This window comes from Pteronotus mesoamericanus, unplaced genomic scaffold (assembly GCF_021234165.1).
Source record: "Pteronotus mesoamericanus isolate MK-2021 breed Mesoamerican mustached bat unplaced genomic scaffold, CSHL_Meso_final contig_26, whole genome shotgun sequence".
NCBI classification, from domain to species: Eukaryota; Metazoa; Chordata; class Mammalia; order Chiroptera; family Mormoopidae; genus Pteronotus; species Pteronotus mesoamericanus.
Window position 1 is genome coordinate 8,391,109 of NW_026555109.1, and position 72,089 is coordinate 8,463,197.

Here is a 72,089-nt window from a genome sequence, read left to right on the forward strand (position 1 = left end):
AATAATATCAAAATTGATAAACCCTAACATACACTGTTTTCATCTCAATATTTTTACTGAATTTTAATTAATCTGGAAAAATGCTGTTTACACTATGCTATTGGAAAGTGTTGACCCACAGGATAACACATTTTTATGAGCAAATAAAAATAGGTATTTTATTTTACTCAAATAAAATAGTATTAACAAATCACTTTTAGAAATATTTTGGATATAATCTGAGTGCAATAATTTAAATTAAGGTTATTTTTCTGTTCATAATTAGATGTCCTGTTAGTAGATGCACTTTGCAATGGGGTGAAAAATCCATTGATTTAACTTTTAGTCTTTTGGAGATGAAATCTTAGAATCACTACATACTGGCTTTATAACTTGGAAAAGTGGCATACATTCTTTGACTCTCAAATCCCCAGATTTCAAATGGAACAATTATAATATGCAATATTAATATTTACTACAAATGACATTGTGAAAATTAATTGAAAGATAAAATAAAAAAATACTTTGTAAATTCCAAAGCTACTAATATAAGTTGAGATTTTATTTTTATTTTTTTATTTTTTTTAAAAAAAAAGAATAAATTTTTATTTTTTTTAATTAATTTATTTACTTTTTGTATTTAAAAAAAAAAAAAGTTGAGATTTTTAAAAACATGTTTTCCTTGATATCAAAGACACAGAGTAATGAAAAATGGCCAGTTTTTTTTTACAGGATCATTGATTTTTGAAATCCTCAAGGATTTTAATAATTGTCTTTTTATTTTTCTTCAGTGGGTGTCAGTTTACCCTACTTTGAAGACCAAGCATATGCAATTGTATAGAGTAACCTGTCAAAAACTAGAATAGTAAAGGACCCATAGACAAAGCCAAAGTGGGGAAGGATAATGGGTGGGGCAAGAGGAAATGGTGGTAGGAAAATGGAGACAAGTGTATTTGAACAATAAAAAAATATAAATCAATTTTTTTTAAAACTGAAATAGTGTTTGACATAGCTTTACAGCAACAGGTTCCATGAAATGTTTGGGAGCTGACTCGACAAGTCTCTTTTTTAAAAATTAAAAAAAAATTTTTATTGTTCAAACACATTTGTCTCCATTTCCCCACCACCATTTTCCCCTGTTCCCCCACCCTCATCTCCCTCCCCCAATCCCTCCTCAACTTGGCTCCGTCCATGTGTCCTTCATACATGTTCCTTGATTTGACCCTTTCCCTTCCTTTCCCCACTACCCCTCTCCCTCTCATTTCTGTTGTTTTCTTTATTCTGTCAATGTTTATGATTATATTGCCCTTGTTTGTTTGTTTTATTGATTAGGTTCCACTTGTAGGTGAGATCACATGATATTTGTCTTTCACCTTCTGGCTTATCTCACTTAGCATAATGTTCTCTACTTCCATCCATGCTGTCCCGAAGGGTAGTAACTCTTTCTTTCTTTTTGCTCCATGGTATTCCACTGTGTAAATGTACCATAGTTTTTTGATCCACTCATTTATTGATGGGCACAGAGGTTGCTTCCAGCACTTGGCTATTGTAAACTGTGTTGCTATGAACATTGGGGTGCATAGGTTCTTTTGAATTGGTGTTTTGGGATTCTGAGGGTATCTTCCCAGCAGTGGAATCACTAGGTCAAAAGTCAGTTCCATTTTTAGATTTCTAAGGAAATTCCACACTGTTTTCCACAGTGGCTGCAACAATCTGCATTCCCACCAACAGTGTACTAGGGTTCCCTTTTCTCCACCACCTTGCCAGCACCCATTGTTTATTGATTTGTTTATGATGGTCATTCTGACTGGTGTGAAGTGGTATCTCATTGTGGTTTTAATTTGTTTTTCTCTGATGGCTAGTGATGCTGAGCATCCTTTCATATGTCTCTGGGCCCTGTGTATGTCCTCCTTGGAGAAGTGTCTGTTGAGGTCCTTTGTCCAATTTTTAATTGAATTGTATGTCTTCCTGGAGTGGAGTTGTATGAGTTCTTTATATATCTTGGAGATTGAACCCCTGTCTATGGTATCATTGGCAAATATATTTTCCCATATGACTGGTTCCCTTTTCATTTTGCTGATGTTTTCTTTAGCTGTGCAGAAGCTTCTTATTTTGATGAAGTCCCATTTTTTTATTCTTTCCTTTATGTCCCTTGTTCTAGGGGACATACTGTGAGAACATTGCTGCGTGGGATATCTGAGAGTTTCCCTGCCAATGTTCTCCTCTAGGACTTTTATGGTGTTGCAACTTAAATTTAAATATTTGATCCATCTTGAGTTTATTTTTGTGTATGGTGTAAGTTGGTGGTCCAATTTCAATTTTTTGCATGTAGCTGTCCAGCTCTCTCAATACCATTTGTTGAAGAGGCTATTTTTACTCCATTTCATGCTTCTGCACCCTTTGTAAAATATTGATTGATCATATAGATATGGGTTTATTTCTGGGCTCTCTATTTGGTTCCACCTATCCATGTTTCTGTTCTTGTGCCAGTACCAGACTCTTTTGATTCCAGTGGCCTTGAAATACAGTTTGATATCAGGTATTGTGACCCCTTCTACTTTGTTCTTCTCTCTCAAAATTGCCGCAGCTACTGGGGGTCATTTATGGTTACATATATGTTTTTTAAGGTTTGTTCTATGCCTGCAATATACATCATTGGTATTTTAATAGGGATTGTGCTGAATCTATAAATTTCTTTGGGTAGTCAAGGAAAAAACTCAAACACATTCAAACTTATGGAGATTGAATACATGTTATTAAATAAGGAATGTGTCAATAATTATATCAAAGAAGAAATCTAAAATTTTCTGGAAACAAATGAAAATGAACACACAGCAAAGGCAGTCCTGCCTGAGAGGGAAGTTCATAGCAATACAGGCTTACATAAAAATGGTATAAACATTTCAAATAAATGACTTCACTCAACAGCTTCAAGAACTAGAGAAACAACAACAAACAAAGTCCAGAGCAAGTAAAAGAAAGGAAATAATCACGATCACAGCAGAATGAAATGACATAGAGACGAAAAGAACAATTCAAAGGATCGACCAATCCAGGAGCTGGTTCTTTGAAAAGATAAACAAAATCAAGACGCCTTTAAGTAGACTAATCAAGAAAAAAGGGAGAGGACTAAAATAAATAATATCAAAAATGAAAGAGGAGAAATAACAACTGATACCAGAGAAATACAAAGTATTGTAAGAAATTACTATGAACAATTATTTGCCAAGAAATTGGAAAACCTTGATGAAATGGACAAATTTCTAGAAAAATATAACCTTCCAACACTGACTGAAGAAGAAGCAGAAAGTCTGAACAGACTGATAACAGCTGTTGAAATTGAAGAAGTAATCAAAAAACTCCCAGCACACAAAAACCCTGTACTGGACGGTTTCACAAGAGAATTTTACAAAACATTTAAGGAAAAGCTAGAGCTAACCCCTGCCCTTCTCCGACTATTCCAAAAAATCAGTGAAGACGGAGGACTCCCAAACTCTTTCTGTGAGGCCAACATCATCCTAATCCCAAAACCAGATAAAGACAGAACAAGGAAAGAAAACTACAGGCCAATATCTCTGATGAACATAGATGCTAAAATCCTCAACAAAATATCCAGTAAGCCTCATCCAGTAACACATTAAAAAAAAATCATTGACCATGATCAGCAGGATTCTTAAAATGGGAAAATACATGATTAAGCCTGTACCAGAGCCCACTCAGAGAAATAGAGTTACATATGTCATTTTCATCTGCTTGTGATATCACTCTTCTTTTTTCATTCTAAGAGAAGTGATGTCTTGACTACCTCATGGATTTGATTAACTAAATGTATCTTGCTCAAATCCAGTTTTTACAAGAAAGAGGTGATGATAAAAGGAACAAAGGAGGCTTTTAAGACCATGACTGAAACAACCTAAGTGGACTAAGGCACTGAAATGCTCTAAAACCTACATGAGACTCTTCCTAAGTAAAATATCAGTTGTACAGATACAATTTTGTTGGTGTAGTACAAGAATAGCATATATGGCTTGCAAAGAAAGATTATACTGACTTTCTACAATTTTTCTGTTATTTTACTGGCTGAGCACAAATATTTAGGAACTGTCCAAGATCATTGGTCTCTACCCTATCTGTTCCAAGGTTGGTTTCAGCTGCTGATTAAATTGAGATCTAGAGTCAATCTAAATAACAATGAAACAGGAGTGATTATTTCTACTTGTAAAAGTAGCATGCTGATTAATTTAATTGACATTGTGTGAGAGAAGTTTCTTAATATCATTCTACCACCAATTGTAGAGACCACCTCAATTTACAATGATCTACTATTATCCTTTTTTTTATTTTTAAAAAATCTTCTTATACTTCAGGAATGATTTATGATCATTAAAAGGATGAGATAAAATAACAAAATATAGGTAAGAATTAAAATCACATCACAACTTAAATTCATGAAAAAGAAGATACAAGTTTTGTTTAAGTGTTTAACTTGAGAAATTGTTTTAAAAAGCACATAACAAAACTGATACACAAACTAATAATATACATATATAATTGAATTCACTTAATCCATTTATTCTTGAAGATGAGAACTCCTGATATTTTCACAGGTTACAGAATTCACTGGGACAATTGAATCCATGAATTTACCATTTCCTTTAGAAGAGAACTTCTCCTATTTCTTAAATTTTTTTTCCAAAATGGCTAATTATGAATTATAGGACCTGAACTAAATTAAATTGAATTACATGTGAATTACCCAATGTACTTTTCAGGTTTGTGGAACCAAAGCATGATCTAAAAAATGATTCATAATAATCAATAATATTGATTCATAATACTATCTGTTCTTATAAAATGGTGTCAGATTAACAAGCTATCCTTTCAAAAATTCTGAATGGGTCTTTTTTAAAAAATAAGAATATAAGTTATCATCTTTCTCCTCCAATGATACAGAAGCAATTTTGTCAAAAATGATTTCCAACTACAGCAAAAAAGTAGGAGATCTTTATAATGAGTTTTTAAGTATTGTTTTGAGATGGACACTGTACAAATGAGATACATATTTAGAAGTCCCAATACATGCTAGGTGTCCTTTTTAAACACTAAACATCTTTGTGGGTAACACCACTTTATTGATGAACCGTTTGACAGCATATTGTAGGAGAATACAGACAACTTAAAAATACCACTGTTTTCTCCAAAAATAAGACACAAGACACATAGTTACCTGACAGGACCTGGCATGGAGTGGGTCTGCCTCAGTCCAGCCAGTATTGTGTGGATTCTTGACTTCGGGTAGGAAAGATTTCACAACACGGGTCGAGATGACTTTGAAAGTATGCTTTTTTCCCCCATTACAAAACTTTTTTAAAGATTTTATTTATTTATTTTTAGAGAGAGGAAAGGAAGGAGAAAGACAGGGAGAGAAACATCAGTGTGTGGTTGCCTCTCACGCATCCCCTCCTGGGGACCTGTCCTGAACCCAGGCATGTGCCCTGACTGAACATCCAACCAGCAACATTTATGGTTAGCAGGCTGGCACTCAGTCCACTGAGCCACACCAGCAAGGGCAGAGAGTATGTTTATTAAGGCTGGGATAATGAAACAAAGGAAGGACTGAGGATAGAAGATGTAACAGGAGAGAGCCTAGGTGGTGCTATGCTTTGCTTACTTAGGAAAGTGATAGGGAAGAAATGAGCCAAGGTGGGGCTGCTGTTAGCTTGTTGAGGAGTCGGAGAAAATGGGAGCCCTGGAGTCAGGATCAAGCGTAAGCCCAGGCTGAGGTGGCACTACCCACTACTCCCCTGGTTACAAGTCTCCTACTGACCCCTTCAAATTTAAAAAGAAATGAAAGTTCATGCCCAGGAAGAGGATGGGTGTGCTCTAGGATGAGCCACATTGAGTGTTTGTCTTGAGGGCTTTTTATCTTTTTTCTGTGGGTAAAAATTTTAGGGGAGGGTTTCAGCTGAATATTAACAAACTTTCCAGGTACATTTTTAATATGCTGATGAGTCAAATGAGTGCATAGTGGGGTTTGGAAATGTTCTTTGTTCTGTTGTACTGTTTTACCTCTATCTTGAGTCTGTCTGGATTTTAGTGGGGTTTTTGTTATTTGTTCCCCTGACTTCATCTGCCAGTGCTGGCACTAATGGCATCAATTAGGTCTCTGTTCTCTATTTTCCACAGCCAGGAGATTTAAACTACATATTCCTTGGTTACGGAGGAAAGGTATACACCATTTACTCCCAAGTGTCCTTCGTTAGGGGAGAAAAGGTTTTGAAATTCACAAACTGGTTCTAAATTGCTCAAACTCTTTGGCCCTGTTTAATTGATTTGGCCCTCAGTTTCCCTGTTCCACTTGCCCAGAAATTTCCCTAGCTTCTTACTATCATGCCTCACCAGCACACAAACTATGCAATGGCAAATCTGAACACATCATTCCACCTTAAGAGCAACAGATCTACATAGGGAGCACATGTACCCACCTTGCTCTTCTCTAACTTGTTAAATAAATATTTTAGGATTTCTTAGCAAACTTAAGGACAAACTTATAGAGGTCCCATAGTCCATCAGTTTCTGCTGGGTTGTAAGTACTTTAGTGGGACACATGAACAAGTAAACCTCACATGCTCATGGTGGCTGGTTTCAAACAAGTCTATTCCATGTTGAGACGGTGCGGGGACCTCACCACTTTTCTCTTGGGGCCTCACCTGCCCCTTCCAGAAACCTCCTATACTCCAGATGAGATATTAAAGAACCTTGGACCTCCTGAAGGCTGTCACCACTGAGTCCAGCATGTCTCTCCAATGACCACAAGTCCTGGTGCACACTGCCACTCTGGGCACAGAATGTGCATGCTGGAGAATGTGTGTTACCTGGGCTATAGCTCCCTTTGCCCTCCTGGCTTTTGCCTGCCCCCATACCTCACAGGGCAGGTCAGAACATGGTGAACATGATGTTGTTTGGGGTGCCCCTTGTAGCTGCAGGCTCTGCCTAGGGGTTGGTCAAGGTGAGGCTGAGCAGGTCAGATTGAACAGCTGAACATCACGCACTTATGACAAGAAAAAGACCCTAAAAAATAATGGGTAATAAAAACAAGAAAGAAAGTTCTTTATCAAAGAGGAAATAAAATAATTATATTTCTTAGAATATAATTTTCTTTTTTTTTCTTTTTTTCTTTTTTTTTCTTTTTTATTAATTTATTTACTTTTTAAATACATTTGTCTCTGCCTTCCCCCCACCTCTTTCCCTTGCCCCCTCCCACCTTCCTTCCCTCAGCTCTTCCCCTTTGGTTTTGTCCATGAGTCCTTGCTATATGTTCCTTGACTTTCCCTTTCCCTTCCCTTTCCCTGCCCCCCCTTCCCTCTTGTCTCTGAAGAATATAATTTTCTGATTGATATACCTTAATCCTACATGTACTTTATTTTCCAAAAATAGATTTTCAAAAGTCAATCTATAAGCAGACAATTTAGGTCATTTTAAAATAATATGAGGACATACTTTTCAAAAATTAGGTTATGATTCTCAGTATTCACATATACATCCTATGGTGGGGTGGCTATGAAAACAAAATAAACTAAAAAACAAAGGGGAAAATAAAGTTTCACTTCCATGGGGATGTGACACTGTATGGGGCCCCACACGGAGTTAAGAAAGTGGGCCCATTACCAGGTTCCCCAGGACCAGGAGCTGAAGAGCAACATCCATGTCACTGGTGAGGTTTCTTTTCCTGCAAATGACCAGAAACCTTCCAAGACTGTTACTGAGTACTCATCTAGGATTTTAAGATTTCATCACTTAGTGAAGAAGCTGGCTGTGATCTGCAAATGGCTCTGTTCTTTTATGCCTTGCAAAGACAAACACAAAGCTTAAATTCCATTGCTGAAGGAAACAGAGCTCAGTCAGGTACATAACTTTATGAGGAAACGCCTGGGCATTTACACACATTTGGGGATGCTAGGCCATCCCTGTATCCAGCCGTTCTCTAGATGTGCTGCTGGGACCGGGTGGCTCTGTCTCTTTCAGGTTTGGCCCATAGTCCCCCTGAGTCCATGAATACAGTGACTTGTGCAGGGTGATCGTGTGCGCCTCCCTCTGGCCCTGCAGGCTGTCCATCTCCTTCTTCAGTTGCTGGAGACATTGTTGAGGTTCCTCAGGGTCCATTTGCTCATGCAGACAGGGGACTCAGCAGCTACTCTAGCAGCAAAGCCAGAACAGGGCAATCGGAACCTTCACCAGCAAGGCAAGGCTGCAAGTGCTGGCTTCATCTTTCTTTTCCTTTCTCATCTTGACCATGCCTCATCCACAGGTCCAGCCTGACTTGCTGGTTCAAATAGTCCTTAAGTCCTATATCATTGCAATATAATGACTTTTGTTTCTGATAGAGGTTGATGATATATAGTTAATTCCAGTATACTAAGTTATGGAAAATAGACTATACAAAGAAGAAAATTATTTTCACAAATGTCCTGCTATACAACCCTTTTTCATATATATCCAGAGATACATACACACTTAAAATTTTATATCCTAAATTGATTAAAAAGAGATTATAATTTGATTTTATTATACTATAGAACAAAAAATAAAGGAAGGAAAAAAGAAAGAAAAGAGAAAGGAAGGAGAAAAGAAAGAGAGAGAGAGAAAAGAGAAAGGAAGGAGAAAGAAAGAAAAGAGAAAGGAAGGAAGGGAGGGAGGGAGGGAGGGGGAGGAAGGAAGGAAGAAGAAGAAAGAAGAAAGAGAGAGAGAGAAAGAAAGAAAGAAAAAGAAAGAGAAGGAAAGAAGGAAAGAAAGAAAGGAAAGAAAGAAAGAAGGAAAGAAAGAAAGAAAGAAAGAAAGAAAGAAAGAAAGAAAGAAAGAAAGAAAGAAAGAAAGAAAGAAGGAAAGAAAAAGAAAGAGAAAGGAAGGGAGGGAGGGAGGGAGGGAGGGAGGAAGACCAGATTGAAACACTTTTATTCTCTAGTCACAGCCTCCAGTAGGGTTCAGTCACAGAGCAAGGGTGGTTCACATGCATCCTGTACCTGCGGCCTCTACTGATATTGGTAAGTGCCAGCCCTGAGGCTCAGGCTCAGCTGTACAAATGAAGATTCCCAACTCTATGTGAAGCACTGGGAGCAGTATTCCTGATGTCTGAATGCTGCTGGGGAATTTCAATCAATGGGATTGAAGCTCAGTTTTTGGCACAGAGGTACATAATACTGACATATATAGTGACACAGGTCTTTGCATGCTACAAATATGATGGCCACTTATAAGTACAGGTGTTAAAGAGTGAAGAGAGTGACCAAGACTGATAAAGAGACAAGGTGAACAGTGGAAAACATTTAACGGCCATAGTGATTAATTTAAGGACATCTAGTAACAGATGGACTTTTGTGAAAATACTAGATCAAATACAGAGAATGTACTGACTTTATCTTGAAATAAAATATGTTTTCTGTATATTGCGATTGAAAAATAAACAAGAGTAATCTTGGGGGCTGGGTGTTAGATATGAATTCTAGAAGCTCAGCATTCATTTAATTTAGTTTTTCTTAGACCAAGTTAGTTATAAAATTGTGCATATACACAATTCAGGACCAGAGATGCCTATATTTGAATTCAGTTTTTCATAAAGGAATCTTCTCTTAATCTAAGTTTCTTTATTAGAAAAAAAATGAAAATAAATATTTTCACCCTGAAATGCAATGAGAAAGTTTAAATGTGATAATATAGGAGCATACCCATTGTCCCATTGTTATTTTCTTTTCTTTCAAATATGAGACATTCAATAATAGGAACATTTATATTTCTCTTATTTATATATTTTATTTATTGGTAATAAAATTTTAAGTCATGAATAAATTTAAAGAATAGAATGGGGATAGGTATCATAAAATTAAATAAAAAGAACTATATGCCAATACTGTTGTATATGCTATTAATATATTTTATATTTATGGTAAAGTTTTGCTATATAGTACTTACTACTCATGGTACAGAGATTATGTCATGATATACTGAATCATCTGTTGCACTTTAGGGGCACAAATCAAAACTGAATAGCAACTGTAATCAAAACAACCCCTTGTGCCTGTGCAGAAAGCATTGTGAAGCTTGTTGTGGTACAATACACATCCTATTAGGGCCCCTTCGAGTACCTATGGGCTCTTTGCCAGCTCCTGAACACTAAGCACTGTGATTACTTTCGCAGTTACACAGAGCTTCTTGAAAAGGTGAGCAATGGGGTGTAGCTGAGAAAGCCACAAAGGTGAGGGAGGAGAATATGAATGATGTGTGATTTCAGTCAGTGTGCTTCAGTCTCTGGCAGAATGTTTAAAGGTGTGGTAGAGACAAACCTGGAGGACCACCCTGTTTAAAACCATCCCACCTCAACAGCAGGCACATTCAACTGGCAAATATGAGTCAACAATTTTTCCTTTAATCAAATATTTTTTATATGCAGATAAGATTTACTATCAGGTAAATTGCTCTACACCATTACACACAACTGGAAATCAGAGAATGGGAATTCCTTGACTGGAAGTGAAGCTGGAAGATGTAGAGACATTTCCTCCTTGGGTGGAGAGCCTTGAGCCTCTGAGGCCAGCCATTGAGCTCTGGCTCTGCAAGAGCATTAAAGAGCATCCAGAAATGGAAAAAGGGACTGAAAGTTCTCAGAGACAGTTTTGTTTCTCCCACTTTGCAATTGGGGCAATTGATTTAATATTTTTTGTGTTACAAAATCTATGACTTTAAATTAATAAAGATTTGTTTTGGATTGAGTACATTGCATTTTTAAAAAGATTTTATTTATTTATTAGAGAGGGGAAGGGAGGGAGAAAGAGAGGGAGAGAAACACCAATGTGTGGTTGCATTTTGCATGCCCCTGCTGGGACTCTGGCCTGTAACCCAGCCATGTGCTCTACACTGGGAATCAAACCAGCAACCCTTTGGTTTGCAGGCTGGCACTCAATCCACTGAGCCACACCAGCCAGCTAGGGCTGAATACATTTCATTTTATGTACCTCATTCTTAGGTTATTAGACATGATTTTCACAGTAATTAGTAAGTCCTAACATTTATACAGAAAAACTCAATGGATATATCCTTTAATTATATGGCAATTTCCCTGAATAAAATAAAAATCCCATCGAGTTTCTGGAATGCCTCTTAAAAATAATTTGTTCTTAATGAGTTTGCTATAGATCTGTTTATGGATATAAGGAAATTCCCTCAGTGCCTTGACTAGAGCCTTGTGTGCATTATGTGCCTTTGCAGTTTTCTTCACGATTTCTTCTGGATCTCTTGGGCCCTCCTTAGGGTCTGCATATACAAACATTTTTTGCACATGTGGGTGTTTAGAAAATGTTATTTGATGATAATGATGATGATTTCCTGAGAATGAGGGTTTTTCATCAGAGGGACGTGTGACCGTTAGAAGCTTTTGATTAGATTCTCTTGATCTCTTTTAAAAATAGGATGAATTTGCTCATCTGTTCGGGACAGTTAAAGGGTAGTCTTGTCTAAAGGCAGAGGAAAGATGGGATGACTTCAAGGTCCCTTCTAATTTCATGAGTCTATGAAGTGGAACCATTTATTCTGAAGAAAAGGCTTGAAGATTTAGTGTGTGGAGGATGGTGACCAGCTGCTTTCTCTCTTCACTGATTACAGAGGAGGAAATGTGTTTATTTTGAACATGAGTGATTGAAACTTTGAGGGAAGAATATCCTGGCACCAAAGGTATGTCAAAACCTAAGACAAAAGAAATCAGAAAATGCAGTCAGTTCACTTTCTTAAGTAGCACTTTATTCAAGGTTGAAGTGAATTCTTCAATAGGCAGAAAAAAGTGCACCTGTATTTTTTTTCTTCCTGTCTTTCTCAACATCAGTCTAGTCTTTCTGTAGGACAAGTTACAGCTCTAGGAATTCTTCAAAAGAATTCTCAGGGAACATGGTGATTTAGCTGGACCAAGAAATTCCTGGGTTGACATCCATTATTTTTCATTTGTTACATTACCTAAGAGTTTAGGGCCTGCAGCTAGGACCCACTAGAAATGACTTTAACGTGCTCTTATATTTCTATGATTCTGTGTATCATAAGACTGACCACTGATTTTTAATAATGAATTGCACTAATTTTTATTAATTTAAGATATATAAACATACATATTAACATATATTAAAGTCCCTCATCTTCTGATCTTCCACATTAGCTAAAATTACTATAAGAATTAATATTTTAAAACTCCTTTTGCTTGAGGTTTCTTAGAGATTTTGTTTTAAAAATATTCTAAAGTAATAGTCAATTATTTACTAAATGTATCATTGATAGAGAATGCTTTATCCTCTTCTTAGGAGGGGAGAGTAATTGGTAAAAAATGAAAACCAAACAAACAAAAACTTGATTAATAATTGATTATTATGAGGTATAAAACAACATGACAATAACCAAATAATCAAGAATATCTATAAACCCTCTAGAGAGTTAAAATGTATAACATTATCTCCTTAATGTTTAACAACTCAAAAAAATCTAATATAAAATATTAATATCAAAAGAACTATATAATTTAACAATTACATCTCATGGACAATCTAAGGTTCATATAAACAAAGTATTCATAGATAAATGAATTTATTGTGACATTATTAAATCCTTAAAAATACCAAATAGGATAAAAAGTTACCACTAAAATCTAAATCAAATTTTTTTCCAAATATTACTTACTGTAACATACACACAATATTGCTTGAGACACTGTTATTTTATTCACCAGACAACCAAAATCTATATTTTATTTGAATGGACCTAAATTTCAAAATATTTAAATATGGTGCAATTGTATTGGTTAGTATGCACTGAACTACAAATAATAGAACATTATTTAGCAATAAGGAAAATGTTGTATTATCACTAAGGCTCCTCAGGGTTGCCTGTTCTCACTCTGCTGCCCCCAGAGTTTGGCTCTCCTTATGCTCTAGAGGAGCTCCAGAATTTCCAGCTGTTTTATGCACACATGATTCTTTCCAGTAGAAAAACAAAAAAGGGGCTGTTTCCTCTTTCTGGTCTTCTATTTTCCAAAAAGAACACTTTCTGAGAAGTCCTGCACTTCTTATTGGTCAAAACTAAGCATGGGCCCTATCTAGTCCACAGAGATTTCCTGACTGGCTGTGTGTAGCCTAGATTTACCCCTGGGCAGGGAATAACGTTATCGTCCACAAACACATGGTTATGTAGAGGAGGGTGCCAGGAGAGAAAAGGGAGACTGTTGAGTAGGCAATGAGAAAATGTCCAAAATATACATATTTTTTCTATTTTATTGGGTAAGCCAAGTTATGATAGAAATGTCACTTTTTGTACATATCTACACAGATATAACAAAAAAAGTGAGAACAGTAATAAAAGCAAACCAAAGATATCATACTAACCATAATCACTTACATCAAGAAACAGAGATGAAATCTCTCCTAATTTCATGTGATTCAACTGTACCAGTCTGCTGGAAACTTGCTTTTAAATTATGCCAGACTTTTCAAGACATATTACCCATATGTAGTTACCATTTTTTCTATGTTTTGCATAGAGAAGTAAAAAACTTAAAATTCAATCTTAATAAAATCAAATTCTTAATGTTAAATATCCATTGAACTGGAAAATAACTTCATAATAAAGAAAACATTGATGCCTTTGTGTATTTTGTCTAAAGAATATGCTTATAACTTTAATATTTCATCCATATAATTATGTGTTACTATAAGATTGTAATTTGATCCTGATTAAAGAACATTTTATTCTTAATGCAATATGCTATTTAGTAATTTTTCTGTAAGCCAAATAAAACAGATTGTTTAAAATTCAAATTAATTTAAAACACATTTATATTTCAGATATGATTGGCATGGTATTTGCTTTAAGTTTCATTCTTGAATATCCAGTGGAGCTGAAGAGTTGGATCAAAAAAGGAATTTTGATAATTTTACTACAACCTGATACTTATATTTGTGGTTGGGAAATACATAGGCTCTTGCTTTTAATTAAATTGTGAAAATACAACAAAATTAATAGAAGACTTAAAAGGATAGAGTGATCAATATCACTATAACATTTAGAAGAAAGATTGCTATATATACTAAATTAATCTCTCTCTCTCTCTCTCTCTCTCTCTCTCTCTCTATCTCTATCTATATGATTGAGTTACCAGTGTAACCCAAATATCAAATAACTTTTCATAGTAAAATTCCAGAATGAGGTGATGTAATTCAGAGGAGCACTGAGGTAGAGTAGCAATGACTATTTATTGCCTACAAATAATCAATCCCTCAACTCATCCGAGGAAATGCAACTGGCCAGTTGAAACATGATGCTCATGTTCCCACTTTCCAAGCCTTTTTCACTTAGGCGTGGCCAAATGACCTATGTTCTGCCAATAAGATATAAATGGAATGTAAATGGATGACTGTTAAGAGATTTCTTAGGAGGCCTTTTGCTTTTCCTGTGAAGCAGAAACTATGACACTTTCTCTTGTACTCTTTTGCTTTTGAATTTGGGCATGAAGTCTAAAGCAACAGCAACCATTGTATTTTGGTCATATGGAAAAAAAAATAAGATGCAGTGATTTTGACATTACTGTCACTAATCTAATGACAAATCTACTTACATACAGGAAAAAAAATTGACCCTAATTTGTTTAAAAACAACTGTGAATTATGTTTCCTTTTCTTTGCAGATGAAAGTGTAAGTGGAAGCAGGTCCTGCTACCTGACACTAGGAAAGACAATACTTGAGAAGCAGGTAAAGGAAAGTGGTTTACTTTCAGATGCCAGCCACTTGGAAGACAGGGGACTTGCCTCAAAGGGCATATCCTGGGAAGATAGGAACTCATGTCACAAAACCCATCTCCTGAAAGATTGGGTACCCTTTTTACAAAGACTGGGTACCATTTCCACCTCTCAGTGGAGGCAGATGTTTTTATAAGAAGGAAGAGGGGAGCAGAACAAAAAGATCAAGGAAGAGGGCTGAAAAGTTCTTTACATGCAGACGAACACAGTCCATTCCAGTAAGGCAAGTGATGATTCAACGTGCATCACCCTGTCTTCATGTTATCTCAGCTTCACATCATCCTCGCTCCATGGATGAAGGTCAGCAAATATCCCAGGGTGGGACTGCCTAAATGTTGGGGTCTTTATCTTTTGAATTTAGTTCCTAGGATTTTTATATAAACATGCTGCTCATCTACAAGCTACATATTAGTCAGTATCAGCACTTACAGAAACAATGTCAAAAGAATGGTGGGTGGGTTACAATTTCCCGCCATTATAGTTTTCCACTGTTATAAAAGATTTTTTAACAGAGGTGAGGTAGTTATCTAAGGAGCAGGAACATGAGCCATTGACAGACATCTTGATGGGAGCCGTTGCAGTACAGATTTGGAAAAAGACCCTGGATTCCTTCAGTCCATAGTGTTAAAATAGAAGCAGTCATTTTATTTCTATTTTTATATGAAGAAGAAGGGTCACCATATCCAGCTGGAAATACTAAGAGGTTTCTAGATTGAAGGTATACGTATTTGTTTATATTTTCTTATTAGTGGCATATTTATATCACTAATTTCCCTCAGTGCTTTCCAGCTTAAGTTATAACATCATTGCACAGATTTTGCCCAAATAGTTACTCTTGACACCCTTATTATGTATGAACACTAATCATTATTTTAACTGCTGCTTGTCTGGGATGTTTCCTTATATTACTCCTTTATTGGATCCTGTCCTTGTTTATGTTTTCAGTCATGCATTTATGTGCATTCCCCATGTACATTCAGACTACCTAAATCAGTCATAAGAGGAAAATTTGTACCTTTAAATGCCTATATTAGATAATGAAAATCTAAAATTAATTATGATTCTATCATGGGGGAAAACATAAATAAAACTAGAGTAAAAAAAGGCAATAATAATGGTGAAATTAGTAAAAGAGAAAACTATAAGGGAATATTATGAACAAATTTAAGTCGTTAAGTTCGGAAACTACTATAGGAGTCTACTGTGATGTATTAGAGTGTGGGGAGCGCTGCTAGTTCAACACTTCTCATATTTCCACAGGTGGACAGAACTTCCACCCCCATAGGGTAAGCACAGCTTCTTGCTCCTACCTCACAACTTCCCATCCTAAGAATTTATTTATTTTGTCACTAATTATCAGAGAAATACAAATTAAAACCACAATGAAATATCACCTCACACCCTCAGAATGGCTACCATCAATAAACCAACAAACAACAAAAATTGGCAAGGATTTGAGAAAACGGAATCCTAGTTCATGGTCATGGGGATGCAGACTGGTGTAGCCACTGGGGAAAACAATATGAAGTAGCCTCAAAAATTAAAAATGAAACTCCCTTTTGACCCAGAAAATCTACTTCTGGGTATATATTCTAAGGATCCTAAAACACAAATATAAAATATGCACTCCTATGTTCACTGCAGTGCTATTCACTATAGGCAAGATCTGGAAACAGCCCAAGTGCCCATCAGTAGATGAGTGGATAAATAAGCTGTGGTACATGTACACAACAGAATACTACTCAGCAGTAAAAAAGGTGAAATTCTTACATTTTGCAATATCATGAATGGACCTGGAGACTATTATACTAAGTGAAATAAGCCAGTCAGTGAAACACAAATACCATGTGATCTCACTTATACGTGGAATCTAATCAACACAAAGTAATGAACAAAATATAAACAAAAACATAGATACATGGAACATACTGACAGCTGCTGTAGGTGTGGGGGGACAGCATGAAAGATTATAAAGGGATTAACCAAAGAATATTTATGTATAACCCATGGACATGCACAAAAATATGGGGATTAACTCAGGGAGGGGAGAGGGTAAGGCTGGGTGGAGGTGGGGAAGGGTAGAAAAAGCAGAAACAACTGTAATAGCATAAACAATAAAAACTTTTAAAAAATAAAGATTTCTATTAAACATAAAAACAAAACAAAATAAAAACCTAAATAGAACCTAGTTGATTCAGTTCCATCTGGGTTTTACTTTTTTTTTTTAACATCTTCTCCATCGAATATTCACATTCTTTATGACTCGATACTATAAACTTTTAAAAACCAGCATTTCATAATCTTAGGGACAAAAAGCCTGCCAACTTCAAAATATGTTTAATTCAAGAAGGAAAAAAGGGAAGCCTGATACTATGAATACAATGGTATGCTGCATTCTCCAATTCAGTTTTGTCAATAATAATACTGGTGGTGTGATATTTATTAATCTTTCTCCATAAGTTCCAAATTCAAAAGGAGGGGAATATGACCTAGAAGGTGTTATACTAAATGAAATAACCCAGTCAGAGAAGACACAGACTATATGATTTTACCTATATGTGGAAACTAATGAACAAAATAGAAACAAAAATAGATACAGAGAGCAAACTGACAGCTGTCAGAGGGGAGGGGGTTGCAGTGCTGGGTGGAAAATGGTGAAGGGGTCAAACAAAACAAAACAAAACAAAATTCTCCTAGCCACAGACAAACAGCACAACAGTGTGTTGTTTAGGGGCTGGAAGTGGAGGGTTGAAGGGGGCAAATGGGACATAAATGGTGACAGAAGATTTGACTTTTGGTTGTGAACACAGTATAATATTTGGATGATGTATTATAGAATTCTACATTGGAAACCTATATAATTTTATTAACCAATATAACCCCAATAAATTTAATTATAAAATCCCAGCACTATAGAGGTCATGTAGTCTATTGTCCTGATTTTGTTTGCCTTTCTTTGGTATTTGTCCTTCATCCTAACTTTATTGATATTGCCTTGCATAAATCTACTTCTTTCCTCTATAGTCTCTGTTTTAACCAGATAGCAATCTTATTTATTGCATAAAGTGCAAAGGAGGGGACATTCAGGGAAAAGGAAACAGAAATTTATCCTCAGGTGAGGCTGAGGGCTTTATTGGAACCCTCGCCAGCTTCAGGCTGCTGCCAGCTATCAAAACAGGAGGAACCAGTCTACCAATAACGAGAGCAAGCACTTGCTATGACTGCCTATAGATCTATAACTTATATTATTTTTTTACATTACTTTTAAAATCATCCCATTCTACATACGAATGGTGGAACTGAGATTGAACTGGGTTTAGAAAACCCGGTGGGGATCTATCTGGTAACTCAGAGTGTGCAAAATGAAATTTTTAAAGTAAATCATTCCCACAAGACTGATATTTACACTTTGAGAGCAATGGAACACTCTTTGGTGACGTCTGAATTGCCAGTCAATTATTTGGAGCCTAAAAGTGTTAATGCAGATCAAACAGTGTAGCATTTGAATCCCATTATTGAGGGTAAATTCAAAGATCACAATTTCAGATTATGCATTAATGATTCCAGTACAAATTGAGCTGTGTCAAGGAAAGATGACTATCAACATATTCTACAAATAGCTGCTCAACAAACCCAGATTTGAATGATACCAAAGCAATAACAAAACTGAAAATATTTTCTGTTAAGAAAAGATTGGTCAGAGAACTGAGATTTTTATTATTATTCATCTTTAATATATTTCCTATTAATATACTATTTAATGCAACTGGTATAGAAATGATATGGTGGTTCAGGACAACTACAAACATATTTGGGCATTACCAAAATATTACATTCAAAGCTACATGCAGGTTGTCAGAGTGTGCCTTTAACTCCCTGTTTCTTGTTTAAAAGTTAGAAGTATGGCATATCAAAAATCTAGATAAAACTGACAAAAAAAGGAAAATTAAGAGTTAAACTTGTCACAATATATTTAGAATCTTTCTGATACAAAAATAAAGTGAAACCACAAATATTTGATATATTTGTAAAAAATATTAAAATGTGAGGTCACCCTGAATTGTGAGAATGTGAGTGCTATTATTCTTGCCCCAAATTTATTTTCCACTTAATTACAGTTTAGAATACTCTGACAACATAAAGTAATTTTTAAGAGGTATTGTCAGCCATTCAGTTGTGGAGTTTGAAATGTTTGATGTCACTGTATTATCTAAGGCAGAATGGAGTTGAATCACAAAACACATACATGAAAAACATTTCCATGAGATGATAGGGCAAAAAGGTGTTTTTGGATAGCTCAGTTTGATGAAAATTGATCTCTAATGCAGGTGTTTTTCATTTAACTTTTTTGCCAAAGTAACGTCATTTATGATGCATTATATAATACTTGGGGAATTAGGCTGTTATGAAATGTTTCTTCTTCACAAAATTCCTATTAGAATCTACTATGTGTATGTCTAAATAGAACAAAGGTCATATTATGATTACAGTACAGGTATGATAGAATGAAATGAAGCTAATCATTCCCTTAAAAACTTATAAATAAGGTTAAAACTTGAAGACATAATTGTCGACAGTAAAAAAAATCTTTCCATTCTACTTTTATTTCCAAGGAAAATTAAGAGAAAAATCTCTATGAGTTAAAGACAAAACTATAAAAATATTCACTGGCATAGTAATAACAGATATTTTAGTATATACATGGTCTGGCACAAATAACACCTCTTTTTATTATAAAAAGTTTTATTACAAATCATAAGTATGTAGTTCTGCAACATAATAATATCACACTCAAGCACACCATATGACATTTTAGGTGAAATGTTCAAATGAAAACTATAAATTATTATACCCATATTATTACTCTATCAACCACACTCAAGCAAACTACTTCTGCCTGAACCTATATAATTGTTACACTAGTATTATTTAGTACAATTTTATGTGTGTGTGTGTGTATGTGTGTGTGTATAATACACACACACATACACATATATTCAAGTATAGTATTGGTATATACATATATGTGTGTAATATAATGTTTCCTTTCCTATTCTACAAAACAAACTTTAAGTACTGAATGAAATGTTTTGCTTCAGAAACAAAGAAATGTTTGGATCTGAAAAGGTAGAAAATTACTTTATTTCAATCCCTGGTTATATTTTGCTTCCTTGTTTGTTTTGTTGATTAGGTTCCATTTATAGGTGAGATCATATAGTATTTGTCTTTAACCACCTGGCTGATTTTACTTGGGGGAAAGAAATGGAAGGATCATCAAGGAACATGAATAAAAGACTCATGGACAAAGCCAAAGGGGGCATAGAATTGAGTGTGGGATGTGTGGGTGGGGTGGCAGAGAGTACTGGGAGGGAAATGGGGACAACTGTAGTTGAACAACAACAAAAAATAAAAAAGAAATAAAATAATAAAATAAATTTTTAAAAAAGAAAAGGTAAAAAATTAGTGCTACTGAGAAATTCACAGATTCATATTAATTCTCCTGGTAAATATCTTTTGCATGTTAAACATTTTTTTTTATCATGGAAAATATCTCTTTGGATCTTACACATTAACAATTATTCCACATTTTGGGGCCATGGTTGACATTAGTCATGCTCACCAGTATATGTAGATCTCTAGTTCCTGGACAGATGGGTGAATTTCACTTCATTGTCTTCCAGAGAGTAGTCTTAGTTGTTATCAACAAATGTGCTTTGGCCAATAAAATGTCAGCAGAGATGATGTATGTCATTTCTAAGAGGAGGTATTTCAGAATGAATTCTTTTTTTTCCAACAGTCAATCCCTACACCATTGTTCATGTCCATGTGTCCTTCACATATGTTCTTTGACTAATTCTTTCACCTTCTTTCAATCAGTATCCACTGCTTCCCCCTCCCTTTTCCAAGATTCTATGCTTCTGGTTCTATTTTGCACATTAGTTAATTCTGTTCATCAGATTCCACTTATAATTGAGATCATATGCTATTTGTCTTTCACTGACTGGCCTATTTTACTTAGTATAATAGTCTGCAGTTCCATCCATGCTGTCACAAAAGGTAGGAACTCCTCCTTTTTATGCTGCATAATAGTATTTCATTGTGTAAATATACAACAGTTTTTTTTTATCCACTCATCTACTGATGGACATTTAGACTGTTTCCAGCTCTTGGCTATTGTAAATAGTGCTGCTATGAATATAGGGGTGTATAAATTCTTTTGAATTGCTGTTCTGGGATTCTTAGGGTATATTTTCAGCAGTGGAATCATTGGGACAAAAGGGAGTTCTATTTTAAATTTTTTGAGGAAATTCCACACTATTTTCCACAGTGCCTGCACCAGTCTGCACTCCCACCAACACTAGGGATCTCTTTTCTCCACATCCTCAACAGCACTTGTTGTTTGTTGATTTATAAATGATAGACATTTTGGCAGGTGTAAGGTAATATTTCATTGTAGTTTTCATTTGCATCTCTTTGATAGTGATGTTGACCATTTTTTCATATGTCTATGGACCATCTGTATGTCCTCCTTCAAGAAGTGTCTGTTCGGGTCTTTTGCTTATTTTTTAATTGGATTATTTGTTTTTCTCGTGGTGAGTTGTATACATTCTTTATATATTTTGGAAATTAAACCTTTGTTCAATGTATCATTGGCAAATATGTTCTCCCATACAATCAGTTCCCTTTTCATTTTGATGATGTTTTCTTTAGCTGTGCAGAAGTTTTTAATTTTACATAGTCCCATTTGTTTATTTTTTCCTTTATTTCTCTTGCCCTAGAAAATATATAAGCAAAAATATTGCTACACAGGATATATGATATTTTATTACCAATCTTTTCCTCTATAACTTTTATGGTATCAGGACTTATATTTAAGTCTTTTGTCCATTTTGAGTTTATTCCAGTGTATGGTGTAAGATGGTGATCTAGTTTCTTTCTTTATTTTTTTCTTTTGCATGTTCCAGTCCAGTTCTCCCAATACCATTTACTGAAGAAACTGACTTTACTACATTGTATGCTCTTGCCACCATTGTCAAATATTAATTTACCACAAAGACATAAGTTTATTTATCCCTTCTGTTCCATTTATATATGTGTCTGTTCTTATGCCAGTATCAGGCTGTTTTGATTATAGTGGTCTTGAAGTATAATACGATATCAGGTATTGTGATCACTCCAACTTTGTTCTTCTTTCTGAGGATTGCTGAAGCTATTCAGAGTCTTTTTTGGTTCCATAGAAATGTTTGGAGTGTTTGTTCTAGATCAGTGAAATATGCCACTGGTATTTTAATAGAGATTACATTCAATCTTTAGATTGCTCTGGATAATATGGACATTTTAATGATGATAATTCTGTCCATCCATGAACACAGTATATGCTTGCACTTACTTGTATCTTCCTCAATTTCTTTCTTCAGTGCCCTATATTTTTCTGAGAACAGGTCTCTTACCTTCTTGGTTAAATTCATTTATAGGTGCATTTTTTTTCTTATAATTCATTATTGGTGCATATAAACGACATCAATTTCTGAATATTGACTTTCTGTCTTGCTACTTTGCCAAATTCACTTATTAGGCCAGTTAGATTTTTGGTGGAGCCTTTCAGGTTTTCTGTGTACAATATCTCCTCATCTGTGAATAATGACAATTTTACTTCCTCTTTTCCAATTCAGATGCCTTTCATTTCTTCTTTTCTGATCACTGTGGCTAGGACTTCCAGTACTATGTTGAATAGAAGTGGTGAAAGTGGACACCCTGTTCTCATTCTTGATCTTAAGGGAAACAGTTTTGGTTTTTGCCCATTGAATATGATGTTGGCTATAGGTTTTTCATATATGGTTTTCATTATGTTGAGGTGAGATTCCTCTATTCTCACTTTGCTGAGTACTTCTATTATAAATCTGTGCTGGGTTTTATGAAATTATTTTCTGCATCTATTGATATAATCATGTGATTTTTGTCTTTCATTTTGTATATAGGGATATCATATTTATTATTTTGTGCATATTGTACCATCCTTGCATCTCTGGAATAAATCCAACTTGATCATGGTATAATATCTTTTTAATGGGTTGCTGGATCTGGTTTGCTAATATTTTGTTGAGGATTTTAGCATCTATGTTCATCAGAAATATTGGCCTGAAATTTTCTTTTGTTGTTTTTGTTTCTTTACCTTGTTTTGATATAAGAATAATAGTGGCTTTATAAAAAGAGTTTGGAAGTCTTCCTCTTCTTGAATTTTTTGGAATAGCTTGAGAATGGTAGGTATTAGTTCTTTGAAGGATTGGTAAAAATCTCCTGTGAAGCCTTCTGGTCCAGGGCTTTTGTGTGCCTGGAGTTTTTTATTACTGCTTCAATTTCACTCGCTGTTATCAGTCTTTTCAGGTTTTCTGTTTCTTCTTGATTCAGTTTTGGAAAGCTGCATGACTCTAGAAATGTATCTATTTTGTCCAGTTGTCCAATTTCATGGTATATAGTTGTTCATAGTGATTTCTTATAATCCTTTGTATTTCTGTGATACCATTTGTTACTTCTTTCATTTCTAATTTTACTTATTTGGTCCTTTCTCATGGTTTCTTGATGAATCTGGTTAAAGTTTTGTCAATTTTATTTATGTTTTCAAAGAATCAGCTCCTAGATTCATTTGATCTTTTGAACTGTATTTTGTTTAGTCTCTGTACCATTTATTCCTGCTCGGATTTTGTTTATTTCTTTTCTTCTACTTACTCTTGGATCTGTTTGTTTTTTTTTCTAGTTCTTTTTGATGTAAGGTTAGGTTATTTATTTGAGATTTTTCGATCTCCTTTAGGTAGGTTTGTAATGCTATGAACTTCCTTCTCAGGACCGCTTACACTGTGTCCCATAGGTTTTGGGCTTGTGTGTGTTATTATTTCTTTCCAAGTACTTTTTCATTTCTTCCTTGATCTCATTTTTACCATTCATTATTTAATAACGTAGTTGTATAACCTCCATGTATTTGAATGTTTTTTTTTATTTTTTTGAGGTTGATTTCTAGTTTTAAGCCATTGTGATCCAAGAAAATGGTTGCTATAATTTCAATTTTCTTGAATTTGTTAAGGCTCATTTTGTGTCCTATCATGTGGTCTATCTTGGAGAATGATCCATGTACATTTGAGAATATATATTCTGTTTTGGGGGGATGAAATATTCTGTGAATATCACTTACATCTATTTGGTCTAGTGTATCATTTAATGCCACTATATCATTTCTGTTTTTTAGTCAGGAAGATCTGTCCAATATTGATAATGGTGTATTACAATTACCTAAAATGACTGTGTTGCTGTCGATCTCTTTTATAAAGTCCTCCAAGATTTTCTTTACATATTTATGTACTGCTATGTTCTGTGCATATATCTTTCTAATAATATTCAAGTTTTTTAATTTCATAAAGAACCAGAGAGTCTTCAATAGGACTTTCAGGTTAAAGAAATCAAGTTGTTTGCATTTTTTTAACCTGTCAATAACTTTCCTTTAACAATTCTACCATAAACTCATTCCAATAAAATGAAAGTTCCTGGGATATTGGTTATATAACATTATACACTTCCTTTCATTTGTGTAAACTTTGAGTCATTAGTCAAGAGATCTCTTAGGATCTCACATCCTGTATTCAGTTCATGAACTCCACAACAAAGGAAAGAGGGGTGTTCCTTTCTTCTAAAGGTCTTATCTTTGTCCTTATAGCTATCTCTAATGTCTATTTATTTTGTGCCCCAGATTAGTTACCACAGAAATGTATATATTCATAAATACAAAGAATAGAATTTTACTTTTAAAAAAAGTATACTGTTTTGCAATAAAAAAGTGAACCCGATAGGAAAATAGAGTGAGAAATATTATACTTTATTTTGTACCTCATCTATTGATGTATTATCTGAGAGCAGAATTCTAGGGTCACAGGTTATTTTCACTTTGTTTTTTTATACTTTTTAAAACTTTTTATGTCACCAAAGCAATTTGCATCTTTTTAAAAATTATAATGCTGAATAGAGCAATATTTTTTTCTGTTATAGTTTTTTCAGGATATATATCTTGTTGTTCTTTAATTTTAATATTTTGTGCTTTTATATGGATTATTTTAATTTATTTTTCTCAGTATTAAGAATGCACAATCTGAAGTATCATCTATTTCTTCAACTGTGTAAAAGCTTTCACATTGTAAAAATATTGCTTCACTTATATTTTCAAATTTTAATTTTAACTTTATTGTTGGAGATTCTTTTTTTTTTTTTTTTTTTTTTGAAATTTCCAGTTTTCTTTTTTTTTTTTTTTTTGTTTTTTTTTTTGTTTTTTTTTTTGTTTTTTTTTTTTGTTTTTTTTTTTTTATTAATTTATTTACTTTTTAAATACATTTGTCTCTGCCTTCCCCCCCCCCCCTTTCCCTTGCCCCCTCCCACCTTCCCTCCCTCAGCTCTTCCCCTTTGGTTTTGTCCATGAGTCCTTGCTATATGTTCCTTGACTTTCCCCTTCCCTTCCCTTTCCCTGCCCCCCCCCTTCCCTCTTGTCTCTGTTGATTTCTTTTCCTTTCAGTGTTGCTGGCCATATTTGCCTTGCTTCTTTGCATTGTTGGTTAGGTTCCGCTTATAGGTGAGATCATATGGTATTTGTCTTTCGCCCCCTGGCTTATTTCGCTTAGCATGATGCTCTCCAGTTCCATCCATACTGTTGCGAAGTTTAGTACTTCTTTTTTCTTTCTGCTACGTAGTATTCCATTGTGTATATGTACCATAATTTTTTGATCCAATCATCTACTGATGGGCATTTAGGTTGCTTCCAACACTTGGCTATTGTCAATTGTGATGCTATGAACATTGGGGTGCATAGGTTCTTTTGTATTGGCGTTTTGGTGTTCTCAGGGTATAGTCCCAGCAGGGGAATCGCTGGATCAAAAGGCAGTTCCATTTTCAGCTTTCTGAGGAAATTCCACACTGCTTTCCATAGTGGCTGCACCAGTCTGCATTCCCACCAACAGTGGACTAGAGTTCCCTTTTCTCCACAGCCTCGCCAGCACCTGTTGTTTGTGGATCTGTTTATGATGGCCATTCTGACCGGTGTGAGGTGGTATCTCATGGTGGTTTTGATCTGCATTTCTCTAATGGCTAGTGATGCAGAGCATCCTTTCAAATGCCTCTGGGCCCTCTGTATCTCCTCCTTAGAAAAGCATCTGCCCAGGTCCTTTGCCCATTTTTTGATTGGATCGTTTGTCTTCTTGGAGTAAAGTCGAGTGAGTTCTTTGTATATCTTGGAGATCAAACCTCTATCTGATGTATCATTAGCAAATATATTTTCCCAAATGGTTGGCTCCCTTTTCATTTTGCTGATGTTTTCTTTAGCCGTGCAGAAGCTTCTTATTTTGATGAGGTCCCACTTGTTTATTCTTTCCTTTATGTCCCTTGCTTTAGGAGACATATCAGTGAAAAAATTGCTGCGTGGGATATCTGAGAGTTTCCTGCCAATGTTCTCCTCTAGGACTTTGATGGTGTTGCGACTTATATTTAAGTCTTTTATCCATCTTGAGTTTATTTTTGTGTATGGTGTCAGCTGATGATCCAATTTCAATTTTTTGCATGTAGCCATCCAGCTCTCCCAACACCATTTGTTGAAGAGGCTGTTATTGCTCCATTTTATGCTTCTGCCCCCTTTGTCAAATATTAGATGTCCATAGAGACCTGGGCTTATTTCTGGGCTTTCTATTCTGTTCCACTGGTCTATGGGTCTGTTCTTGTGCCAGTACCAGATTGTTTTAAGTATAGTGGCTTTGTAGTAGAGTTTGATGTCCGGTATTGTGATCCCTCCTACTTTGTGTTTCTTTCTCAAAATTGCTGCAGCTATTCGAGGTCGTTTATGGTTCCATATAAATTTTTGAAATGTCTGTTCTATTTCTGTGAAATACGTCATTGGTATCTTAATAGGGATTGCATTGAATCTATAAATTGCTTTTGGTAGTATGGACATTTTAAGGATATTAATTCTTCCAATCCATGAGCACGGTATATGCTTCCATTTATTTGTGTCTTCCTTAATTTCTTTTTTCAATGTTGTATAGTTTTCTGCATACAGGTCTTTTGTGTCTTTGGTTAAATTTATCCCTAGGTACTTTATCTTTTTTCGTGCTATATCGAATGGTATATTTTTTCTGATTTCTTCTTCTTCTATTGCATTGCTGGTGTACAAAAACGCCTTTGATTTCTGAATGTTGACTTTGTATCCTGCTGTTTTGCCAAATTCACTTATTAGGTTGAGGAGTTTTTTGGTAGAGTCTACAGGGTTCTCTATGTACACTATCATGTCATCTGCAAACAATGATAGTTTTACTTCCTCCTTTCCTATTTGGATGCCTTTTATCTCTTTCTCTTGTCTGACCGCTGTGGCTAGGACTTCCAATACGATGTTGAAAAGAAGCGGTGAGAGCGGACATCCTTGGCGTGTTCCCGATCTTAGCGGGAAAGCTTTCAGTTTTTGCCCGTTGAGTATGATATTGGCTGTAGGTTTTTCATATATGGCCTTTATTACGTTGAGGAATGCCCCATTGATTCCCATTTTGCTGAGTGTTTTGATCATAAATGGGTGCTGTACCTTGTCAAATGCTTTTTCTGCATCTATCGAGATGATCATGTGGTTTTTGTCTTTTCTTTGATTTATGTGGTGTATCACGTTTACTGATTTGCGTATATTGAACCATCCCTGCATCCCTGGGATGAATCCCACTTGATCGTGATGGATAATCTTTTGAATGTATTGCTGGATGCGGTTTGCCAATATTTTGTTGAGGATTTTAGCATCTATGTTCATCAGCGAAATTGGCCTGTAGTTTTCTTTCTTTGTAGGGTCTTTATCTGGTTTGGGGATCAGGGTGATGCTGGCCTCATAGAAGGAGTCTGGCAGTCTTCCCTCCTCTTGGATTTTTTGGAATAGTCTGAGAAGGACAGGGGTTAGCTCTTCCTTAAATGTTTTGTAAAATTCTCCTGGGAAACCGTCTGGCCCTGGACTTTTGTGTGCTGGGAGTTTCTTGATTACTGCTTCAATTTCCCCAACTGTTATCGGTCTGTTCAAGCTTTCTGTTTCTTCCTCCTTCAGTGTTGGAAGATTATACTTTTCTAAAAATTTGTCCATTTCATCCAGATTTTCAAATTTCTTGGCATATAATTGTTCATAATAGTTTCTGATGATCATTTGTATTTCTGTGGTATCAGTTGTTATTTCTCCTCTTTCATTTCTGATATTATTAATTTGGGTCCTCTCCCTTTTATTCTTGATGAGTCTGCTTAAAGGTTTGTCCACCTTATGAATCTTTTCAAAGAACCAGCTTCTGGATTGGTTGATCCTCTGAATTGTTCTTTTTGTCTCTATGTCATTCAGTTCTGCTCTAATCTTGACTATTTCCTTCCTTCTACTTGCTCTGGGATTTATTTGTTGTTGTTTCTCCAGTTCTTCAAGTTGTAGTGTTAGGTCTTTTATTTGAAATGTTTCTATCTTTTTAAGGTAAGCCTGTATTGCTATGAACTTCCCTCTCAGGACCGCCTTTGCTGTGTCCCATAGGTTTTGGACAGTTGTCTGTTCATTTTCATTTGTTTCCAGAAATTTTTTGATTTCTTCTCTTATCTCATTATTGACCCATTCATTGTTTAAAAGTGTACTGTTCAGTCTCCATGAGTTTCCAAGTTTTTGAAGTTTCTCTTTGAGTTTGATTTCGAGTTTCAAGGCCTTGTGGTCTGAGAAAAAGTTTGGTATTATTTCAATTTTCCTGAATTTACTGAGGCTTGCTTTGTGTCCTATCATGTGGTCTATCTTTGAAAAACTGCCATGAGCATTTGAAAAGAATGTGTATTTTTCTTCTTTGGGATGTAAGATTCTATATATGTCAGTTAAGTCTCTTTGATTCAGTGTTTCATTCAGCTCCACGATATGTTTATTAATGTTTTGTTTGGAAGATCTGTCCATTTTTGACAGTGGGGTGTTGAAATCCCCTACTATCAGTGTGTTGCTATCTATATCTTTTTTTGAAGTCATCCAACAATTTCCTTATAAACTTGGGGGCTCCTATATTGGGAGCATATAAGTTTACAATATTGATGTCTTCTTGATAGATTCTTCCTTTAAGTATGATAAAGTGCCCCTCTGGGTCTCTCTTTATGGCCTTTGCTTTGAAATCGACTTTGTCTGATACAAGTATGGCAACGCCAGCCTTTTTCTCATGTCCATTTGCTTGGAATATTATTTTCCATCCCTTTACTTTCAATCTGTGTAGGTCTTTTGCTCTGAGGTGGGTCTCTTGTAGGCAGCATATGTGTGGGTCATGTTTTCTTATCCACTCAGCTACCCTGTGTCTTTTGATTGGGGCATTTAGTCCATTCACATTGAGAGATATTACTGATAGAAACTTACTCATCTTTTCTCTTTGTACTTGTGTTCCTCTCCGTCTCATTCTTTTCCTTCATCTGCTTAAACCAGTCCCCTTAGCATATCTTGGAGTGCTGGTTTGGTAGAGATGTATTCTTTTAGCTTTCTTTTGTCTGGGAAACTCCGTATTTCTCCTTCTATTTTAATGGAGAGCCTAGCTGGGTAGAGCAGCCTTGGCTGTAGGCCCTTGCTTTTCATGGCTTGGAATATTTGTTGCCATTCCCTTCTGGCTTGGAGTGTTTCTGTTGAGAAGTCAGCTCCTAGGCGTATCGGGGCCCCCTTGTATGTTACTTTCTCCTTCTCCCTTGCTGCCTTGAGGATTCTCTCTTTGTCTTTGACATTTGCCATTTTAATGATGATGTGTCTTGGAGTGGACCTCCTTGGGTCCTTCTTGAGTGGGGTCCTCTGTGCCTCCTGGATCCATGAGAGCCTTTCTCTCCTCAAATTAGGGAAATTTTCCATCATTACTTTTTCAAGGAGGTTCTCTATCCCTTGCTCCTCTTCTTCTCCTTCTGGTATCCCTATTATACGGATATTATTGCGTTTCAGGTTGTCCTGCATTTCCCTAAATGCTTCTTCATTCTTTTTGAGCCGTTTTTCCATTTCTTGCTCTTTCTGGGAGCTTTTTTCTACCTTATCCTCCATCTCACTGATTCGATCCTCAGCTTCATCCAGCCTGCTTTGGATTCCTTCTACTGTGTTCTTCAATTCAGAAATGGTATTCTTCATATCCTCTTGTGTCTTCTTGATAGTTTCTATGTCCTTTTCCAGGCTGATATAGTTTGCTGTAAGATCCTGATAGTTTCTCTGCAGTTTCTCATAGTTCTCTTTGAGCTGGCTGAGCTCATTGAGCTTCCTTAGAACCATTGTTTTAAATTCCATATCTGATAGTTCCCTTGCCTCTATTTCATTGAGCTCTCTCTGTGGGGAGTCCCCTTTTCCACTCATTTTGGGAGAACTTCTTTTTCTTCCCATTTTTGTGAGAGTCTGTTAAGTATTTTTGTCCTTTACTTTTCTTTCTGGGCTTGCCTCTGATGATGTCAGTTGTTGACCCTATAGGGCCTTGGGTTGTTTGTTTGAGCCTTTCAGGAGTCTAATGCCTGTGTCTGACTCCTGCTTGGAACAGCTCTGTGACCCCTTCGGTCAGGGCTGGGCTATTTTTTGGGATCTCTCTGCGCTCTCACGAGAGCTCCTTGAGCGCGTTCCCAGCGCGGCAGGGTCCCCCACCTGCCTGGGCTCGCATGTGTTTGCCCCAGACCAGAGGGCTTATTCGCGACCTCCCGTGCTCATCTGACCTCCCTGGCACGCGAGCTTCGCGGCACTGGTCAGTTTAGAGTCTTCTATTGTGTGTTTTCCCCGCTTTTGGCTCTTTGGGTGCGTTGCTTGCCCTCGCCAAATGGGGACTATGGAAATGGGAGGAAATCAGCTCTCCGGTTAATCCTGTTTCTGGTCTCTCCTCCAGGGACTCTGGGCAGCTCTACTTATTTTGTGGGCCGCTCTGCAATCGCGGCGGGCGGGTCAATTTACGCCTGCCCTTGCCCCTCTGTGCAATCCCTCGCAGGCCGTGTGGGTGCCAGTCTGTGTGAGGCCTTGCCGGCAGGTGCAAGCGTTTGCCAGCCCGGGTGGGTCACACACACGCTCGCCAACCCTCGCCAGTCACGCGGCGCAAGTGTGCGCGCCTGCTCTGGGTGTTTTGGGGGTGTCTATGTTTGCTTTTCGGCTTTTGGCTCTTTGGGGGTGTGGCCTCTTCCCGCGCAATGGAGACTTCGGCAAGGAGAAGGAGTCAGGACTCCCCGGTTCCTCCTCCCGTTCTTTCCCCAATGCCTCCGTTTCTAGTCTCCCCTCAGGGGCCTCTGGGCAGTTCTGTGACCCCTTCGGCTGAGGATCCAACCCCTGTGCGGACTGCGTTTCAATCGCAGGCAGTCTGGTTCATGCGCGCCCCGCTTCTGCCTCTTTGGGGTCGCGCCTTTCCAGCCCACAATGGAGACTACCGAACGGGGAGGGAGTCGGGACTCCCTGGTTCCTCCTCCCGTTCTTTCCCCAACGCCACTGTCTCCAGTCTCTCCTCAAGGCTCTTGTTGGAGATTCTTATCTACACTGTCTCTGAATTCCTTTTTCTGTACAATATGTATCTGTGTGTGTGTGCATGCACACACATATGTGTACATTATTCCTTCACATAAGTCTACAGGGGTGTCCAAGCTTTTGGTATGTCTGGGCCACACTGGAAAAAGAAGAGTTGCCTTGGACCATACATTAAATACACAAACACTAATAAAAACAAAATAAATCTCATAATGTTTTAAGAAAATTTTAGATTTTGTGTTGGGCTGCATTCATATTCATCCTGGGCCACATGTGGTCCATGGGCCATGGGTTGGACACCCCTGCTAGCATATTCTCTATATTACATTCAGGGTGAATTCTTTTCTGTGTCCAGTCTAGAAACTGTTTATCTACTACATATTTTTATGACTATATCTTTCATGTCTAATATATTTACATTATTTTTCTATGGGCACAAGTTTACTTTGCATATGTTTATTTATTAATATTTTTATTCTTTCTATGGGTACTGTGGTAGACAAGTCAAAACACTTCCCCGACTCCAGTACCCAAGATGTACATACCACCATACCTAGAACCTGTAAATGTGTTATCCTACATAGCAAAGAGACTTTGCACATGTGATTAAGTGAACATTCTTGAAATGAAAAGATTAACCTGGATTGTCTAAGTTGGTCCAATGTATTTAGAATCCTTATGAGAAGTAAGTGGGAAAATGAGAGACAAAAAGTAGATGTAATAAAGAGGAGAAACAGAGGTTGGAGTGATACATTTTGAAGATGAAAGGAGGAGACATGAGCCAAGGAATTTCAGCAAGAGAAGGGTAAGAAAATAAATTACCCCTAGAGCTTCCAGAAAGAAAGCAACACTGCTTACATCTTGATTTTAACCCAAAAAGACCCATATTGGACAGCGAAGAAATCTCTGTGTGTTTTTTTAATATTTTATTTATTTATTTTTAGAAAGCGGGGAAGAGAGGGAGAGAAACATCAATGTGTGGTTGCTTCTTGTGCACCTCCTACTGAGTACCTGGCCTGCAACACAGGCATGTGCCCTGACTGGGAATCACACTAGCAACGCTCTGGTTGGCAGGTTGGCACTCAATCTACTGACCCACCCCAGCCAGGGCAAAATGTATGTTGTTTTAAACTGCTAAGTTTGTAGTAATTTTTTACAGCAGCAACATAAACTTAATATTGATGTTATGCCCTTATTTATTGAATTTTATGAAGCTACTTAACATATTTAGAATCTCTGCATATTGTTCTATTATGTTTATCTGGGATGTATACAATTCCTCTCTCCTTTTCCCTCACACCTACTTTCTCATTAGAGATACAAATCTTATAGTTTTGTTTCTGCCTCCATCTTGCCTGCTGTGAGGTGTCTACTCAAAAACTATTAGAGTAGTGCCAACCTGTTCAGTGTGATATTGGGATAGCCTAGATCCTCTAGGACATCCAATGGTGGCACAATTCCAGCTGCACAGCTATGTCAGTTTACTCATTTCTTGGGTAAACCTCATTACCTATGCCTTAGTACTGAGCAATGATCATTGGCAGCATCTTTTTCAGCATCATTTTTCATGCTGTGTAGTCCAAACCTAGTTTATTATTTTTATCAGTGAAACTGTTCCTGGTTACTCAACTTATACATGGAGCTTATTCTGTTCAGTACCTCAGAGCAGACAAGCATACGACAGCTAATTTCTGCTCTCAGACCCTGGGTCTGGTGCCCTTCTGGCTTTACCTCTGGTTATCATTTTCCTGTCTTCCTGATTTCTGGCTCATTGACATGTTCATTTTGTTTTTAATCATTTATATTTTCTTCTTATATTCTACATCTTAGTGTTGTTTGTTTATTTAGCTGGGGATAGGATAATGAAAGTCTCAAAACATGAACTTAAAAAACTACATCACAAATGAGTTCCTTCACACTCACCAGTTGATAAGAATTTTATTTTTTAAATAAACTTTGTTAAGTGACAATAGAAAGTAAGATCTATATGACAGCCAAGCCAAATAGTTTTCTCTTCCCATGGCAATGCAGATTAATAGTAATTCTTCCTGGAGCAGCATGCTGAGAAAGATCCTAAGCTTACATCTATTTTTATTGGGAAAGTGTTCCATCTTTTGTTAATGATTCCTGCAGTGGGTGCTGAGGAATAGTGTGATCTTCATTCACATAAAATATTTTCCATAATACAGACAGTAGCTTGTTGCAACAGCTAAGGTTACATTTTTGGATAGAATACTAGACTTATGCAACTCTAGGTAGACCACCTTCCTAATACTGTCTGTGTCACTCTAATGAACAGTCACCTTGACAATAGTTGGCAAAATCTTACAGAAGTGGTGTTGCTACAAGAGTTATTGTATTGTCTCCTATAAGGCAACACAATTGATGTACAGTCATAGATTCAATGAAGATTATAACATTTAAAATTTAAAGTATTACAAACCTATACACAAGTCCAAGATCAATATCTTCACACCCTTTACAGCATTCCAAATGGATCTTAAAGAGCGTGCTCTAAATACTTTAAATTTCTTTTCAGTCTTGTTAAACAAATAACAACAAGACATGGAGATTTGGTAGACCCAGAAACATAGGAAGAACTACAAATATATAATATCTTTTGTGGTCTTGATGGGTGACCTCAAGAGTTGGAAAATTTTTAGTTTTAAGTTATAGTTTAAGTAATTACTAAGTAATAAGCTTAGTAATCAATGCATTAAAATGCTATTGTTTCAGGAACTGAAGATATGATCCACCTGAATTCCAGGAGACCACATGCAATTTACCTTTGTGCCCTAAGGGGACTCCAAGCAATCAAGATGGTATCTGAGCTATTGTGCTCCATGGAGAGACATCCGTGCCCAGGACACAAATAAAGAATCACCAGTCAACAAATGAAAGGATACTAGGCCTTATAGTATGTTTTGATATTAGGTAGCATGATTCCTCCAATTTTGTTCTTCTCAAGATCACTGTTATTATGTGAGGCCTTTTGTGGTTCTATATAAATTTTTGAAATATTTGGTCTAGGTCTGTGAAATATGTCTTTGGAATCCTGATAAGAATTGCATTGAATGAATAAATTGCATTGGGTAGCATGGACACTTTAATGATGTTAATTCTTCCTATTCATGAACATGATATTGTTTCTATTTATTTATATCTTCTTCAGTTTCTTTCTTCAGTGCCTTCTTATTCTCAGGGTACAGGTCTTTTGCATCCTTGTTTAGATTTATTCCTAGATATTTTATGCTTCAAACTATACTAGAAGGCCATAGTAATCAAATCAGAATGCTATTGGCATAAAAACAGACACATGGATAAATGGAACAAAATACAGAGCCCAGAAATAAACCCACACCTTTATAGTCAATTAATATTCAATGAAGGAAACAAACACATATAATGGGTTAAAGACAGTTTATTCAATAAATGGTGTTGGAACAATTGGGCAGATATGTGCAGAAAAATGAAATTAGACCACCTACTTACACCATGCATGAATAAAGTCAAAACAGAATAAAGATGTAAATATTAGACCCCAAACCAAAAATCCTAGAGGAAAACATAGGCAATAAAATCTTGGACAATGCTTGTAGCAATATTTTTTTCTGACCTATCTCCTAAGTCAAAAGAAACAAATAAACAAATGACCAAAAAAAAAAAAAAAAACAACAACAAATGGGACTATATCAATATAAAATGTTTTTGCACAGCAAAGAAAATCATCAACAAAATAAAAAAAAAAACAATCCACCGAATGAGAGAACATATTCACTGATAGATCTGATAAGGCTTTAATATCCAAAATTTATAAATGACTTATAAAACTGAACACTAAAGAAGCAAACAATTCAATTAAAAAATGAACAAAGGAGATGAAGTGACATTACTCCAAGGAGAACATACAGATGGCCAATAGACAGACATATGAAGAGCTGCTCAATGTTACTAATCATCAGAGAAATGCAAACTATAACCACAATGAGATATCATCTCACACCTGTCAGAAGGGCTATCATCAATAAATCAACAAACAACAAGTGCTGGTGAGGATGTAGAAAAAGAGGAACACTTTTGCACTATTGGTGGGAATGCACATGGGTGCAACCATTGTGGAAAGCTGTATGGAGATATCTCAAAAAATTAAAAATGGATCTGCCTTTTGACCTAGTGATCCCTCTTCTGGGAGTATATCCAAAGGAACCCAAAACACTAATTCAGAAGAACATACACATCCTTATATTCATTGCAACATTATTTACAATTGCCAAGATATGGAAGCAGCTCAAGTGTCCATCAGTAGGTAAGTGGATAAAACAACTATGTGACATTCACCCAGGGGAATACTATTAAGTCATAAAAAAGAAAATTTTACCTTTTGCAACAGCATGGATGAACCTGGAGAACATTATGCTGAGTGAATAATAAGCCAGACAGAGAAAGACAAATACCATATGATTTTCTAATATGTGGAGTCTAATGAACAAACTGAACAAACAAGCAAAAAAGAGACAGACTCATAGATAAAGAGAAGAATGACAGTTACTGGGGAGGGGAAGTTAAAGGGTGGAGGGATCAAGCAAAAAGGAAGAAGGACTTATAGACATGGAAAACAGTATGATGATTCCAGAGGAGAAGGGATGTAAGAGAGCTAAATGGTAATGGAAAAAAATACAACCTTTTTTTCAGAATAAATTATACTAGATAGATTGCCACACTGCAGCTTTTATCTGATAATTCTTTTCCCTGAATTCCAAACCCCTTACTTACACTTTTCCTTATAAAAATGGTCAGTTTAAATGAAATGTCAGGTGGTCTTTAGGGTAAATAATTCACTGTCTTTTCAGATTGTTGACCATCTGAATAAAACACCCATAAAGATTCAATCCTTGTCTCTACTCATTGGTTCTGGTAGTGACAATCATCACAAATGTTGACTTATCTGGTTTCAGTCTGGCGGTTTTAATATACTTCACAGATTTTATACACACACTCACATTGTGATACCTTGTTACTCATTGTTAATTCATTCCCATGAGTGGTGAGCAAGTGATGATTGATGAAGCATTTTTTCTTTTGGGGTGGCATCATGACTTATACAAGTTCTAGCAAGTATGATGAGTGGAAAGCAAGTGCCAAAACACTTCTTTTTATCAAAATGCAACCAGTACCAGATTTGATGAGTTCTGAAGCTGGGAAGTACTGAGGTACCACTGCATGTTTCTATAAATCTTTAGGGATAAATTTATTTTTAATGTGCCTGTATCTATATTTAGGTATACCTATATCTACATTTATGTATGTAGTTCAAGTATAACATATATATCCATAAAGAAATTAGAATAATTTATGTGATATTAAAACTATATACTGTTCATTCGTATGTCAGGAATATAACATTTTTGTCTAGAAGGACTCACATGAAGTTTGATTTCAAAGAATTTTAAAAAATTAAATTATCTCCTAGCTGAAATGATCACTGATTTAAAAACAACCTAGGTTAAAAATTTGCTTAACAAAAGTTTAATTAGTATAATATTTCTAGTATGAGAAATGATTTAAAGATAAATATATAGCAAAATGCCAATATTCTTTTAATAACTTATAGAAAATTATAATTATAGTAATAAGTAAAGACTTCCAGAAGGCCAGTCAATTAATCCTTGTCTTAGCAAGCTCTCTCTCTTTGCCAAGAACCTTAAAAATGAAAATTACTTGCTTACATCTTAGACTTGACTAATATGTAAGTGATAGCATATGACAAGCCTGCGTGCAAATGTTTCAATTAGTTAAGAAATGTTTCTGTTGCTTTTCCCCCCTTATATATATATATAATTTTAGTATGCACTGGATCATATTAAGGAGACATTGATTTAATGTCTCTAATTTGAAGTATTATGATTTTTTTATCAGTTCATTTGATTCCATATTACAAATCTAATCTCAAGTTTGTCACTTATCTTAGACAAATTCTATTCACAAAGAAAGCACCTTGGCCCTCCCTTCTTTCACACAAACCCCAGAATTTATTTTTCACTTTTGTTCCTTAAGGCCAGAAGCATAGGAAAATCCTAGATAATACAAGGTTTAAATTTGTTCTCTTCAAGAATTATTGAAGCAAAGAAAAGGAACAGAATGAGGGTTTAAAATAATTATCTGGGGTCCTGACCAAGACTCCCTCAGAATTTCACATTGTTAACTTTTCTTTTCTCCAGCATCAGGCACCTTGGCGGGGGGGAAAGTGTTACAGTGAAACACTGATGAATGTGGACATCATGCAAGGTAGTTTAATGCACACATGTGAATGTAAACAGAATTTCAAACAAAACATCTAAGCAATGGTACATGCCATAAATAGCATTTTTACCTACTGCCTTTATGGAAATAAGCATATTATGCTCACTTGTGTATCTTCATGTCCTTACAGTAGAAGCTGGGTTTCTACCCTTAAGAATATTAGCCTAGAAAACAAACATTTTCAAAAACTAAATGTCAAGAACTACATATCAGAATGAAGCTCAATATAATGATTTCTTCATGGTGTTCAAGCATTAAACAATCTTTGATAAAAGATTTTCTCCTTCCTTCCTTCCTTCCTTCCCTTTCTATAAGAGGCGACCAAAAAAATCAAAACTTATTTATAAAATATTATGTATTTATTCTTACGTTTAAGCCTCAGTCACATTGAAAGTACTCTCCATTTGATGTAATACACCTATTGAGATGTTTGCTCCATTGTTCAAAACAGTTTTTGAACTCATCAATGTTGATGTACTTTAGAGTTTCTGCTGTTTTTTGTTTCACCTCTTTTACATCAACAAAACGTTTCCCCCTGTGGACTTTTTTCATTCAGGGGAAACAAAAAAATGTCACTAGGGGAGAGATCAGGTGAATAGAAAGGGTGGAGCATGAGGGTCATGCTGTTTTTGGTCAAAAACTGCTGAACACTCAGAACAGTGTAAGCAGGTATGCTTGTATATCACCCATCATGAAATGGGCAAGCACATTGAAAGAGTCTTCAAAAAATTTTTCACTGAAGCCAAACACCACCAGCTGGTGCACTGATAGACATGGGTTCCTAGAACACTCACCTAATGGGGGAATCCTGTACTACAAGGGGCCCACCCTCCAAAAGATAATTCCATTTTTGGGAGGTCCCCTCTTATATTTTCTTTTTATCCATCCTCTTCTCCCCTCCCTCTTTCTCCTCCCTCTTCCTCCCTTCCTCCTTTACTTTCTCTTCATTTTTTCCTTCTATTTTTTCTTTTCTTTTTAGTCAGTGAGATTGTATGTGTATCAAAATAAAAATAAATGCAATCCCATATAGTAACCCCTTCAAGGTGATTCCACTATATATATTAATTCCATATTATATTTATTGTTCATATATATATACATACATGCACTGATGCACTGCTATGTCCTGATCTTAGTGTCTGTGCGTATCCAATTTAGTCCTTTTTAATAATGAACACTCGGCCTCATTTAATCAAAAAAGTCATAATACTAATACAGTATAGAATTACCTTGATATCTTTAGTTTGTATTATCTACATTTTTCTAATTTTTAGTTAACACTTTAAAATAAAACCAGTTATTTCCATTGTTTTAAAACTCTATTTCTATAATGGAAAAATAATTTAATGGAGAAAAAATAAAGAACAAGAGTCAACCTTTCTAAAATTATAGTGGCATATGCCCAATCACTAAAATAAAATAGAAAAATGCATTTAAGTATGTACAGAATATAGGAGAATGATATCAGGAGAATTACATCAAGAAATAAGCCTGAGTACCTTTATGAATTTTCATCACAATGTTTAGCTTCATAGGGATTTAGCGTTAGACTTAACATCACCACCACTCAGCCATTCAGCAGGGCCATCATAAGGTATTAGAGATATATTATATATTTGAAACTTTGATACTTTTAAATAACTTAAAATACGTTATAAGTTAAAATTCATATTTATAACCCAAATTTAATTTCACTATACATAGCCCTAAAACCAAAGGTTAAATTTCTATAAGTGTTAGAAGCTGTATTCATTTATTTTCATAGCTATAATTGCATGAAAATAATTTCTTTCATCAGGATAGAGAATGCCAACCTACATATTCTGCTTGGTGATAACTTTGGGGAACAGCAGATATTAGAGTGAAAAGAGAAATTTAGAACTCAGAGGTTAAATGACCGCCCCCAAAGCACATAGACAATAACGATCATTCCACAGTAGATACTAGATCTCCTTGCTGTCTCCCTCAAGATATAGCTACAAAAACATGCTGTCATCAGGGATACCATGGGCTTTAGGATACATCATGGCAAAATAATTTTAGAATTTCTTTTGCAGTTACAGTTATTAATTTTTTTAAAATTTTGTTAAAATTATAAAGCAATATTCAAAAGCTATATTTAATGGAGACAAACAAAAGGAAAAATAAATTTAAAAAATCCACATCATTGACATCATATTGAAAAAGCAAATGTCCTGATTGGCAACCAGAATTTTGTAATGCTTTTGCAGGTGCTGTCTGCTGTCAAACACATACTTGTTTTTCTTTTTCCTTTCATGTTGTTGAAAGTATGGCTTCTTGTATTTGTCCAAGGAAATCTCTTTTCTGCTACCTGTGAAACACAACAGTAAGTAGTTCATCAAATCAGGAACAAGTGAATAAAGTTTTGCATTTAATTAGCCAAAATAGAAAAGCTTTACATCTATTAATAATTTCTTATAAAACAAGAAAGGCAATTTGAAAATTCCGTGTGCCGTATTGAAGAGTTTCCATTGAGGCATATGACAGTGAAGAAAGTGGGAATACCAGAACTCACTTCTTGTTCCACAGAAGACAAGGGTTACCAGTTTTTGGTGAGGAAACCTAGTGCATTTACTAAGGACCATGCCTAGTGGATAAGAGCAACCAGTCTGGATTGGATTAAAAGCTAAAGTGGCTTTCTATTTGGACTAAAAGTTTATTTTAAAGCAAGTCTTGTATGAGAGCTAAACATCTCACCCTAAATAAAGTATCTCATGGGATGCCATGAGACCTATATTATGGCAGAAACATTCACTCTTGAAAAACATGAGTAAGAACTTGGAAAAAGAATGACAACAAATGTCTACCCGTGTCTCAGCAAAAATCGTCACCATAGTACTGGGCACGTATGTAGGACATGGAAGAGCAGCTAGTCAGAATCAGCTTTAGGACCACAGGGAGATCTCAGCCCACCTAATGAAAGGAGGCAGAGAATGTGCACCAGGCATAGCTTAAAAATAAGGAAGGTATAGCAGATACAGTATGCAAAGATGTACTTGGGGCAACAATGCACTAATGGCTAGTTCCTACAAGCAGAAGGGAAAAATAGAATACCAAAGTTGAAGTAATTTCAAAACTAATAACTATAATATTGATTTGGTATCAAATCTGTTTGGAGTTATTTTTTTATAAGCTGAATTCAAACAGAACAGTTCTATTTTACAAAGCTTTGATTGTATTTATTTATGATTATTTATATTCTTGAGATAATTCAATCCATAACAAGCATCCAGTGACCCAGGAACATAACTGTATTTCTTCTGATGAAGCACAATTGGGTATTTGCTATCATTCCTTTCCAAGTTCTTGTGGTACCCAGGTTTACCAAGAGTAAATATTTCCTCTATAAACATTAAAGCTACTGTGATATCCCCTGAGGTGCTTTTTAAGGTGATATGTTTAATGCTCTAATACAAGAATTGCTACAACATCTGAATTTTTCCCAGGTGGAAAGCCACTTCAGTCTTCAATTCATCCTGGTTACTCTTTATCAAAAAAAATTTAAAATGCTATTTTTTTCACACACACACATGCACATGCTTACACACATATTCGTCACTCTGCACAAACTTCACTTTTTAGAAAAAGCAAAATTGACAACAGAGATATAAAGACTTTATTTCAAAGTTTTATTTGACCATTTTAATATAGAATAGCCAATATTTTCTGGAAAGAATAATATTGATTCCAGCACAAGGAAGTGATCAGCCCATGCACAATTGTATGGAACATGAACAGTAAGTGACCCATAAAAGAGTAATGATCGACATCGACTGCTGTTGGAAGACTCTGTGTCCTGGCTAAGAGGTTTCACCAATCACAAAGGAAGAGAACTTGGAAGTTAGTATACAAAACTAATTCTATATTATATACACTAAATATATGAAAATAGTAAACTGTGTATAACTCATGTGATGTGACGTGGATTCAATATGTCTAAAGTTATTCTTTTGTGATCTACATATAATCTTTAGCAAAAAATAAAAATGCCTTCAAATGGTTACATATGCATACCTGCACTTTGTCGATGTCACCTCACTGTGAAAGTCAAGATTTTGACGCAGTTTAGACAAAGCATCAAAGCATGTTAATGACACCCCTTAAAGAAATTTCCCAGAACTCACTTTTATTTGTGTTCTCAAATAACTCTCAGTCCCACTATTATTATTAAAGAAGAATTAGTAATAGCATCTCCTTTTATTCTCCTTTTTTTTCTTCCTCGTTTGGAAAACAAATCATGTGGTAATTACACTTAGAGTCAAATAATTTTGTGGTGTCTTCGTTTTACATCGAAGGTAGAGAAATGTTTAAATAGCTACATCTAGCTTGTAAACTTAAAAGTAGGGAGTCACCTATAAAAATTGTTTAGAGCATTGGACTATGATCCCAGATATTATATTATAAACAGTTTGAAGAAAGAGGATTTGAGGAAGATGTAGAGTAGGAAATGTCATAAATCTGTCTCCCAGCATAGACAAAAATTACACCAGCAGAATCTGCCTAATATAACAATTTTGGAACTCTGGAATCTATGAAGGCTGCAATATTCAAGAGAAGGCCTGGGCAGTATATTATGGTTAATTTCAATCAATATAAACTCAAAGCACAGTAGCACAGAAATTATTGTTCTGCTTATAGTTGACAGTTGTTCAGATTTAAAATATTCAAGGAGAAATATGAGGTTACAAAGATTCAAATTTCTTATTGAAAGTATGTTAATAGTATGCAATCTTGAATATGAGCCTTGGAAGGTGGGGTATATTGGGGAGGAAAGAGTTAAGCATTCTGCATTTATTACTAGGCTGCCATACAAAAACTGGGAAGGAAGAGTTAGGGGAGAAAAAGGAACAAGTTGAAGAGAAGAATCAAGTACAATAAATAGTTGCAATTACAAGTTAAGTAATTGGGCATGGAAACATTTGCTTTAATTTGAACACTCTACTATGAATTTTAAATTTATTACTCTCAATTTGTGTCAATGCATCTTTATTTCTTATTCTTTAGTGGCTTTAAAATGTAACTATCTTCAGCTGGAATAATATATTGTATGTAATATGAGTACATAGAGGAAACCACATCTTACATAACTATATCATGATAACTCTTTGTGTTTTGGTTATCAGACATAGAAAGTTTTTAAAAAGTAAAAAGAAATTATTTTCCTTTGATAAAGAAATTGATGACCCTGGAAATGATGAAATAAACCTTTTATGTTCCAGTTGTAAAACTCAACCATTAACTATACTTCAAGTTAAATAATATTTTGATTACAACTCTATTTTAAAATATAATTCCATGAAGAAAATGGGAGAAATGTTAGGCATACTAAAATGAGGCTGCTAGAGGAAATGTACTTGAACTAGAATTACTTAAAAATATAACTTCTATTCTTAGTCATAGCATAAAAATACCTTAAACTTGCAGTTGTAGGGAGAGCGGTAGCTAAATTCTGATACATTAGTAAATAAAATACCTATGTTTTCTGATATCTTAATTAAAGAGTATAAAGGAGGCCAAACACTACCAACAAAAAAGTCAAACTTAAATTTTAAGGACATTTTAGGAAACTTTAATCGGTAGGATAGCTTTATTATTGTCTTCTCTTAGGACAGTCACTACTACAGGGATAATTCCTGAAAAGGCGATGGACAGAATGTGATAAAACATTGTCAAAGGAGCCACTAGAAGAATTGTAGCAGTTCAGTGGTTTTCTCTAATCCCATATTAAAACAGAACTTGCTAAGGAAAATTTTTAAGTCACAGTAACATCTCTCAAGTTGCTGGTTTGTTTGTGTATGTAGGTGTGTTGGAAAGTGTGAGGAAGCTTTTACTTTTCTAGATAATGTGATCAATAAAAACAATGACATAAGTAATTAGGCAAAAATTACTAGTCTGTTAAAAACCTGATTTATTTGATTCTTTACACTCTGATTAAAGTAAGTTGAATTTAGGATATTGATTTTAAATCTGAGATAAGAATTTGTCTGGAATATTTTTAGTTTACACTATATTATGAAAGAATATGCAAACAAAAATGTAAGAAATAATGCAAATTAATTACACATATATATGCACATGACTCTAACTTCATTCTGTATGTTGATAGATTGTAGCATTGTTCACAAATATTTACTGCTCCCTGCCCTGACATCTTTAACATAAGCCTTAGCATGTTACTTGCTTTGATCAGTGAAAACAGAAGTAATGTGACCCCTCCAAGAAGAACTTTTGAGACACAGCACAGCTGTATTCACCATGCTCTTTTTCTCTGATTATCAGCAGTTTTCTAAAGAAAAAATGCTCAGTCAGCTTGAATCCTGGAGTGAAGTTAATAAGGGGCAGAGCGAAAGCCGAATGGTAATGAACACATAGCATAAGTGAGAAATAAGCCTTTATTAAATGTTATTAAGATTTAAGGTTACTTGTTACTACAGTATAACTTAGTACATCCTGATAAAGATGACAGCATCAAAGAGGCACATGACATATGATAACCAATCAAATGATAAACATGTTAATGCTATCTCTTCATTAATATAGAGCTGAAATAATATGCTCAGAGATTCAGAACTCATTATCTTATAGTTCTTGAAAAAATTCTAATGTCTTACTTTGAAATCATACATAATACTATGAACTATTTCCATAAGGTATATAATAATAATTATAAACAGCCATGAATGGTGTGGCTCAGTGAGTTGGGCATTGTCTTACAAACTAAAACATTGCCAGTTCTATTCCCAGTCAGGGCACATGTCTGGGTTGCATGCCAGCTGCCTTTTAGGTGTGTGCAAGAGGCAACTGATTGATGTTTCTCTCTCACATCCATGTCTTTCTAGTTCTCTTCCTCCTTTCCTCTCTCTCTAAAAATAAATACATTTAAATTATAATAATAAATATTTTAAAATGCAGTTTCCCCAAAACTTAAAACAGCAAAATTATAAGTTATAATAGCCTAAATTTTATAATTAGCACAACACTTAACTACAAAGTATAACTGCAAATAAGGTAGGACTTTGATAAGTCCCTTCTACAGGGAAAACATTTTATAACAGATAGTTCTTGAGCTTATAAATTATAAGAAATATATTTAAATTTATACTAAAAATTTAAGGAAGAAAAAGAGTATTCCATATTATAATTACGACTTTTAATAGCTTGTATAGCTAGCATGTACCATTCACTGAATAAATATTTAACAAAACAATGGTAATGATCTTAACTAAATATATGACCCCTGACAAAAATTGTCCCTAGTCCCAGAGATCTTTCTAAGCACCAACATGTTCTCCCTATACATGTTATTGCCTTAAGAAAAATAATTTGTGTTGTGAATATATCTTGTTTAACTCATGGTATCATAATTGAAACCACCAAACATTACTATTTGGTTTTATACATCTTTATCAACACATGGATCTTCATTTTTAACTAGATATAGAGGTAAACATGGATTTTATATATATCTCTATATTATACTATATACATATATAGAGATGTAGAAAAGCTGCCATGTAAGGTTGATTCAGTGTGCATGTGGTCTGCTTTGGCTATTGTCCAACAAGACATAATTCTTAAAACTACTCACAAAATCTCATGGCATGCATCCCACAATGGCAAAGTGGTAAAATCACTATACATATATATACATATATATGTATGTATTTTTACATACATATATGTGCATATATGTATGTATATATGTATGTAAAAATGTATATATATATATCTGTATGTATTTTATATTTGTTTAACTCAAATTCTAAGGATTGATAAGCATCTTTCTAGAATACCCCATCTTATTCAAAAGTGAATTGCAGAAAACCCATTTGATTTCCACCCCTAGGAAGCCAGGTCAATCTTCCCAAGAGAAATGAGCCTATCAGCAGACATCCCAGACTCCACCTTTACTTTGTTTCAGTGACTTAAATTCTTGAACAGGCTTGGGTCTTAACATATCTGTAGTTCTTAGCTATATTTTTCCCCCTGATAAGGCATTGGTCATTCACATGCAAAGCAAAAATATAAGCTTCAGTGGCAGGTTATAGGTTAGAAAGTTTTAGGGAAGGTAGAAAGAACTAGTGGAAAACCAAAGTGGTGGCAGAGAAGGTGAGAGAAAGGAGCAGTGGTATAACGAAAGTGAGAAAGATTAATCCAACATAAAATGTGTGCCTTTTTAAAAGTCACTTTTCTATAAGAAAAAGCACTACAATTCATAATGTATTAATTGCATAAAATATGGGAGCACTGAATGGGGAAAAGAAGAACACCTACATTCAGGTTATTCCCGGCCAATAGCTTTTTCCGTCCGAAAGAAGTCCCAGTTTTCAGGATGTCCACAAATGATTTTAAGTTACTCTGACTCATAACACTACTCTCATATAAATATAATTTCATGTTAGAAATTCAGTAGATTATTGGCTAGCCATGTCAGACTTCAAAATTCCACTTAGTCCCATACAATGAATAACAGGAGGATGTGTGTGTGTTTATTTGTATGTATATATGGCATATGTATATATAGGTGTGTATATGTGTGTGTATATATATAAAATGCATGTATTTATATGTATATATATTACTGACATATGAAGGATTAACAAATGTTAATCAAATATAATTGAAATGAAAAATTAATATAAATATATAGGTATTATAAAGTTTAAGATTGAGAACAATACAGTTTTCTAAGATGTGAAAACAATATTAGAAATATCAGAAAACAGTTAATGCTCCCTTCAGTTGCAGAGTTTTTCAGACTAATTGATATCCTTGTCTAATATGTAATGTATAACTTCTGCTTCTAGGCATGTGTATCTCTAAACTTTCCTCCTTTCTCAGTTCTATCAATTCCTTAGTCATAACACCCTAAGTAAAAACTATATTCAGTATCTTGGAACAATCATTGATATTTTTGGTTTCAATAATTATTTCCAAAAAGATTGATCATAAATCTAATACATAACTGCCTTAGTTCTCAGAGTTAGCTAAAATTTGAATCTTTGTATCCCTTTTTCCAAGGCCTTCCTTCTTTCCACTCACTGCTCACACTTTCTCTCATGGGGTCACCAATAAAAACATGCTGAATGCCAAGTTTGTTGCAGCCTCTCTAGGCTGGGCAGGTCTACTTGAGACTCAGGTAGATGAAAGAAGATGTGTGCAGCCGTGGGGATGCTTGACATGCCTTTATTCAGGAGAATCACACAGGCAACAAACCCACGTCCAGGCAGTCACACACGCCGCAAGCCTATGTCTGTGTTGGCACCTGACTCCCTCCCTCATCCAAAGCTCTTATCCCTTAAATACTAGCCCAAACAAAGTCGGCTTCAGGCCAGAAAGTGAAGTAACCTAGTATAAGCTGTGCATGGGAGCCTACTCAAGGCTATGTGGCAGTTTATCGCACCTTGCTCAAAGCCGTGAGATCTAGGCTCAAGGCTGTGAGAACGCTGCTTTATCACACTCCTTCAAGGTTGTGAGAAGCTGCTCACTCCAGATACCCAAGCATCTGGATGAGGAAGGCAGACTGCCTACACATACCCTACAATCCACCCCTTTGGGGATCCTTACCATGCAATCTACACAAGGATATATTCTGTGAAGTTCCCTTGGTGAGAGGGGCAGAGCTCTGTACCCATAAGCCTTAACAGCAATATAGGTAACAACAACAAGCAAGTAAAACACAAGCACGGCCACAGCGGCAGTACAGACTACTGCAGCATGATAGGCAATAAGGCCACCCCTAGGTCTGTAGGCCAGTCCCTTTCCCAGACAGGTAAGGCTACCCATGTGAATGACATACCCAGAGGACTCTAGTAGGAATAGACCATTCCAGCAACAACAAGGGAGAACTCATGATAGGCCAGACGCCACGCACCTTTCCAGCAACAACAGGGGAAAACTCATGATAGGCCAGAGGGAAATTACAAAGGTGCCATGCAGCAACATTTAGTGGTCTGCTGGCCCAGGATATGTCACTTTTATGATTGGGGGCCAGGTCCCCACCACCCAGGGCACTATTTGCAAGTCATTCTCTACCCCTTGTCCCCAAGGGGGAACAAGAACCACCCAATGCATGTGGGGAGCTTTTATATCCCAAGGCCAAATCCAAGTAACTGTTTTCCCTTGCTCCAGATCCTCTGGAGAGGGCAGGGGAATATTTCCTTGTTTCCCCATTTCTGGTTTCAACAAGGCATCCTTAGTTTGCACCTGCAGCTGGATGGGAGCTGCAGTCCGGTGGAGAAGTGTTTCCACCGGAGCAGCACCCCTCTCCAGCTCCTCTCATTCAGAGCTCAGAGGACAGTCCATTAGTGCTTTGTCCGACCCCTCAGTGTGGGGGTGGCAGCCACAGCTCGCAGGCCCTGCTTTAAGAGAACATTATATCATTCAATCACCCCAGCAGCTTGAGGACGGTAAGCCACATGGGATTTCCAGTCAATCTGCAGGCCACAAGCCCATTATTGTACCAAGTTTCTATTGGGAAACGCCCTGGTTTCAGGAACTATAGCCCCACCGACAAGCAAGAGAGCCCCAAGGCTGGAGCTAATCAAGGAGGCCTTGGGAAAACAGGCCACTGGGGAGATGAAACCTGCCCCGCTGGCAGAGATGCTGTCCCTGCCTCCCTCAAATCACCCTGCTTAGCCAGTGATGGACAGTTGTTGATGTCGGATAAGTTCTCTTGTGAGGAGAGACAACCTAAGACAGACATTGGCTGGTATGAGCAGCAGACAAGGACTTGGAGGACATGGAGAAAGGGCAAAAAGGCCCATACGCCTCAGCTCAGCTTGGACATGGCCAGAGTCCTCATTCTATCTGAAAAAAGTCTCTTCATCTCTTGATGGCTCTGCCCTGACTGCCTGGATCAGGCTTGAAACAATACTAAAGGTAGGCACAGCCCTAAACTGGATTGAGTGGTTCCCGGGGACAATCAGGCCTAGAAGTAAGTTCCTCTAAGCATGCTTTGTTCTTCCCTCAGAAGCTATGATAACTGGCTCATACTGGGAAGGAGATTTACATTATTCATAGACCCTGACTTGAAGTGATCTCTTGTGTTCTTTCAATTGTTATCCATGATCTCTATTTGTTTTCTGTAAAAATAGCCTTTTGACATTGATTGATGAGCTTTGCATCCATATACCTGTGTATATGGCTCTCAATAAAAGCTTTTGGACACAGGGGTTAGGGGCCTTCTCCCTGAGAGTGAAGAGCCATGTCCCCTCTCCTAACAAACAGAGAAGTGTTTGTGACGACTCATGTTTATTACCCCCATCTGTGACAACCCCGGTATGGGCTCTGTGGGATTCAGAGCCCCACTCTCTCTCCTCAGCTGGCTCTGGACAGTAACCTTCAGATTCAGGAGCACCCCATGCAGTGCCCCAGTGGAGTTTCCCTGCAGCAAAGACCCAGTAAATTGTGTCCTCTGATCACTCTCAGTGATCAAGGGGCACCCATAAGAAGCATATAACCACTCAAGGAAAGCTATTGCTGCTCTCTGATCTAGGTGCCATGGGGGAATTATCAGCTAAGAGTCCCGTGGCTGTGTCCACACCTGTAATAATATACTTATATCCCTCTGAACTGGGCAGAGGCCAGATGACGTCCACCTGCCACCGGGCCAGTGGTACCTGTCCTTGCACCACCTGCCCAGCAGTTCCCACAGGCCTCCAGGGATGCTCCCTTGAGCAGACAACACAAGTCTCAACAGTCTTCTTGTGCTTCTGCCAAAGTGACAGGTAACTGCCAAGTTTTGATAATAGACCACATGTCTTTTGTCCAGCATGCAAAAATGACGGTGTAACCTCTGAGCTACGTTCCTTCCTGAGCGACTGGCAGATACCGTTTCTAGCCACCACACCTTGGCTAGAGTGTCAGCCTCATCATTCCCAGGGGAAGCAAGAGGTGCATGTCCAGTAACATGATATACAGTGATTTGTTTCTGGTGGCCCAATTCCCATAAGTCTTGACACAAAGCTTGCCCCTACAAAGGCCTATGCATAACCATCCAGTTATTTGTATGCTATGAAGCAATCCATAACATTAGCCCCCTGTACACCACCCAACTATCTGTGCAAATATTCAGGGGTGGTGCCTCATTAGTAGCCATGAGCCACACAGCTCAGAGTTCTGCCCACTGGCTTCTTTGTCCCACACCAGTGTCAAACCAGATTGTGTCTGTCTCTGGCTGAATAGCTACAGCTGTCAACACAGCAGGCTGACCCTGCTGGACCCATCTGTGTATCAAGCATCTGAGGGAATAGGTGTCTGTCCTTCATGGAAGGGTCTAGCTTCCATCCCTTCCATAGGAACAGGAACAGTAGATTTCTTAACATAAGTGACCAGACCTAGCACTTCCTGTAGCTCAGCCCGTTAGGGTCTAGTAGACACAGTACTCCTTTGTTGCAGATAAGCTCCCCACTTAGCAACGTGGGCATCTGAGCTGTCCCACTACAAGGCTTAGCTAGTGGGACAGACCTACCCTGCGATGGGATACACGGTTCTTTCCATAGTTGAGACCAGAAACCCACGGGCTGATGTAGCCTTTCCAATCATTGTCACAAAACCCATCTAGACCCTTCATGTGTCACATGCACATCCAGCTCACAAGGTCTAGTGGGATCCAGAGCATGCAAGGCCTGGGAACACTTAATGATGTGCTTCTCTCCTCAGAACACTTGTTCCAAGGTTGGGATCCAGTCCCAGTTTGCTCCCTTTTACACTAGAACATAGAGGGGATGGATTATCTGGGCCAAAAGGGGTGCAAAAGCTCTCCAGTAACCCAACAGGCCCAAAAATATCTGGAGCTGTTTCACAGTGGTAAGGGTTGGGTACACCTGGGTTTTATCTATCACCACATCAGGGGTGACTTTTGTCTTACCTGACCAGACAATCCCCAAGAACTTGACAGACAATCCAGGCCCCTGCAACTTGGCTTCATTGACTGCCCAGCCTCATGACTTCAGATGGGGCAGCACTTGTGGCATAGCTTTCTCTGGTTCTGCAAGAGAATCACTAGTTAGCAAAACATAATCAATGTAATGGAACAGACATACTTCTCAAGGCAATGGCCACTTAGTCAGGTCCTCGGCCACAAGCCTGTGGCAGTTGGACGGGCTGTGCAAGTACCCTTGAGGGAGCACTGTAAAGATCCACTGTCAGCCTTTCCAGGTGAAGGCAAACTGGTCCTGACTCTCCAGAACAAATGGAAAAAAGAGGATTTGCTAAATCAGCTACAAAATGGTAGGTTCCCAGTTCATTAGTCAGTCGGTCCATCAAGTCCATCACGGAAGGGATTGCTTCATGCAGTGGGGGAATAACCTTATTAAGCTCCTGGTAATCAACCATCCTTCTCCATGTGCCATCTGGCTTCTTTACTGGCCACACAGGAGATTACAGGGGCAGTGAGCAGCCCTAACTAGTCCCACCTTCTCCAAATCCCCTATAGTGGCAGTAATTTCCTCATGTCCCCCAGGTAACTGGTATTGCTTCACCTACAAGTGAAACTCACTTGAGGTCATGTGTAGTCAGACCCTGGAGTATGTCAATACCCAGAATATACTCAGGAATGAGGGACACATAAAGAGTGTAGTCACAGGGAGGCAAACGTCCAATACACAGAGAGAGCTATACAGCCTTTACTCTCACACTTTGCCCCCCATAACCATCAATAGAGACCTCAGGTCCTGAAAACTTCTCAGTATTCCCATGTAAGAGAGTACATTTGGCTCCTATGTCTATAAGAGCCAACACCTGCTGAACATTTGCAGGAGACCAATGGATAGCCAATTCAACATGCAGCCTCCAGTCCCCATCTCTCCCCTGTAGATGGGACCCTTGGCCTCTTTCCTAGTCAAAAGTCAAAAGAATATCTCCTCGCCTGCCCCTGCCACGGGCTTCTCAGGGTGTTGGTGCAGCCAGATGATTTTCCAGCTGGATCTCATGAGCTTCTGGGGGCTCTCAGGGCACACTCTTAGGGTTCCCCACTGGTTTCTTTCCCTTCTGGGTCCACAGGAGGCATTGGTCAGCTTTCAGCTGTTTCCAGAGCTCCAGCAGGTACACCTTTGGCTTTCCTTCAATCTTGGTGCCATCGACTCCAGCCCCTAAAAGGTCTGACCACATTTGCACTCTGGTCACCCCCACAGGGATGTTGTTCAACCACAGAGCAAGAAAACTCTTATAAATTGGACCAACAGCCCTTTGCAAGTGGTGAGACTCCGCATCTCCCAGACTAGCCACCATTGCTGTGACGGCATGTATGTGATGGAGGACTGACACACCTCATGAAAACCACCTAATATTAGGGAACCAAAGGAGGCCGGAGGAGCATACTGGAGTAGTAGGTCCCGCATTCCAGCCATAAAACAATCATTGTCAGGGCCCTGTGTATTAGGATTGAGCATGGCGTGGTGCATGTCCAACTCCCGTAGGATTTGAACTAAGTCTGTAAAGAACTTCCACTTGCTCACAGTGTCTGGCACATCACCCACGTTTGCCCAGAGAGTATGGATAGCCGCCATCACCCACTCCATCAATGAATGTGAGCCCTCCCCCACACCGTGTGTCTGGCTAGTCTGCCGCCACTGGCCCAGGGAGGAGTGTGTTGTGATGGATGCTAATCGCTCCATCTCTGTGTCAGTGCCCTAGACGCTATCCACCCCTAGATCCCACAAGTGCAGGAGCCAAGCAGCTAAGGGCTCCCCGGGTCACTGGTGAAACTGATTCTCAAGATCGACCAACTCAGCCTGTGTGTAAAGCCTATATGTGGTATACTCAGCCATTTGCAGGGGTTCGGTCAGCTGGCCGCCAGGTACCATAGACTACTGCAACTTCATCTTTTGTACCATGATGGGGCCAGCTTTCCGGGAACTCTGTACCTTGTCGATGTCATCGTCCTCCAACTCTGACTCATCAGCAGCGGCAGGTGCTGGGGAGTCATGTCACTGCTCTGCTGCATGTGGGGCATCTTCCATGGCACCAATTCTGGCTTCTAGGGAGTCCCCTTGTCCTTAGAGCTCCCATAGCTTTACTGTATCATAAAGCTCGGCCTCCATCTCAGCTCACAAAGCAGGAAGAAAGACCCAGCCCATGATCCTCTCAGCCGCATGGCTGCTGGACCACTCCAAGGTCTCCTCAACCTCCTATAGGGACTTCTCCATGGTGTCAGTTGTGCCGCTGACATCTGGCCACTCCTAGAGGGGAGCCCATGATGCCAGGAGGTGTGCCATCGGGTGCCATTTCCGAGTAGCAGGCCAACCCTCAGGGCTGCCCTCAGGAGAGCTCAGAGACTCCATATCCATACAGGAAAACATCCTGCTGCCCATGCCACCTGAGTTGCAACCTCCCTAGGCTGGGCAAGTCCACTTGAGACTCAGGGAGATGGAAGTAAATGCACGGAGCTGTGGGGATGCTTGACATGCCTTTATTGGGGAGAGTCACACAGGCCACAAGCCCGTGTCTGCGTCAGCACCCAGCTGCCTCCCTCATCCATAACTCCTATCCCTTAAGTACTAGCCCAAAATAAGCTGACTGCAGGCCAGAAAGTGAAGTAACCTAGTACAAGCTGTGCATGTGAGCCTACTCAAGGCCAAGCAGCAGTTTATTGCACCCAGACTCAAGGCCATGAGACCCAGGCTCGAGGCTGTGAGAACACTGCTTTATCAGGCTCCTTCAAGGTTGTGAGAAGCTGTTCCCTCCAGTTACCTACGCATCTGGGTGAGGAAGCCAGACTGTCTCCACTTACCTTATACCAATGGATGAATTATCAGAAGCAAAATGGGTTAAAATGCTTGAACCAATACTTGTCTTACCTTTAAGATCATTAAATTTGAGTAAGAATAAAAGATTTATGGATTTAATCATAGGTACATATCAATGCTGCTACATGATATTATGAAAAGAGCAAGATGAGAATCACAGGAGAGAAGTGGGAAGCCTTTCTGGGTTTTAATGGTTACCAAGGATGTCATGCAGAATTTTTAATTTGTGAAAAGTTCTCATTATGTGAAAAACAGGCTAATTTGCTGGTAGGTTGGAATAGCCTTTGGAAAATACCACTTGAAATTCTAGGCATATGGTGAGGGCAGAAAGTGTATATGGGGGTGCAAAATGCACGTTGTCAGTACTAGAAATAAGGAAGAAAAGGAGTTGGAGAAATATGTGTTTTTATAAAAAATATAATTGCCACAAAATTACTCATGAATTTTAAGGTAGAATTTTTATAAATGTGATGGGATAGACTTCCAGTTGTTTTAAAATAAAAAATTGAACAAAAGCAAAAACTTTGGAATCATTGTTGCTCCTTGTAAGCAGCACACTTAGGTGCTTTCACAAGGGCAAAATCTTGACGTAAACTATGCTAAGAAAGATGAAGAGATCCATCCTTCCTTTCTAAGAGAGCCATAGGCTTTTTCATGATCAGTATGAAAAAATAATTGAATGTTAGGAAAGGTCAAAAGCCAGGGTGAAGAGACATTGTGATTAAAAGCCTTCCCTGAAGGCAGCAAGCCCTATACCTGTTCTCTAAGTCTAGAATAAAGACATTTAGCTCATGCTAGTTTTCTGGTTTATTTTTCAAGAATATGTGTTGTTAAGAATCAGAATACTGAATGAGCTTCAAAAGATTTGAAAGTCTCTGACTGGACCCAAACACTTTGAGTTGTGTCTCACTTTGAGTAAAATGCTCATTCTTTCCTTTAGTTTTTGCTTGTCTTTGTTTTTCATGTTTCTTTCTTACATCCTTCATGGTTTTATCATTTTTAGAGTCTTTTATTTAAAACAAAGTATATCTACAAAGCTTTGGAGAGGAACTGAATTCTTCACTTTCCAAAGAAGCTAGCAGTAAAACATTTTTAAAAATCAGTGGCATTGATATATGAACCTAAAAAAATTTAAACACTTAATTTTTATCCAAGCAACCTTAGTTCAGAAAATCTCAGAAGATTAGATTTTCTTTTTATATCTGTATTAGTTCCTGATTTCAGCCAGATCTGAAATACCACAAAACAACTTGACTTAGAATTTTTTATATGGAAATACTGCACCAAAGCTTAAACTTTGATGGAAATTTATATTAGTCATTTGTACAATACAAGAAACAAAAGAGGAAAAGTAAGAGAAGAATATTTACAAGAATGGACAGATATTCTATGTCTACAGAACAATAGTTCTTACTTCTAAATAGTTGCAGTATGCAGGTCTACAATGGAGGTCCACATAACATGTGTGCTAATAGTATAAGTTAAAACCCAGGAAACAATGGTTTGACTGTTTCTCAAAATGTTCAACATATAAATACCATATGATCCAGCAATTCGACTCCTAAGTGTATATCTGTCATGAGTGTATATTCATGATATAGTCTTTTCTATAAGTCAGGTGGGCAACTGCTTGGCTAGCTGCCTGCTGAGCAACCTGGTACCAAGGAGTAGACAAGAGTAACTATGCTATGCACTCAATTTTTATTTTATGCAGGTTCACTCAAAGGAGAACATCAACATATATTAATATCCTACTCACACTAACAATCTAAGAAAAATATAACATACACACACAGCAGTCAATGGGGGATAACAAACCCGAGTCCCAGAGTCTCAGTCTGCAGGTCCAGGAAACAGCATGATGAGCAAGAATGTTGTCCGTGTCTTGTAAGGAAAACTCTTGAGAGCCAAGAGGGCAGAGGGTAGATGAAGTCCTCAGCCCAGCAAGGCAGGGCCTCTGGCAGCCAATGCCAAGGGAGATCAGTGTGGCATGGAGGAGCATTCTAGTGTGTGGAGTTCGGCTGTCTTAGCAGTCTTCTGGAATCTGACTTAGTTATAGCTTGAGAGCGGTGTACTCCAGCTTCTGGGTCTTTTTGATAAATGCCTTGGCACACCTGAGGCCAAGTGTGGAATTTATCCAAGAAACTATTTATGAGTTTTCCTACTCTGCAGACATGGCTATTCTGATCACATGTGCAGATATCTTAGGTGTGTCTCCTTGCCAGATGTGTCTAGCATGACTTATGCAGTTTTCCTTTTGAATCAAAGTGGCATGGTTGACTGGCAGCCATCCTAATTGACATGAGTGACTCCATTTTGTTTTATATGCTTTATGTTATCTTGACTGGATCAATGCCTTTTTATTGGTCTTGCTCTCTACCATACCCCAAAGAATACAAAACAGGGACTCAGATACTTGGATACCAATATTTACAGTATTGAGAGCAGCATTGTTCACAATAGCTAAAAGGTAGAAATAACTTGTGTCTATCCATGGATGAATGGATAAACACAATGTGGTATATACATAGAATGGAACATTACTCGAGAAAAAGAATGAAGTTCTGATACACACTATAACATAGATGAGCATTAAAAACACTAAGTGAAAGAAACAAAGCAGAAAAGGTAAAAAAAAATTGTATGATTTTACTTATATGTGGTACTTAGAATGGAAAACCCCTAAAGGCTTAAAGAATAGAAATTACCAGGAAATTACTAGGACTAGGGAATTGGGCAGAGTATTTAATTTGAGATGATAAAAATATTCCAAAAACAGATAGTGGTTATATTTGCACAACATTATGAAAGTACCTAAATGTCATTGAACTGTACACTTAAAAACAAAGTGGCTTTATGTACATTTTATATACATTTATACTTTATGTACATTTTATCACACAAATATATATTATTAAAAATAAGGAAATAATCTGTTAGATAAATTATATCCTCTTTTTTATCTTGATAAATAGAACTTCCTGTATATTCAAATTTAGGTTTGGTGGATTTTTCTGTCTCCCTTCTGGAATATGGTAGTGTAAGCATGATAGTCTTTTACCCTATACTACACTCCTCCATGTGGGCCCCTGACAGACTCATGCACGTGCACCCACACACACACACGAAATTCTCTGCTTTTTTCTCTGGCCCCTCACACACTTTGTGTGACATTGTGATCATGTATAAGCAACTCAGAAGAATGATCAAACTCTGTTTTTAACCTCTGAGCACATACTGGTGACAGTTTGGCCTGACCTCAAGAAGAAAAATCCAAAGCAAGAGACCGGCTTCCTTTTGCCAATGAAGCCCATATTGAGAGCAGGGGATTCCAGGAGCTCGGTGTAAAAGTCAGTATAGACGAACTGGACACGTTACCTTGGCCAACAGGATATTCAGACTCCTTCCTTGCTCCGTGGTGGAGGGTGGAATGATTGCCCATAGGAACGGTAGAGTGGGGCTTCTGCGACATGGCCGTCAGTATATACTTCTTCCTCTCTGCTGAAGTCTAAGGGTAGAATTGGAGTTTGTGATTGATTCAGAAGCTTTTCATTTAGTCTAACCCATCCCAGTGATGAGACAGCTCTTCACCAGTTCAAAGAAAAAGGTAAATGTCTGATCCAAAGTTTACGCAAGTAAGGTCTCTGGGCTCACACTCTTGTGTCGCCTCTTTTTCTATTTTAGGAAATAGCTGTGGTGTTAATCCATGTAGAATTAACGCGTACAGCAACGCCTACAGCTCTCTACTGCACACAACCTTTTGACTTCCAGATTGGTTTCTTTAAACATTCTTTGTTGATGCTGCTCAATTGATTCTCAAACGATGACAAACTTCTTGCACAAGCAGCCAATCCAGAAACTCTGATTTAGGGTTCTAGGATGGATTAATGACTGACAACTGCCACACAATCTCAATTTGCAAAGCCCTTTTCTCTATTTAAACTCATTTGCCAACACGTAAGGAAAGTCCTAATCATCTGACTTTTTAAAAAATGTGATGTTGATTTAGAAGAAATAAGGAAGAATCACAGTCTTCTCTCCTCATAGAAATAAGAAGCAGAAGTGATTCATCATGACATTGCCATTATGAATACCCAGTCCTCCTTTTCCCATCTCTTCCCAGCTCGGAAAGTACAAGCCGTTAGCAAATCTGTCTTTCTAATGGAAGATCTATTGGAACTGAGATGATAATTTAGCTATGTCCTTTAGTTATCTTCTTTGGATTTTGCAAGTATGTCTGTTTCACCTGTTGTACTTATATTTGGTTATTTTCATATTTAGAAGATTCAATAATACTGTTTTTTATGAGCACAAACTACTCACTTTTTCTTCCGGTTTCCTGATTAAACTAAATTAACCCAACTTTTTTTATTTGTCAACTAGATAGTAACTTTCAATATTAAGCTATGAATTTGATTTCTGTGGTTTCTCATTCACTCATTTGTATGTACCCATGGGAATCATTAAATTAAACCAACTGTACAGAAATAGTTGCTGCAGGAAAAAACATTTGTGCTAAATTTAGTGGGCAAATGTATGATGAAAAGCAGGATATTTCCAGACCCTCAAAAATATCTTCCCAGAAAACAGTCATAAATTACAAAGCTTAAAATAGTTTTGCTTTCCTTATCATATGGTATCAGAGGGTACATGAAATATAAACTGGGCAGAAATCATCAAAACCAAATAATTCAGGTTTACATTTCATAGACCCCCTGATACCATGTGACAAGATATCTCTGTTGTATTTTTGTAAAAACAAGAAAACATAAATTTAATCTAACCATGTGAAAATGGACAAACCCAAATTGGGAGCATTCTACAAAATAACTGACCATGAATTTTAAAAATCTTCCAGGTCACAAAAGATAAGAAAAGAATGAAGAACTGTCATAGGTTGAAGATTTCAGGGGAGATGCGAGGAATAAATGCATTGTGGAAACTGGAGTCAATAAAAGGACATTGGTGATAAAACTGGAAAATTTTAATAAATTCTATAAATTATTAGGTAGTATTACTATAAACTGAAAACTAGTAACAATACTACTATTAATATCTTATATTACTAAATTTTACATTATATATTCTATATTATTATATATCATCTATATTATCAATGCAACCATATTATTAATAAATAAAAGTACAGTGACCTACTAGTATTAGTTTTAGTTATAGTAGTTAGTTATAGTAACTAATAACAATTAATTTATAGCAAAAGCTAATTTTCTGATTTTAACAAATACTACACTATTGTTAGAAATGATGTTAACATCAGGTAAATCTGGGAAAAGAGTATATGCAAGTCTACTATTTTGACAGCTTTTCCATAAGTCTAAATTTATTTCAAGGTAAAAACTTTAAAAAAATGAGGGCATATTTAGTGCATACTTTTTGTCATTTGCTCTTCTTCCATTTGCCTGGAATGCAGGCTCACTGCTGCAAGTGAACAAAGGATAAAGTAATAAGGACAAGACAAGGATGACTGTGCGGAGACAGGCAGGGCCTTAGGCCCTGGTGTCTTGCAGACCTGCAGGTGCTTTATCACTCTTTCACTGCAGATCTGTCTCCAGCTTCTTGCTATGTGGGCCAAACAACAACACATATTTGATTAAGCCACTTAAAAAGTTAGTTGAATAATTTTTAGCTGTCCTTCAGTCTTTGGGAATGGAAATTTTTCATTACAAAATGATTGTTCTCTATGCTTACAACAGCCTTCATATTGTGCTCTTTAACAGGATTTGCATGTTTCTTTCTCCGGAAGAGCTTGCCAAGTACCAATGTCTGCCCAACATGAAGATCACTAAATGAATGTCTTCAACATATATTACATCAATGACAAAACAGCATTGACCATGCGTTGATACTAATATTTGATCTTATTGTACATTTATGTAGCAGTTGACATTTTACAAAATACACCATATGCATCATCTTACATAATAGCTTAAAAAATTCTTCAAGGTAGATATTGTTATTTTCATTTGGGAAAGAAACTGATATTCAGGGAGGTTAAATTACCCAAGATCAGACAGCTCCTGTGGTGGTTTTAAAATATGCCCACAAATCCTTTGTCACTCTTCACTTCAAATAACGGGATTTAATTCTCCTGCCCTGGAATGTTAGTTCATTTTAGTGACTTGCTTCTAGTGAATTAATTATGGAGAAATGATTATATGACTTCTAAGACTAGGTCATAAAAGGCATTATGATTTCTTTCTTGTTCTCTGTTTCTTGGATCATTCATTCTGGGAGAAAGCCAGCTGTCAGGTGTGACGATAGTCAAGTGCCCAGTGAAGAATGGATTCCTCCTACCAACAACCTTGTGAATGAATGAGATATCCAGGAAGCTGATGCTCTAACCCAGTAAAACCTTTGGATGACAGCACCCCTGACTGACAGCTGGAGTGTAAACTCATGAAATACGTCAAGCCTGTAATAATCAACAAAGCCATGTCCAAATTCATGAATCCTACAACCTATAAAATATGACAACTATTTGTTGTTGTTTTAAGACACTAAGTTTTGGCATAACTTGCTATGCAGCAATAGATAATATAGTGTCATATAGCAAAGGCTGGATTTAAATCCAGTGCCTCTGATCACAGATCCAGAGTTCTTTATGACACCACAATTGTCTTCTTCTTGAAAAATTATAAACGAGTCCATTATTGTGCTGCAAACATGAATAATCCAGATATAAAGTAACTTTGTAACCATTGCTCTGGGTAATAGAAGGCATTTGTTATTTTGCAGATGTTCTCTATCACTTCTTCAGAGCTAAGGGCCCCAGCGTGATATAACATTTCATGGTTATAAGGAGAAGAGGCAGAGGAATTCTCCTATGCAATGGAATCTATGAAATATGCATTGAATAAATCATGACAATGTCATAGGGTATGCTTTATTTATAGGACAGCGTATGAAGAAAAAAACCCTTTTTTTCCCCCTCATAGGATTTGTAACTGGAATAGTTTGATCACTTTAGGATAGGTAACTAAATTAGAGTAGCTCTAGTTAGCTACTCTATTGCTATAAAATTACCAGATTTCATATTGTTTGTGTTTGTCTATGAGATTTCTTTGTAGGTCTAAAAACAAAATAATTAGCATTGAATAAAATAGCTATGAATACAACAGGGTAAATCACACACACATGAAACTTATGAGGCATAGGGAAAATTTTACTAGAGTTATTAAATCACCCAAAATATTGCTTAAATATAACATACCCACCCCTCCGCCCAACACACACTCATTCTTGCCCCACATGCACATGCTTTGATGTTCCTTCTCTTCCAAATGCTAAAATGGATGCAAAGGCAGCAAAACACTCAGGAAAACATTAATGAAACTCTAAGAGGAGAAGGGTGCATGGTTTACAGGCTTTAAATATCTGGCCATGTGTTCTCATGTTAAAGATAGTCATTCTTACTGTCCCAAAGTATGTGTTACTAAGAAGAGAATGGCAATACATGTGTCTTATAATGCTGCTTGCATGCAAATGAGCTAGTATTTTCAACAGAACTTGGCATTTTAGGCCAAATGGAAGAAAAATACCAATGGAAAGAAGAGTGGAAGCCTGCTACTATCTCATTCTCTCAGTGCTGTTTTTTATCCTCCTGATGTGATCTCAACTAACATTCTAATCACTTTAGTATGTGTATGTGCATGCTTGAGTATCCTCAGTCAAATGTGGCTAACAACTGACTTTTATCTTCTCAAAAAAATCTTCTAGTCATTCCCTGCTGTGTTTCCATTCTTAAAGCAGACATAGTTTAGAGGTTGACAGGAAGTATTTTGCTGGTGTTCAAAAAACTTCATGCCGGGCTTCACAGGGGGAAAAATAAAAGTGAAAGAAGAATGTCCATAACTGTTTACATGAAAAGCTGCCTCCAAATCATTAACATATATTTTTGTTGGGTGCATTCATAACTATCTTTAGAATTTTGATAATTTTTGTTTATATTAGCTAATTATATTCCTGTATGAATTTTACATTCCACAGAAATTAACAATTCAACCCTCAAGAATAAAGAAATATAACTAGGGAAAGAAAAGAATAAGAAATTTGAATAATAATAAAGATGATGTGAAAACTTTTGGTTTGTACTCTTACGTATGAAAACTTGGACTTCCTCACTCTTGCCCAAACAAGAAAAAACTAAACAAAACTGAAAAATAAGTGGATTTTCTTGGATGCATAAGAGAAATGAAGTTGCAGGATAATTTTGCCACCTCATGCAGATTGACACACCCAAATAGCAAGATTGCAAGACACAAGGTTAATAAAAAGTCTATTGTTTTTTTATTTATGAAAGATAAATATTTAAAACTTAAATAAACTTCACTATTTATAAAAACATAATAAATTAACTAGTTATATATAAATCTAAGAAAATATGTATTATTTGTTCATAAAAACTATAAAACATTGATTAAAAACATCATAGTGGATTTAAGTAGAGGGATATTCCATGTTAATGAATTATAAGGTTTGATATTTTTAAGACATCAGTTCTTTCCAAATTGATCTATAGACTCAATGCAATTCTCTTAAGAATCTTGGCAAGTTTTTTTTTGCAGATATCAAAAAACTTATTCTAAAGTTTATATAAATGGGAAAAGACCTAGAATGAATAGTGTAATACTGAATAAGGTGGTAAAGAAGAAGGAAGAGAAGTAAAGAGAAGAGGAAGAAAAGGAAAAAAATGGTCTATATATATATGAAAAAAAGGCGCAACATCCCTAGCTATCAGAGAGATGCAAATTAAAACCACAATGAGATATCACCTCACATTTGCCAAAATGGCTACTATTAAAAAATCAACAAAGAAAAGTCTGGTGAGGATATAGAGGAAAGGGTACCCTAGTGCATTCTTGGTGGGAATGCAGCCACTGTGGTAAATATATGGAATTTCCTCAAAAAGCTAAAAATGAATCTGCCTTTTGACCCAGTGATTCCATTGCTTGGAATATATGAGATCTGCCCAGAAAATGTCCAGCCATGGTTAATATAACAAGAACGGTTTGCATGACACACATGTAACCAGGCTCTTGGTGATCATGGACAAAGATTGAACCGAACACACAGTTTATAGCAGAAAGAGAGAGAGCAGATTTATTAAGTGATAATACACTCCACAGAATATAGAAGCAGGACAACTCTGAGCAGTGATTGGACATCAGGGGCTGGAGAGATTCTACTCCTATAGGGCAGATATTTCCTGGCAAGTTTTGGCAGGGTTTTATTGTGCATGTACAAGCAGTTATATTACTTTAAAGTTACTGTGCATGTGGTCTCCCATGATTTTCCTTGATTGGCCACCAGGGAAGAGGGTTTCACAATGTTAATATATTATAATGCTATTATAATGAAGCAGGGGTCATGTAGCATTTTCTGTGCAGATGCATTCATGATTTACCATGATCCAGTGCTTTTCCAGAAAGCAGGAACAACCAGTCTTACAACAGGATCTGTCCTGTATTGAGGTCCTTTATTTTAGCCCTGGAGCACCTCTGGAGTTTCCTCCTGACTATCTCCTGCCTCACCTTTCTCCCTGAGAGACATAGTTCTCATAAATCTTTTTGGGGTAATTGAAGAGCCAAGGTTATTCTTCTGTAACTTCTTCCAGCTTAGATGGGACAATAGCCTCTGCCTATTGAGAACCAGAAAACTCTTGTCCTGCTCAATCTATAGGCTGAAGAGGAACTCCTGAGCCCATCATGTACTCTGTATGTTGGTCAGCTTCAACATCACTCTCAGGGATTGGTTGGAAACCCTGGAGCATCATCAATTTGATATGGAACTGCTTATGTCTAGAAGATACGAATTTAACAAGAAAATTAAACAAACAAGATCCTAAAAGTAATAAGAGAAGCAATACTAGTAAGGGACCTAGGAGGGGTAGAAGCCACATTAAGCTAGGGAGCCGGAAGGTCAGGGTATCCCTAATTCTTTGGCCCTGTTGATTGCATTTATGTAGCCATTCTGCCTGTTCATAAAGTTTCCTTATATTATTTTCAACCATTCCAGAATTACTTACATAGGTGCAGCAGGTTTTATTGATAACAGCACATACTCCACCTTGTTCTTCTAAAAGATAGTCAAGGGCTAATCAGTTGCCCATAACTATGTTTGCCAGTGAATCTATTGATCTTGATAGTCCAGCTAGAGTATTTTTGGAGACTTCTTCTATAATCTTAGTGAGTTCCCTTAGGGTAGCCACATGGTAAGCAAAACCTCCCCAGGGGGCTGCAGTGGCTAAAGTAATTAAATGACTTTAATTCTAATGGGGTCACACAGAAGCACAAAGGAGGGTTCCACTCCCATTTGACTCTTACAGAAAAAGAGGGACATGTGCAATTAGCAGAAGAATTCAAAACATTGGTTAAGGATTCATTAGCTATTCAATAGGCTTTTTTATGAGTATTATATCTGGAGCTAGTTTCTGGGTTAAGAGGACAGATCCAACATTGGGAAATATTTTCTCCTGCTGCTAGGGTCCAAGAAGAATTTACTAAAAAAATTTTCATCCCATTGCCCCGTACAGGGTATAGGTGACTAGAGAACGGTTAATAAAAACAACAAAGAGATTTTCATTCTGGTCAATCTTGGATATGATTCCACCTAGAAGGAAGTAAACAAGTCTCCATACAGAGGACTGATACTAATAGAAAGATTCCAAGAAGGGTAACTATCCAGAACAATGGTGATTTTAGTACATTGTCATCAATCATTACTTATCTTTTAGGGCTCCCTCCTTTTGAACAGGAATCTGAGGTCCTTCAGTGGCTCATGGGTGTAGTCTGGGCTATGGGTCTCCAGCTATACCTAAGTCAGAACAGGATCAGTGGGAGCTGGCCTTAACCCTAGAAATATGAACCCAATTATAGACCCTTGAAAGTTTTACAGCCATAAGGGTACTCAGGAATACCTGGTAGGGCACTTTCCATCTAGGGTTGACTTGGTCTGCTGATGACCCCTCCTTCCAAGTTTTAAGGAGTACCCAGTTCCTCAGAGGTATGGTAGTTTGAAAGTTCATTTTTGGGTCTGGTAAACATTATTTCCAATATTCCTGCAAATCTTTCTGCATTTGCCCAAAGTTCATTGTATACTTAATTGCTTGATGGGTGTCTGCATCAAATATTAGATCTGAAGTTAAAAAGGTTTGGCCATACAGTGTTCCAAATGGGCTGAGCTTAGTATTGGCCTTAGGGGGCCCTCTAATTCTCATGAGAGCTCTAGGTAGCAACCCAGTTCTCATAAGTCTCCTGACAAAGTTTTGCTAATGTTCTTTTTAAAGTTTGATTTACCCATTCTACCTTTCCAGAGGACTGTAGTCTCCAAACGCAGTGGAGATAATATATTATGCCTAGAGTTTCAGAGCCTGTCTGAGTGATCCTAGAAGTGAAGGATGGCCCATTATCACTTTATAGGGATTGTGGAAGACTGAACTGGGTATTATTTCCTTTAGGAGAGCTTTTGCTACTTCTGTGACCTTCTCTGTCCTTATCATAAAAGTCTCAATCCATTCAGTAAAAGTGTATATCAGGATGAATGAGTATTCATATCCTCTGCAAGGAAACATTTTGGTAAAATCAATCCGCCAGTCCTCTCCAGGATAGGTCCCTCTCTCTGAACAGGTTTTGCCAGCAGGGGCAGGGATGGTTTTTGCCCATGGTTGTTTTAGGCACAAAGAGTACAAGCTTGGCAAATATTCTTTATGGTAGTAGTTATTCCCCTGCCTGTGAATTTATTAACCATTGTCATTGTAACATCCCTTCCAATGCAGAAGGAGTCATGCAAAGCCTTTAAGAATTTCCACTGGGAGGCCTGGGGAAGGAGGAGCCTATGGTCAATATATATCCATGGTCCTTCATGGATATATATTGGATATCATGAATATATATTTGGAACCTCCTTGTTCCAAAGCACAAGATATATCCTCAGATGCATAGTTGGGCTTGATATCTGAGCCATTTACAGAGGGGAATAAGGCCATTTGTTTGGCATTCCCTACTGTTGCTTTCTTTGCTTCTTGGTCTGCTCTACTATTTTCCTGAGAGATAGGGGCCATATCTTTTTAGTGGCCTTTGCATTGCATGACTGCTACTTGCTCAGGGAATCTAATTGCTTCCAACAGATTTAGGATTTCTGGTCCATGTTTAATAGGGGAATTCTTAGTCATAAGGAGCCCTCTTTCTTTCTATATGGCAGTGTAAGCCATACAGAGCAAGGAAGGCATATTTGGAGTTTGTATAAATATTAACCCTTTTTCCTTGTCCTAGGATGAGAGCTCAGGTAAGGGCTATAATTTCAGCCTTTTGGGCTGAGGTCAAGGGTGGAAGGGGTTGTGCCTTGATGGTGTTATATGAACTAACTACTGTGTATCCTGCTTTTTGCTGCCCATTCTGTACACAACTGCTCCCATCAGTGAACTATTCATTGTCAGGGTTTTCTAAGAGTTGGTCTAGCAAGTCAGTCCTGCTGGAATGAGTAAGATTAATAATGTCTGAGCAGTAATGAGTCAAATTTGGGGATGATTCTGTATCCATTGAGGAGGCTAGGTTTAAGGTATTACAGGTCTTTATAGTTACTTCGGGATTTTCCAGAAGAAGGGCCTGATATTTGGTCAATCCATCTCCTGTTAGCCAGAGGTGCCCTTTCATTTCTAATGTTTCTTGTACCTGATGTGGAGTTAGGACCTCTAACGTCTGTCCAAGAGTTAGTTTAGCAGCTTCCTTGGTTATCATGGCTGTGGCTGCAACTGCTCTTGGATGTGGAGGCCACCCAGTTGCTACAGTGTCCAGTTTATAAAGATGCATACAATCAGTTGATGTTCGTTTCCTAGTCATTGGACTAAAACCCCTATAGCTATTCCTTGGTTTTCTACTATGTATAGAGTGAAAGGCTTGTTTAAGTCAGGGATGCCTAAGGCTGGGGCCTTGACTAGGGTCTGCTTGATTTTAAGCTTGATCACATTGCTTTCCCTCTAAAATGGATTCAGTATCTGGCCCTTAAGAAGCTTCATACAATGGTTTGGCAATTAGCCCAAAGTTGGGGATCCAAATCCTACAGAATCCTGCCGTTCCTAAAAAGGAGCGAAGCTGCTATTTAGTAACAGATGGAGTTAACTCAATAATGGCTTTAATTCTCTTTTTTCATAATTGCCTAGACCCAAGAGTCAAAATATACCCTAAATAATTTACTTTTTGTTTGGTAATCTGAGCCTTCTTCTTTGATACCTGCTATCCTCTTTCAGCTAGGAAATTCAGAGTCTGGATGATATTTCAATCAGAAGCCTCCTTGGAGGGGCTGAAAATTAGTACATTATCTATATATTGTAAAATAGTTCCCCCTTGTAACTGTAGCTTTCTAAGATCCTTTTCTCACACCCTAGCAAAGAGGTGGGGACTGTACCTGAACCCTTGTGGCAATGCATTCCAAGTGTTTCACTAATGTATCATGGTCTTTGGATCAGTTTACTCAAAAGCAAACACATACTGAGAGTCAAGATGCAAAGGGATACAGGAGAAGGCATCTTTCAAATCTAACACTGAATACCACTGAGCATCATCAAGTACCTGTGAGAGCAAGGCACAAGGGCTAGCTACTATTGGATGTAAAGGGACTACTGCTTCATTGACTAACCTTAGATCCTGGACTAGACTATACTCTTGGCTGGGTTTTATCACCGGTAAGATGGGAGTGTTGCAAGGAGATAGACAAGGAATTATGAGCCCATGTTATATAAATTTAGTTATGATAGTCTATAGCTCCTCCAGCCTCTCATTTAATAGGATACTGCTTCCTGTGAGCATAATTTGATCTGGGTTTTAATTGGATTTTAATTGGTAATGCAGTCTTTGCTCTTCCCGGAACCCCTGAGTTCCAAACTAGCAGGTTTATTGCATCCAGAACCGGACTTGGAATTTCCCCCTTGGTTTCAGCTACTACTGATTATCATGACTTTGCTTAGTTCAAGTCTCTTCAGGGAAAGACAAGATGGTTCCCATTTGGGCTAAAAGTTTCTGGCCTAACAGAGGAACAGGACATTAAGAAACAATCAAGGAATGTTTGAATATTTGACTCTCAAATTGGCAAGTGATAGGGAGTGTAAAGAAATAGAGCTTAAGGTTTTCTTCAACCTCCACCATCTTAGCTCATTTGGAGGAGAGAGGTCCAGAATAAGACTTAAGGATAGAGTAAGTGGCCCCATTATCAACAAGAAAGTTGGTTTTCTTACATGACACATCCAAAGATACCCAGCGCTCCTTGGTAGAGATAAGAATATGAGTATTCCCTGGGGCCAACCTGTTCACTGGGCACCCTCAGTCCTCAAGACTAGCCATGATCTTGGGCGATGACCCCTTTCCACTTTAGGAATGGGGCAGTCTACCTTCCAGTGCCAGGGGTAGAAACTGATATTCTTACATAGGGGACAAGGTCCTGGAGGTGGTTGAATGCAGTTCTTTGCCCAGTGTTTGGGGTGTTTGCATTTATAATAGGTTTGATCCCTTCACCTATGATCCTTTTGAGATCTTCCCAGGCTCCCCTGATGGAGCTGGTTTCCACCAATAGCTCTAATAAAGGCTAGTGCAAGGAGCTCAGCTTGCTTCTCCGTAGCCTTCTTTCTTTGTTTTCTTTCCTTTAAATCCCTATTGTTAAAGACCAAAAGGGCCATATCCATGAGCTGGCCTAGGGGGCGTCTGTGGGACCATTTGTAATTTCTGAAGCTTCCTGTGAGTATCAGGGGCAGATTGGCTTATAAAATGCTGTCCTATCAAGATTCTACACTCCAGGGAGGATGGATCCAAGTTCCTGTATTTTTGGAAGGCTTCTGCTAGTCTGTTTCTGAAGAGAGCTGGATTCTCCTCCTTGCCTGAGGTGATTTCTTTAATCTTTTCATAATTTACAGCTTTCTTGATGCAGTTGCTCATTCCCACCAGTAGGCAGTCTATCATTGCATCCCTACTGTGAATTCCCACCTCAGTATTGTATCCTCAGTCGGGATCCTGGACTGGGATGGCTTGGGTGGCAGTCTGGTTAGTGCTGGGGTTCTGGATATGCAACTAGTCTGCAGGTTTATGGGCCTCCTCCAAGATCCATTGTTTCTCCTCTGGAGAACAACAGGTGGTCAGAATTATGTACAAATCCCTCCATGACATACTAAAGGCTAAAATGTAAGTGTCTGAAAATTAGTAGTGAAATGCAAAGTGTCCTCCAAAAATCCCCCAAGCCTGTCTTTACATTGTTGTAAATCAGTTACAGAGAAAGTCACTTCTATCCCTCTAGAGCCTTTGGCTCCTGCTACCTCCCTCAAGGGTAGGAATGTAAGGCATTTTAGACCATTTGCTTTCCCTCTGGTAGCATAGATCTAACTGTAGAATAATAATACAATTCCTGCTCCGGTTTTCAGGCCATATCTTTCCATCCCTTAACTTATTCTGGGGCCAAATAGTGTTACAAAAGAAAATTAATGTCTTCTTTCCTAAATTTTTTTGGATCAAATTTATCCCAATTTTTAAGAATGAGACCCAATGGTGATTTGGAAGGGATGGGATATGGTTCTCATCTCGACTGTGGTGATCCTAAAGAGAAGGAAACCCTCACACACACACATACACAAAGATTCTCCTTTATAATCTAGAAGCATCCCTCTTTGCTTACCTTAAGAACTTCCCTAGTGGGCCACAGGGAATCCCCCGAGATACCACCAACTTACTAGATGTTTCTGGCAAAAATAAATCCTAGTGCATGTTAGCCAACAGAAATCTGAAAGACTTGAGAGGATCACGATAGTCTAATATTGTTTCTTTTTCTATGCTTAATTCAGAAGTTTCGAGTTCCCTGGACACTATTTGCATAATCCATTGTCCTATTGAGTGTCCAGTCTGCAAAGAACTGTTGGGAAGTAACCACTCCAGCATCTTTGAGCAATTGCCTATAATCCTGAAGACCCCAGACCCACTGCTCTATCCTGAGTACATTTCCATTCCTCTATTCTCCATCTATGGAGAACTTCATCTTCCTGTATGCCTTCAAATCAGGAGCAAAGGAGGTATTTTACTAGCAAAGTAGTTTCTGGCCCTGTAAACCATCAGGAGGGGCACCAAGGTGACCTTATTATAAAATGATTCTTTCCCAAATCACAAAGAGGACACTTGGGTATTCTTCTATCTAATTTTTCTGGAGCTTTAGGAAATTGTACCCGAGTCTGAGATTTCCTCAGAAGGGACCTCAAGGGCTGTCTAAAGGTTTCCCCTTCATACTGGAGGTGGATCTCGTAGCAGGATGATGGACAGAGAGGGAAAATTAAAATACCCCTATAGAGACAAGTGAACCACCTTAGAATCTCATATTCAACTAATTGGGTAAGAGTGGCTCCACATAGCCATTTCTGGTAACAAATGACCAGTAGGCACCTGTTAAGTGGCTCTGGCCAATGATGTTGCTTGCAATCATGGTGTATACATGCCAAAGATGGGAATATCTCATTCCTGCAACTATACTTAACGATGGGACAATTAGTGACCCTGAAATAGATATTCTGTACACAATTACAGCAGGAACATTTCCTACACAAAAGGCAAGTGGGGTAAAGGTGCAGGTATAAAGGCCAAAATTCAGCCATGGAGGGTAAGTGTAAAAGACTCTCTGTGAGCCTGATGAGGAGAATGCAAAAGGAAGTCATAACATAGGTGAGGTAGTGACTGATATCCAGTATGGAAGGTCAAACTATGCCTATGAGGAAATAGCCATGGGGTTGGGCAGTGTCTTGTGGTTTTCACAGTGTGTCTGACCTGTGTGTGGACATTTGCTTGAACGTGGCGGGTGCTAAGGCTAACCCTGTTCTGCACCCAGGTTATCCTATCATGAGCATCTTCATAGAGCAGATGCCCTTGTGGCTTTCAACTGCCTTACCCATGCCTGCAATTTAGCAGCCAACTTTTCATCAGAGAACATCAGGTTCCCCAGAACAGAAAAGAAACAAATAAAACTGTGGCATAAATGCTTCAAATATGGTTGAGAATCTATTAAAAGTGATCCATATTCTGGAAGGCCCACAAAAAGCAGAACACCTGAGAATGTTGAACATGAACGGGCTGCAATCAACAAAGATTGGCAACTGACAGTGTGAAAACTAGAAGTTGAACTGGAGTTTCCAAAAACTGCTGTGTCCACGTTTTTGACACAGGACCTTGGCATGAAATGTGTGGTGGCAAAATTCATTCCACGGCTTCTGCTACCAGAGCAGAACCAACATTATGTTGCAGTTGGGAGAACTGGGTGAGGTCCCAAGGTACCTACTTTGAAGGGGACTGAGGTGTCATTTTCCTATTTACAATGTTTCTTGTATCTTGTATCTTTTTCAATAAATATCTCTATATTTTGTATTATATGGATGGACATGCCCTGTATCGTAAGACTCTTGAAACATCAATTCAAAAGAATACATGTACCCTTATGTCTATAGTGGCACTATTTACAATAGCAAGTTTTGGAAACAAAGTGTCCATCAGTAGATGAGTGAGGAAAAAACACAAACAAACTGTGGTACATTTACACAATGGAATAAATACTACAGGTGGGTAGCAGGAAAAAAAAAGAAGGCATTTTTACTTTTTGCAACAGCATGGATGGAACAGGAGACTATTATGCTAAGTGAAATAAGCATCAGTGAAAGACAAATACCATATGATCTCACTTATCAGTGGAATCTAGTGAACAAAATAAACTAATGAGCAAAATAGAACCAGAGGCCTAGAAAGATGGAATATACAGACAAGTATAAGAAGGGATGGGAGGAGGTAGAGACTGGTTAAAAGAAGGGGAAAGGATTAGTCAAAGAACATGTATGAATGACCCGTGGACATGGACAACAAAGTGGGGATTGACTGTGGGAGTGGGGGTGAGTTGGGTGAAGGGAGTAAAGCAGGAAAATGCCGGGACAACTGTAATAGCATAAACAATAAAAATTTTTTTTGAAAAGAAGTTCATAGAGCTCATACTATCCAATTTCAAGTTTTACTATATAGCTGTCATAATGAAGACAGTATGCTATTGGCCAGAAAATATACACTTAGATCAATGGAACTGAATAAAGAACCAAGATATCAATGTGCACAAATATAGTCCTCTGATATTTGACAAAGGGGCAAAGATGATTCAGAGGAAAAAATACTTTTTAAAATAAATGATTCTGGATTAATTGGACATCCATATGCCAAAAACAAAGCAAAACCTTGGACTTCAGATATCATACAAAAATTAACTTTTGTAAATTTACATGTGTTTTAACATATCCAAAATGCAAACAAAAATATAGGAAAAAATCAACATGACCTTGGACTTGGTGATTAATTTTTAAATACAACACTAATAGCACAATCAATGAAAAAATAGATGTGTTGAACTTTATTAAAATTAAAAACTTACACTCTGAGAAAGGCATTATTGGGAGAATAAAAAAGCTACATATAGGGAAAAAATACTTGCAGGATAGATGTCTAATAAAAGATATGTGTATAAAATATACAAAGATCTTGTAAAACTCACCAAAAATAAATAAATAAATAAATAATTTGCCAAAAGATCTGAATAGATATCTCACCAAAGAAGATATAGAGATTGTAAATAAGCATATAGAAATATCCAACATCATTTATCATCAGGAAATGCAAATAAATATAATGAAATGCCACTACACAT